The 72,089-nt window shown below is 42.4% G+C and overlaps 1 protein-coding gene across 1 annotated transcript; it reads left to right on the top strand.

Annotated features, from left to right (window-relative positions):
• The first annotated feature begins 19,749 nt into the window (after positions 1 to 19,749).
• UNC119 (unc-119 lipid binding chaperone) lies at positions 19,750 to 68,013 on the top strand. Its single transcript, XM_073667851.1, has 6 exons — positions 19,750 to 19,896; positions 20,066 to 20,270; positions 56,611 to 56,724; positions 58,702 to 58,801; positions 64,121 to 64,293; positions 65,220 to 68,013. Exons 2-6 carry the CDS (start codon positions 20,093 to 20,095, stop codon positions 65,330 to 65,332), a joined length of 678 nt encoding a protein of 225 aa, XP_073523952.1. The 5' UTR covers positions 19,750 to 19,896; positions 20,066 to 20,092; the 3' UTR covers positions 65,333 to 68,013.
• The last annotated feature ends 4,076 nt before the right edge of the window (positions 68,014 to 72,089 follow it).

Genomic DNA, 72,089 nt, shown 5'->3' with positions numbered 1-72,089 from the left:
CATGAGGTCTTCTCCAGTGGGGTCCCACTCAAACTGTGCCTCCTCCAGCGGGGGCGAGGTCCTCTTTACGGGCTTCGGAGCCGGAATCAGGGGCTCGCACATGGGCCTTGCTCTCTGGAGTTCCAGCTGAATATACTCCTGGGGCCATATGAAGGGCTGCCCATCCGGGCATGTATGCTGGGCAAATAGATTTTCACCCAGGTGCGGCACTCTAGATGTTGAGGGCGCGTTGATGGTAGCGGCGCCCGGGTTGACCAGGCCTTGCGACCAGGCTTGGGGCACCCTAAAGGCAAAGGGCACCGTAAGAACGGCGGCGCCCTGGGTTACTCGGCCCTGCGACCAGGCCGGTGGCTCCGCGGAGGTAGGGGACGCTGTTGGAATTGCGGCGCCCGGGTGTACTAGGCCTTGCGACCAGGCCGGTGGTATTTCCTGCTTGGCCACGCTCGAGGTCGAGGCGTGTGACGTCACAGGGGTCGCGGCCGCGGTTTCCGGTTGAGGCCTAGTCTGCGGCGGTGACGATGCAGCGACGGGCACGGCAGGGGGACTTTCGGGCTCTGCGACGGGGAGCTGGGGCAGGCACGCGGTTTCCCGGCTCGGGGTAGAGACGTCCCCATTACCTGCCTCCATTCGTTCAGCTCCCTTCTCGGCGCCGTCTCCGGCCTTGAGTCCTCCTGCACCATCCTCAGAGGCGGTCTGTCTCCTCGTCTCGGGTGGCGTGCTCCGCTGACGGGTTCCGGTCTGCTGGGCCATCTCTCGGCTCCACTCCGCCAATGTCTCTCGCTGCACCCGGGCCATCCTCCGTGCGAGGCCCTCCAGCGCAGTCTGTGCACACTCCCGGTCTCGGGGGAGCTGTGCCAGGACCTCCACTAGGCCTAGTGGGGTTGTGGCTTGTAGCAGGCTCCTGACCACTGGGTCGGTGCTGCCTGACTCTCCCTCCATCTCCGGGTAGGCTTTCTCTGGACTCCTCTCCAGACTTCTTGTCTCCGGGTGCGCTCTCTCCAGACTGCCCCAGGCGACACCCATCTTCGTTCTCTTGTTCTGTCTCCGCCCACATTGAGGGTGGTCCCGGGGCAACTTCAGTTCCAGGGGCAGTTCTCTCACGCTGATGGACACTTCCAGCATCACAGTCTCTGTTGGTGGGCGCGGTTTCCGCTTTTGGCGCCATTCTTCGACCTGGCCTACGATGGGAGGTGGCCTCTTGCCACCCTATGGCACGCCCATAATGGCGTCCGCTCTTCCAAGGCGGGAAATCTTTGGAAATGGCGGGAATCGTCTCCCAGTGGCGGGAAACTCCATGGATGGCGGGAAAAAGCTGCAAATGGCGGACAACCGGCGGGAATCGACCTGTGATGGGGTCCGTTGGCGGGGACCCTCCGGAACGGGCGGGAGACTTCTTTTTGAGATAACGGTGAACTTTTCTTCAGGCACGCAGTACCCGGTTGTTGCGGGCACGTAATCCTGCCGACTACGCCAAAGTTGACGCGCCCCCTGGGCCAGTGCTGTTTGGGGAATACCCGGAGCCGGATCAGATGGGGGTTGTAGTCTCCGAGTGGCGGTGACCCGGTCCGTGCCCAGGGTGTCAAGCTCAGTGTGTGGCAGTCCTACAGATGTTACTGGATGTTCTTTTGTGTCGACTACGCCACCCGTTGAATTGCGGTCAATACGGCCGCCGCTGCAGCAGGGTCCGCTGAGGCTGGTGATGTGTGTGCAGCTCAGGTAGTATAACCCCCAACGGGAGGGGTATAGCCTCAGGGGGTCAGGTGTAGAGGATGGTGGTTGTGGAGGTGCAGTGAGGATGGTAATGAGACTCAGAGTCGGGCTGTGCAGTTCAGGGTCTTTACTTCCTGCTGTTATGCTGGTCACTCCGGCCTTGAGTGACCGCCCGAGCCGTGCTGCGTCCACCAGGTCCTGGACTCGGCCAACTCCCAAGTAATTCTGGAGTGTGATCCTGAGCTCCCTTTCTGACGTTCCTTCTCTCTGGCCTTCCCCACCAGGGATCCACCTAAGTCCGGCTCCCTCGGGCCTCTTGTTGGTAAACCCTTGTCTCTGGGTTCCCTGACCCTATTCTTGGTTTGCCTTCCGGGTGGATTTAGTGGGTGGTCGTGGCAGATCCTGCCCACGACCTCCGGTCTCTGGCTAAGGATTAGGGCCCTCCACCAGCTTGGGATCCGGTACCCTTGTGCCAACTCTTCACCCGCTGATCTAATCTTGGGTTCTTGGAGTTCTCTCTTCTCCCCCTCTGGGTCCTTCTTTCTCCTCTCTCTCTCTGGGCCTTGGAGCTGCTCTTCTCCTCTGCTCTCTTCCTCTGACTCACTCTACAAAAGACTGACAGACTGACTGACTGACTGACTGACCCTGATCTAAGATGGTTCCCACCTTATATACTTCCTCTATGTGTGAGCTCAGGTGACCAGCACCCAATGAGCTCCTAGCTTTACCCAGACTGCTCCCCCTATCTGCCCCTACACTACTGGGATGTTCCACCCCCCTCCCACTCCAGCCAGGGACAGACACTGTCGTACCTGCACATTTCTCTAGTGGGAGTACCATTGATCTGTCCCCCGGAAATGGGATGTATGTAGTGCATGCAGCCTACTGAGCTCAGTTCCACACTCCATCCTTACCCGGGAGTGGAATACCACACCTCTGGCTTGAGGCGTAATACCCCTGTAGCAACCGAATCCTCAGGGTGCTACATGTGCACATTGCATCACTAACAAAGCAATGGGGGCAGTGTACATAGCAACTAGGACGTGACAGGTTCCCTTTAATGTGCTTCTTTTTGAGCCACTCCTTTGTTGCCTTGGCTGTATGTTTTGGGTCATTGTCTTGCATGAAGACCCAGCCACGACCCATTTTTAAAGTCCTGGCGGAGGGAAGGAGGTTGTCACTCAGGATTTTACAGTACATGGCTCCGTCCATTCTCCCATTGATGCGGTGAAGTAGTCCTGTGCCTTTAGCAGAGAAACACCCCCCAAAACATAATGTTTCCACCTCCATGCTTGACAGTGGGGACGGTGTTCTTTGGGTCATAGGAAGCATTTCTCTTCCTCCAAACACGGCGAGTTGAGTTAATGCCAAAGAGCTCAATTTTTGTCTCATCTGACCACAGCACCTTCTCCCAAACTTCAGACGGACCTGCACATGTGCCTTCTTGAGCAGGGGGACCTTGCGGGCACTGCAGGATTTTAAACCTTTAAGGCGTAATGTGTTACCAATGGTTTTCTTGGTGACTGTGGTCCCAGCTGCCTGGAGATCATTAATAAGTTCCCCCGTGTAGTTTTAGGCTGATCTCTCTCCTTCCTCATGATCAAGGATACCCCACAAGGTGAAATTTTACATGGTGCCCCAGATCGATTTCGATTGACAGTCATTTTGTATTTCTTCCATTTCCTTACTAGTGCACAAACAGTTGTCTCCTTCTCACCCAGAGTCTTACTTATGGTTTTGTAGCCCATTCCAGTTTGTGCAGGTCTATGATCTTGTCCCTGATATCCTTAGAAAGCTCTTTGATCTTGCCCATGTTGTAGAGGTTAGAGTCTGACTGATTAATTGAATCTGTGGAAAGGAGTCTTTTATACAGGTGACTATGTAAGACAGCTGTCTTTAATGCAGGTAACCAGTTGAATAAGAGCGTCTAACTGGTCTGTAGGAGCCAGAACTCATAATGGTTTGTAGGGGGATCAAATAATTATTTCTCACTGCAAAATGCAAATAAATTTATCTAATTTATACAATGTGATTTTCTTGATTTTTTTTTGGATATTCTATCGCTCAATGTTAAAATTAACCTACCCTTAAAATTATAGACTGTTCATGTCTTTTTCCGTGGGCAAACTTACAAAAACAGTAAGGGATCAAATAATTATTTCCTTCACTATACATATAAACCACTTTTTAAAAGGAATTGGAAAATAAAAGAAGGGCTTAGAACTAGAGATGGTAAATTCGCAAGACTTGGTTGAGCGGACATGACCATTTGACAAGAGCCCTGTGAACCGCCAGAATCCACAGCTCTTCTTTTGATTAGCTTGCCTGGCGTGATATTGCACCAGGCCAGCTAATCAAAAGAAGAGCCATGGATGTTGTCAGGTAAGCGGCATTTGACAGAGCTACCATCTGACAGCCACAAATTACTGATGAAGCTGCTAAACAAAATCCTGCAAATCGATTAGCAAAATCTCTGTGTAAAGCCACGTTCACACGTTAACCCTGCTGTTCTGTTCGCATTTGCTATACACTTGTACTGTTCCAGGGTCAATATGACCCGACCTATTAATTCTTGATTTTTAGCTACTTTAAGTGTTTTATTTGAATACTTTTTTCATTATTATACTGTATGTGAACATGGTTGATCATAAACAAATGAAAAATTAAAATTCAAACTTAATAATTTTTTTTTTTCATTAAAAGGTTACACAGGCTTTTTACAATTATCTTTGATTGTTGGCATTCTGCACATAAATAACAAAGAAGCTTTACATTACTATTACTAAAACATGAAATTTAACTTTTTGAAAACAATATTTATAAATCAACAATGAAAAATCATAAAAACTTCAACCTTTTTAGAAAGAAAAAAGAAAAAACTGAACATGTTCATGCGTTTTTACACTGAACACAATAATAAGACACATGTCCTTTACACAGATATTTTGAACATCCAGCACATGTCAGATTAGTCTTATTGTCACAGGAAGATGGACAGAAGCTACATCTCTTCCTTTTATTGCTGGTAGCTGTGCTGCTGGTAGCTGTGCTGGTGGAGGCCGTGGATGTGGAGTCTCTTTCTTGAGCATGCTGGACACTTTTTACAATGGCTGTTGCTCCTTCACTTCTGGGGGTCACTTTTCTGCTCTCAATATATGGCCTAACCAGGGATTTTCCCAATTCCTCAAGAAATAATCTTCTTTTATGCAGCTTATTCCGGTTCCAATCGGGGTCGATTTCTCTCCATAAGACAAATGCATTGTATGCAGAAACGTCCAGTATGTTATAAAATAAAATTATTGGCCACCGATTGGTTTTGCGTTTGCATGTATATGTTGATATTGCTTGGTCTAAAGTATCAACTGCTCCCTTTGTGGCATTATAATCCAAAATAATGTCAGGCTTTCTGTCTTCTCTATCACTTACGGCATTGTCATGGTGCATTGTGCTCATTAGAATTACCAGTTTGGTTTTTTTTGGAACATAAGAAGCAACAGTTGTATTTCCAGAAAAATAAAAATTAGAACTGTACACCTCTCTCTTGCTAAGGATACCTTGCGGTAGTTCAGGTTTGTTTTTTCTTATAGTACCCAGCATGGTAAGTTGTTTTTTCTTCAACATCTGGCCTAGTTGATAGGATGTAAAAAAGTTGTCACATTTGACATTTTGTCCTTTTAGTCCATGAGTCAAATCGAGAACAACACGCATACCCTGATTTTTTTCAGGTCTTTCACCGGGGGTTTTTCCTGTATACACTTGAACATTTAGAGCTTATGAACTTTTGCTGTCGCAAAGTGTTCAGATCTTGATGCCGTATTTTGCTGGCTTACTTGGTATATATTGTCTGAATGGGCATCTACCTCGGAATGCCACCAGTTGCTCATCAACAGTTACATTTTCACCACTATTATACAATTTTGGTAGAATCTCTACCCATTGATTCCAAACATTTCTAATAGGTGCTAGTTTATCTTTAGCTCTTCTTTCCATTCTATGTGTTTTAGAATCAAACTGCAGTACTCTAGAAATTTCATGAAACCTTTCACGACACATTGTAGCTCTAAATATGTGGCGACCGGTTTCGCAATTACACAAATTTTAGTTGATTCACCATAAGATTTGTATACTCCCGCTTAAAGAAGTAAACCAATATAAGCATTTAGAGCTGTCACATCTAATTTTTTCCATTTATCACCATCAACTACTTGTCCCTCAATGTTTGTCATTTGTATTATAATATTTAGGATAGTCATATTTAGGAACAATGCAAATGCTGATCCTATATCAGATATTCTTGATGTAGCGTACCTTGTAGGACCAGGAGTAGCTTTTATGATATTTTCAGAGGACAATCTACCAGCCTGACTAGGCTGCAAGTTCCAAATTACACACTTGTTTTTAGAAGGGATTTCTTGCATCCGGCTAGTTATAGAATCATAGAATCATAGAATGGTAGAGTTGGAAGGGACCTCCTGGGTCATCTGGTCCAACCCCCTGCTCAAAGCAGGATTCACTAGATCATCTCAGACAGATGTCTGTCCAGCCTCTGTTTGAAGACGTCCATTGAAGGGGAACTCACCACCTCTCGTGGCAGCCTGTTCCACTCATTAATCACCCTAACTGTCAAAAAGTTTTTTCTAATATCTAATCTGTGTCTCCTCCCATTTAGTTTCATCCCATTGCTTCTAGTCTTTCCTTGTGCAAATGAGAATAAAGATGATCCTTCTACAATGTGACAGCCCTTGACATATTTGTAGACAGCTATTAAGTCTCCTCTCAGTCTTCTTTTTTGCAAGCTAAACATTCCCAAATCCTGCAACCGTTCCTCATAGGACATGGTTTGCAGACCAGTCACCATTCTGGTCGCTCTTCTCTGAACTTGCTCCAGTTTGTCTATGTCTTTTTTAAAATGTGGTGCCCAAAACTGTACACAGTATTCCAGATGAGGTCTGACCAAAGAGGAGTAAAGACCGATAATGACTTCACGTGATCTAGACTGTATGCTTCTGTTAATACATCCCAGAATTGTATTTGCCTTTTTTGCTGCTGCATCACACTGTTGACTCATGTTCAGTCTATGATCTATTAGTATACCTAAGTCTTTTTCACATGTACTGTTGCTTAGCTCTATTCCTCCCATTCTGTATATGCTTTTTTCATTTTTATTGCCCAGATGTAGTACTTTGCATTTTTCCCTGTTAAAAACCATTCTGTTGGTTGCTGCCCACTGCTCCAGTTTATTTAGGTCTTTTTGAATCCTCTCTCTCTCCTCTCTAGTATTAGCTATCCCTCCTAGCTTTGTGTCATCAGCAAATTTAATCAGTTTACCCTCAATTCCTTCATCTAAATCATTGATAAAGATGTTGAACAATACAGGTCCCAGGACGGAGCCCTGTGGTACCCCACTTGAGACATTCATCCAGCTGGATGTGAAGCCATTTACAACCACCCTTTGAGTCCGATCACTAAGCCAGTTATGAATCCACCTAACAGTTGCCTGGTCCATTGCATACTTGGTCATTTTTTCAATAAGGATGGTGTGAGATACTTTGTCAAATGCTTTGCTGAAGTCAAGATATACTATATCTACAGCATTTCCCTGATCCACCCAGTCAGTGATTCTGTCATAGAAGGAAATTAAGTTAGTCTGACGTGACTTGTTAGTTACAAACCCATGCTGACTCTGGTTAATCACTTCATTCTTATCCATGTACTTACATACATGTTGTTTAATAATTTGTTCAAAGATCTTTCCTGGTATAGAAGTCAGACTCACCGGCCTATAGTTCCCTGGGTCCACCTTCTTCCCCTTTTTGAAGATAGGAACAACATTTGCTCTTCTCCAGTCTTCTGGGACTTCTCCTGTTCTCCAAGAATTTTCAAAGATTATGGAGAGTGGTTCTAAAATTTCTTCTACGATCTCCTTCAGTACTCTGGGGTGTAATTCATCTGGACCTGGAGACTTGAACTCATTTATGTTAGCTAAATATTCCCTCACAATCTTTCTGTTTACAGATAACTTGGATTCCTCTATTCCTTTAAAAGGACAGTGAAGATCAGTTGATGTTACATTTTCTTTCTGAGAGAAAACAGATGCAAAATAGGAATTAAAAAGTTCGGCCTTCTCAACATCCTCTCTTACCATTTCTCCATTTTCATCCTGTAAAAATCCTATAGCATCTTTGACTTTTCTTTTACTTTTGACATACCCCCAAAATCCTTTTTTATTGCTTTTGACATCTCTTGCAAGCCTTAATTCATTGTCAGCTTTAGCTAACCTGATACGTGCCCTGCAGGATCTGCAGACTGCATTATAATCTTCTTTAGATATGCCTCCCTCTTTCCATTTAATAAACATTTCTTTCTTTCTTTTTAGCATGTGTTTAAGTTCTGTGTTCATCCATCCTGGTTTCCTTAAATGCTTCCCATTCTTCCTACTTTTCGGGATTGTTAACGATTGTGCTTTGAGAATCTCATTTTTAAAAATTTCCCATCCTTCCTGGACATTTTTGTCCTTAAGGACATCCAGCCATTGGATCCCTCCTATTCTCTTTCTGAGTCTCTTAAAATCTGCCTTTCTAAAATCTAACCTTGAAGTCTGAGTCTTCACATGTCTTCCTCCTCTAGTTATCCAAAATTCTATAATAGCATGATCGCTGCCTCCTAGGGTCCCAGCCACCTTTACCTCCTCAACCATTTCCTCCCTGTTTATAAGGATTAGATCCAAAGTAGCAGATCCCCTTGTTTTCTCCCCTACCTTTTGGAAGATAAAGTTGTCAGCAAGAGAGGATAAGAATTTGCTTGACCTGTTAGTTTTACTTGAGAGAGATTCCCAACAAATGTCTGGATAGTTGAAATCTCCCATGACCACTACGTCATATTTTTTGGAGAACTTGGTCATTTGATACATAAAGAGTTCATCCATATCTTCAGCTTGCCCAGGTGGCCTGTAGTAAATGCCTACAATGGTGTCCTTTCCGTTGTTCTCTCCTTGTATTCTTACCCAAACAGTTTCCACAGAACTCCCAGTCTCTGAAGCTTCAATCTCTGTGCAGATATACGCTTTTCTAACATACAATGCAACACCTCCTCCTCGTTTATCAAGTCTGTTTCTTGCAAATAAGTTGTATCCTTTTAGCCTTTTATTCCAATCATGTGTATCGTCCCACCAAGTTTCAGTGATTCCAATGACATCATATTCCTTTTCCTGCATTAGTAGTTCCAATTCTCCTTGTTTGTTGCCCATGCTTTGTGCATTTGTATAAAAACATTTTAGTTTGTGATTGGTTTCTCTTCCTCCCATATTTTTATTATTTAAATTGTTTTGTCTTTGTTCTTCCTTTCCACTTCCAGTAGCAGAGATCTCAATAGTATTTGTCAGCTGTATGGCTTTTTCTGGCCTTTTGCTTCCCTTCCCACATTGTTCTAGTTTAAAGCTCTTCTGATGAGTGTAGCAAGGCGACTTCCAAATACATGTTTTCCAGTCTTCGTAAGGTGCACCCCATCTCTAGCAAGTAGTCCATCGTATAGGTAATTCATTCCGTGATCCAGAAATCCAAATCCTTGTTGACGGCACCATCGACGTAGCCAGTTGTTCACCTGTAGAATCTTATTCCACCTCATTGTTCCATGGCCATCCACTGGGAGGATGGATGAGAAGACCACCTGCGCTCCCAATTCTTTCACTTTCTTGCCTAAGTCTTCAAAGTCACTGCAGATGGTTTCCAGGTCCTTTCTTGCGGTGTCATTTGTCCCCACATGTATTAGCAGGAATGGGTAGTGATCTGTAGGTCTGAAGAGTCTTGATATCCTGTCAGACACATCTTTAATTTTTGCTCCTGGAAGACAGCACATTTCTCTTGAGGTTATGTCTGGTCTGCAGATAGCGGCCTCTGTTCCTCTTAACAGGGAATCCCCCATGACCACCACTCTCAGTTTTTTCTTCACAACATTCTTCTTTCTCCATCCAGGAGGATTCTGAGGGCTTACAAGGTTATTCATTGCTGGCAAAGTCTTATTTTGCTGTATTTCTTCATGGTTCTCCTGCGTGAGAGCCTGGTACTGGTTCCTGAGCAGTATGGGTGCTGACTGCCTCTCGATCCTCCTGCTTCTGTGGGTCACATGCTTCCATTCCTCTGTTTCGTCAGGTGCAGTTCGAATTTCTTCTCTTTCTGAATCATGAAGAGATAATTCTGCTCTGTCTAAGAACTCTTCACCTTCCTTAATGATTTTCAAGGTAGTTAACCTCTCTTCTAGATTTCGCAACTTTTCCTCCAATAGGGACACAAGCTTGCATTTCTGGCATGTGAAGTTTGGCTTTTCCACTGGCAAGTCTGTGAACATGTAGCAGGATATGCAGCTCACCAAATGGCTCCTGGACTCTTCCATGTTCTTATTGTTAATGTTCTGAAAACAGTGAAAAAAGCTTAAAAAAAAAGCTTCAAAATGCGCGCGCCGGTAGGCGCACGGTTTACCGATGTCCTCTTTTCAGCTCCAACAGCCAAAATCCAGTGTTCTTTGAGCTCGCGGAGACTCTTCACTTACCCCAAAATGCAGTGGGAATATGCAAATTATCTCCTCAGGACTCCTCCCCTGGTTTACCGATGTCCTCTTTTCAGCTCCAACAGCCAAAATCCAGTGTTCTTTGAGCTCGCGGAGACTCTTCACTTACCCCAAAATGCAGTGGGAATATGCAAATTATCTCCTCAAGACTCCTCCCCTGGTTTACCGATGTCCTCTTTTCAGCTCCAACAGCCAAAATCCAGTGTTCTTTGAGCTCGCGGAGACTCTTCACTTACCCCAAAATGCAGTGGGAATATGCAAATTATCTCCTCAGGACTCCTCCCCTGGTTTGTCTGGGTATCATGTTCCTCTTCATACTCCACTTCAGAATCCGAATTTTCAACATTGCTTTCCATCTCGCTTATGTGGTCCTCCTCTTCGGACATTATTTCCTGTGGGACATCATCTTCTGAATCAGAGGCGTTGACAAGCTCTTCCAATTCAGCGTCAGTCAATATACTTTTTTGAAACATTTTTATTTAAGTTTGGAAAAGAAAAGAATAGTTGTAAAGATATGTATTCACAGCGTCAGTCAATAGACATTTTAGAAACATTTTTATCCAAGTTTTTAAAAAAAAAGAATACCTGTAAAGATGTGTATTCACAGCTCAGTGCTCTCTCTCTCACAGATTCCAGTGTCTCTTTCACAGGACTTAGCTTCAGGGTGTAAGTCAAATGACTGGTGTCCAATTTATAAGACAACAGTGTCTTCTCTCACAAACTGAAAATGCATTTGACTAAATAAGTACTTGATTACTGATAACAGTGTATCAGTATTTGGTCAGTATTTTACATCAGTATTTGTAAGCCAAAACCAGGAGTGGGTGATAAATACAGAAGTCGTGATGTGTTTAAATTATACTTTTCCTCTGATTGTTCCACTCCTGGTTTTGGCTTACTGTAATGCACACGCCCGGGCTGAGCGGCGTGTGCGTGTGATTCCACTGGACCGTGCCGGAGAGTGAATGCCTGGAGGGGCGTAACTAGGTATTCACCCGATCCGACCAGGGTCGCACGACGGCATACGACGCCAGTGCACCAAGGAGGAACCGAGCAGAGGGACCAGGTGCTACTCCAGGACAGACACCGTACACGGCTGTTGACCCACACAGGGGAATACAGGAACAGACAGGTTAGGCTGGCACACAGACTGGTGGGTATAGGCAGGCACGACTGGTATGCAGGCAGGCGGGTATGCAGGCAGGGGGTTACAGGCAAGCACGGCTAGAGTGCAGACAGGGAGGCGCTAGCAGGAAGGAACACAGGCGGGATAGGACCCAGTACACACTGGGACTCAGGAACAGAACCACAGATGTGGCGGACAAACACAGCAGAGTGAGGCCGCCCAGAGAGGCGAGCGAGAGCAGGGCAGGACGAGACCGCCTAGAGTGGCGAGCGAGAGCAGAGCAGGACGAGGCCGCCTGGAGCGGCGAGCGAGAGCAGAGCAGGACGAGGCCGCCTGGAGCGGCGAGCAAGAGCAGAGCAGGACGAGGCCGCCTGGAGCGGCGAGCAAGAGCAGAGCAGAGCAAGACAAGGCCGCCCGGAGCGGCGAGCAAGAGCAGAGCAAGACAAGGCCGCCTGGAGCGGCGAGCAAGAGCAGAGCAGGACAAGGCCGCCTGGAGCGGTGAGCAAGAGCAGAGCAGGACAAGACCGCCTGGAGCGGCGAGCAAGAGCAGAGCAAGAAAAGGCCGCCCGGAGCGGCGAGCAAGAGCAGAGCAAGACAAGGCCGTCTGGAGCGGCGAGCAAAAGGGTAAAGCAGGCTAGAACCGCCGGAGCGGTCAGCAAAGGCAGAGCAGGCTAGAACCGCCGGAGCGGTGAGCAAAGGCAGAGCAGGCTAGAACCGCCGGAGCGGTGAGCAAAGGCAGAGCAGGCTAGAACCGCCGGAGCGGTGAGCAAAGGCAGAGCAGGCTAGAACCGCCGGAGCGGTGAGCAAAGGCAGAGCAGGCTAGAACCGCCGGAGCGGTGAGCAAAGGCAGAGCAGGCTAGAACCGCCGGAGCGGTTAGCAAAGGCAGAGCAGGGGCGACAGGGCTCTGTTCACACAGAACAGACAGGAAGGGAAAGGCAGAACCAGATACCCACAGGGTACTTGCAGTGAAGTAGCGAGTGGACCACAAACTCACAAACGGGAGTACAGTGACAAAGAGCAGGAATTAGGTACGAGTTCAGACTCTGCAGAAAAAGGAAAGGTACGGACATAGAGAAACACGGGAAAACAGGCAAGAAGGGAATACAGACAAGAACAGACAAAGTAGCAAGATACAGGAGCGGGTCTAGGAATGCAGCCCCTAGAAGGCGAGACGAACAGGCAAGGAGCGTGTTCAGACAGGACAGACAAGATACAGGAGCGGGTCTAGGAATGCAGCCCCTAGAAGGCGAGACGAACAGGCAAGGAGCGTGTTCAGACAGGACAGACAAGTTACAGGAGCGGGTCTAGGAATGCAGCCCCTAGAAGGCGGGAGGAACAGGCCAGGAGCGTGTTCAGACAGGACAGACTAGATACAGGAGCGGGTCTAGGAATGCAGCCCCTAGAAGGCGAGACGAACAGGCAAGGAGCATGTTCAGACAGGACAGACAAGATACAGGAGCGGGTCTAGGTATGCGGCCCCTAGAAAGCGAGACGAACAGGCAAGGAGCGTGTTCAGACAGGCCTGGAAATACAGCCTCCAGGATAGGCAGACAAGAGAACACAGAAGGGGACCTGGCACATTCATAGTGAAAGACCACACTGAATGAAACACAATGCTCAGGCATGGGTTAATTGGAGCAGCTGGTTTAAATACCAGGTGACAGACAGCAATAGGCTGAGGACGCACAAGGGGTGTGCCTGCAGCAGGTACAAACAGCAGGAAGTGATTGGGCGCCGCCCTTAAGCAGCAGACACAGAGGCAAACAGACAGCATGGAGGGAAGCCAGAGAGACATTCTGGATTGGAGATCAAGTGCGCGCTCTTGCACAGTGGGAGATGGACCACTATGCAAGGACGCCGCCAGGTATGTTACACTTACAAATACTGCAGTGGCTTATCTGTCCACTTGTGGGTCGTCAATGCTTTCCAAACACCAGCTAAGCAGTTACTGGTACTTGTGGAGCTTTATAAGCTACATACGAGTTTATAGGACGTCTCTTCAGTCCATTTTTCACTAGTCCTATTTAAGGCTGTAACATGGTAATGAGGATGATAATGTGCTGCGTATTGACATTTCTTATCACATTTATTTCCCTTGTCAGTAATTTTTCATTAAGGTGAAAGAGCTGCAAAACCAGCGACTCATTATTGGTATCTGATAGACATTTCCATCAGTGCAATCATCATGCGCTGCCATTTTCCAAGGCATATTTGATCACTGCGCATATGTAATGTAAATGTCAGATGGCTCAGTGCATACTGGACCTCGTGTCAAAACTGGCCCATACAAAAAATGTCTTTGTCTATAACAACCCGTCCAGATTTTATAGGCTCAGTATTTTTGGATATGAAAGTTATACCCTTTGTAAGTTTCTGTCTAATATGGACCCTCCTGTTACAGTTCTCATACGAAGCTCATATTTTTAATACTTATCACGGTAAACCTCTGATTGTAAAATTTTGGCTGTTGTTTCTTGCAGCAAAGTTTTTTTATGTTGGCTTGTAATCTCAGCTTTGGCGTGATCCTGTGAAATTGGTGAACGAGGTGTGGAGGAGTGTTTTTAAAAATAAACTTTTTTTCTGTGTGTGTGTTTTTATTTTTGATTACTGGGTTAGTAATGGGGTGACTGATAAGACACCTCTCCATTACTAAAACCGTGTCTTGATGCTAGCGGATATTACCCCGATTGCCACCACACGTCAGCGTGGGGTCACGTGCTGCCTGTGAGCGGCCACCGATAGCCCCGCTCACAGGCAGTATCAGCAGTGCAAGGTAATTAGAAAGAAGGTTATATTTTTCATTAAAACACACTGGCATTTTTTTAAAAGTACCGGACAACCCCTTTAATGGATGCGCCAATTCTGGGGTGGCTGTGGGCTAGTATTTTTAGACTGGGAAGGGTAAGATAACCATGTACCTTCCTAGCCTATTATCAGTCAATAGCTGTCTGCTTTGCCTTTGCTGGTTATCAAAACTGGGGGAGACCCTATGTAATTTTTTTAGGCACCCCCCACCCTCATTTTTGATAACCAACAAAGGCAAAGAAGACTGTTGTGAGCTGATATTAATAGGCTGGGAAGGTCCATGATTATCTGGCCTTTCCCAGACTTATAAACCCGCACCTGTCTGCTTTACCATAGCTGGTTATTAAAAAAAGGGCGACTTGAAAGGCACTAAAGGGTGCTAGTTTATTATATGTAGGGGGCTTGTGACATTAAATTTAAATTTCTACATGACATCTATCTATTCTATATATTCTAGATCTCTATTTTATATATTCTATTCTGACAGTTCTGGCTGTGAATTTACTGTACTTAGCTGATGAAATATCAGGTTTTTTTTGAGATGTGTGCATAAAAATTGCATGGCTCACGCATGATCTGTGTGCCAAGCGATTTTTTTCTCACACTCATTGATTTGCGTTGGTGGATGCGATATGATTCTCGCATCCACTCGCAGTATGCCGTGATTTTTTTCCTCAGTCCGATTAGAGCTGAGGAAAAACTTGCAGATGAGAACTGCCTCATTGATTAACATTGGTCAGAATGCAATGAGATGTTTTCTCACATTGCACTCATCCAATTTATACGCTCATGTGAGTGAGCACTAAGGCCTGGATCACACTTATCCTGTGCTCTACGTTGAGCAATTACCCCAGGGTTTCTGTACAAGGCCTCATTCAGATGACTGTGTTTTTAACGAAAAAAAAGGGTGTCATCTGAGCCTCATTAATGTTTGGTCAGTATGTAAGTTTCAATGTTTCATCAGAGATCTTCACACTTGGAAAAATAAATCAATGACAAAGCTTCTCATATCCATTATAATGGTAATCACGGACAGCACACGGACTGTTCACTGATGCTATACATGTGCTGTACATGATTTTTATGGACCCATATACTTGTATGGGATTTTTCATGATGCTGGTAAATTTCTGCACGGACACATAGTCTGCAAAAAAACATGGACATGTGAACAGCTCCATAGATTATAATGGGTAAGTACTCTATTAGTGAACTCTCTGATAGAACCTGTACGTGAAAAATGGACATTTGAAAGAGGCCAAAATCTCAAACAAATGTGATTTAGATGAAATCCCAGACTGATTAATTTATTATAATGAGGCAGGCAAAGATACTTTGGACTTTGTCTGGCCGGCAGTGTCTGTCTTTTTAGCACACTAAAGTGTGGACGATGACAGTTAGAATCATAGAATGTTAGAGTTGGAAGGGACCTCCAGAGTCATCGTGTCCAACTCCTTGCTCAATGCAGGATTCACTAAACCATCTCAGACAGATGTCTGTCCAGCCTCTGTTTGAAGACTTCCATTGAAGGAGAACTCACCACCTCTCATGGCCACCTGTTCCACTCACTGATCACCCTCACTCTCAAAAAGTTTTTTTTTCAATATCTAATCTGTATCTTCTCCCTTTCAGTTTCATTCTATTGCTTCTCGTGTTTCCATGTGCAAGTGAGAATAAGGATGGTCCCTCTACACTGTGACATCCCTTCAGATATTTGTAGACAGATATTGATGCTCCTCCTAGCCTTCATTTTTGCAAGCTAAGCATTCCCAGATCCTTTATCCTTTCCTGGTGCGACATACACTGTGTTCCAAATTATTATGCAAATAATATTTTCTCAGATTTTCCCAAATTACCTATATGAATTGCAGTCATTGTAATTTTCCAGTCAAATAACTATTAGAGTACAATTGAAAGGTTTTTGTACAAACTGCCTATGATAACAGTATATTTTTAAAAAAATAAAAAACTCAAAATGCATGTTCCAAATTATTATGCACAGCAGAGTTTTCAACCTTTTCATTTTAATAAAGAACAAAAAAATGGTCATTTTTGAAATTATAAGCATTAGCAGGTTATTACAAACTGAAATCAAACAGTTTTCAATTCAAAACTTTATTCTAGGTGATGTTACATTTGCACATAGGACCGCTTGTTCGAAAGGAGCTTCTGAACTCTCTCATCCATTGAATTTTTCAGGTTTTGGATGGTTTCTGCTTCAATTGTTTTGCATGAGGACAGAATACCCTCCCAGAGCTGTTGCTTAGATGTGAACTGCCTCCCGCCATCATAGACACTCCTTTTGATGGTGCTCCAGAGGTTCTCAATGGGGTTGAGGTCACGGGAGCATGGGGGCCACACCATAAGTTTGTCCCCTTTTATGCCCATAGCAGCCAGAGATGCAGATGTGTTATGTGCAGCATGAGACGGGGCATTATCATGCATGAAATGATCTTGCTGCGGAATGCACGGTTCTTCTTCTTGAACCATGGAAGGAAGTGCTGTTTGAGAAACTCCACATACATTATGGAGTTCATCTTTACCCCTTCAGGGATCCTAAAAGGGCCGACAATCTCTCTCCCCATGATTCCAGCCCAAAACATTACTCCACCTCCTCCTTGTTAGCGCCGTAGCCGTGTTTGCATGGGGTGTCCATCAACCAGCCATCCTCCACTCCATCCATCTGGACCATCGAGATCATTTCATGTTTTGAGTTGAAAACTGTTTGATTTCAGTTTGTAATAACCAGCTAATGCTTATAATTTCAAAAATGACCATTTTTTTGTTCTTTATTAAAATGAAAAGGTTGAAAACTCTGCTGTGCATAATAATTTGGAACATGCATTTTGAGTGCAGTTTGAGTTTTTTATTTTTTAAAAAATATACTGTTATCATAGGCAGTTTGTACAAAAACCTTTCAATTGTACTCTAATAGTTATTTGACTGGAAAATTACAATGACTGCAATTCATATAGGTAATTTGGGAAAATCTGAGAAAATATTATTTGCATAATAATTTGGAACACAGTGTAGTTTGCAGTCTGCTCACCATCCAGGTAGATCTTCTCTAAATTTGCTCAAGTTTTTCTATGTCTTTTTTTTTTTTAAATGTGGTGCCCAGAACTGGACACAGCATTACAGATGAGATGTGACCAAGGAGGAGTAGAGGGGGATAATTACTTCACATGATCTAGACTCTATGCTTCTTTTATTTCATCCCAGAACTGTGTTTGCATTTTTTGCTGCTGCATCACACTGCTGACTCATGTGCAGTCTGTCATCTATTAGTATACCCAAGTCTTTTTACACATTGTGTGCACTCGTTAAAAGACGGATACCACCAGAACAGATGCTGAACGGATTCCAAGATGACTCCAGCTGCCTCATTATAGTGACTGGTTTCATCTGAGTTTTGTTTGGATCCTGTTTTTAAAGATTTAGACGGAAACCCTGGGTAAATACTCAGTGTAGAGCATAGGATAAATGTAACCGAGCCTAAGGGTGAGTGCACATATGTATTCTGAAAGCTATGAAAAGTCACATAATTTTGGTGCAACAGAGGGCAGCGCTAAAATTATGCGACTTTTTTCATTCTCCAGCCATTTTTACCTACGTCCGACAAAGTGGCCAGATCTGGGGCAGGACAGGTGGCGTGGCAAATTCATGACGAGCAGTGAAGTTTGCTACAAAGCAAATCTTACTCCTCCAGGGATTGGAGTAGGATTTATGATGAGGTGCATGCCACTCGTCTGAAACTCCTTTTTCGCGAAGAAGCATGCACCTCTTCATGAAACAAGAGCGTTTGATTCCAACACGCCCCCTTATCAAGACCCTCATCAATCATTCTCGATTGATGTATTTGCTCCAGACATTTCCGCTGCAAATGCTGAAGTATTGGCAGGAAAAATGCAGCATAAAATGTGCGTTTTTCTGCATTTTTTCCCCATTCATTGGGATGGGTGAAAAATGATGCAAAAACACTAGAAAAATTGACAGAATGGAATGAAGAATGGAAACTGCTTCAAATTAGCAAAGAAAAAATAAGCAACATGTGCATGAGACTTCAGGAATTTTATTCCTCTTGCTGGCAGTAGGTTTTGTGACAAAACTGTACGGGAAAAAAAGCAACAAAAACTCAGCAAATGCTTATCGTGTGCACAGATCCTTATACTGAAAATGATCAAAAAAATGTTATGAACCCAAAATATTACCAATAAACACTTAAATTCATCCCGCAAAAAAAAAAAAAAAAAAACAAGTCCCCTCTCAGATCGGTCATTTGTCAAAAGAAAAATAGATGGTTTCTATATCACTGGTAACACAAAGGCTCTGGAAAAACAACATGCCTCCCCCCCAAAAGTGCAGCGCACTGCAGTCTGAGCTCTCAAATCCACATGACCTACCCTCTCTGCTGAGCCCCACAGTGTGTATAATCCACAGTTAGCGGCCACATGTATGACATTACTGCAGTGGTAAGAACCCTCATAACAATTTACGGGGGCTGTGCCTCCAGAAGCACCAGCTGTGCACAACAGGCATTACAATGAAGGGTCATTACAATATATGGGGCACTACAATGTAAGGGCACTACAATGTACTAGGCACTACGATGTATGTGCACTACAATGGCAGATTTGCAATTTTCACTCTGCAACATCCACTCTATACTTATTTCTGGAAAACAACTGTCAAGCCCAAATAATCACTGAGCCCCTAGATTAATTCACCGAAGGGTTTGTTTTCCAAAATGGGGTCACTTTTTGGGTTTTTCTGTTGTTCTAGCACCTTAGGGGCTCTACAAATGTCGCCTACATAGTATTGCAGGGAAATCTGAGCCCCCAAAAGTCAAACAGAGACGTTCCCTTTTCAGCCCAGCCTTGTGGCCAAAGAATAGTTTCTGCCAATCTATCGCTGCGTTTGAGAGAAATTGTGTAATAAATTGTGCGGCCTATTTTCTCTTGTTATCCCTTGTGAGAATGAAAAATTTGGGGCTAAAGCAAACAATTTTGTGGGGAAATTTTTTTTTTTTATTATTTTTCCTTCCACATTGCGTTAATTCCTGTGTGTAATATGAATGAATCATATTAGGTGGGACAGTTTTTAAGATACTAAAGTATAAATCCCCCTCTATTCCCCTAAACGTAAATATCGAAATGTAAAAAAATAATAAAAATGTCATATTTAGTATTGCTGCCTGCGGAGTTGCACAAACTCAGAAAATATTGAAATATTTATGGCCGAAGGAAAAAAAATGCCAGAATTTCCATATTTTGGTCCTCACACTTTCCTCAAAAACCATAGCAATGTCCAATGTACCCCAAAATGTTAAAAAATGAAGACCGGCCGGTCCCTGAGGGGTCGGTCAGCTTCCTACTATGTCTCTGTCCCCTCAGGTGGAGCCCATAGCTCCCCACCATAGGAATGAGCCCCGGCCTGCAGCCCTGGTGCCAGCAAATCTCAGGCTTCATGGCCACAAGCTCCAGGCTTCATTATCTGCCTGTCATAACAGCTCCATTGTTCTTCCCCGTCAGCCAATCACAGATCCCCATGTTATTACGGCCATATAAATAACGCATCCGCCGCCGCCCCCCGTCTGTACACCCTCCTGTCCCCGTACATATCCAGTTACTATGTTATTATCGGGGCTGCCCACTTCCGAAGCGGGCGGGCGCAGGCGTGTTTAGCTGCACAGGTGGGCGCCGGCGACTCTCAGCCTGGGATGGTTTTTTTTTGTGTTTGATGTACAGTCTCCGGATTAGAAGTGGATCGGGCGGGCAGGTCACGGGGATCCTCCTCCTCCTCCTGCTCACTCCTGCGCTCTTGTCATCTCTCGCTCTCCGTGTCTTGCTTACTTCCTCCAGGCTTTCTGTCGGTTCCTTCCCCGGAGAATGAGCTCTTCCTCCCTGGGCACTGACACTCTCCCCGGCAGCAGAACGCAGGAGGGCAGCATGAAGGTGAAGCAGAGCGGCGGGCAGGTGGTGGCCGCGGGCAGCGCGGAGGAGCAGCTGCTCAGGAAGCCGCACATCAGTCCGGAGGACGTGCTGCTCCTGCAGAAGATCACCGCCGGTCAGTGTGTATGGGCACAGGCCCGCAATGCCTGCTGCCACCTCGTATGTGGGCACCTGCCCGACCTGTGGAGTGGGAGGATGACAGCCTGGGGTGGACCCGGGGCGGGTGAGCCCATCTGCTATGTGGCTGGGGCTTTTGCATTGTGGCTCAGGGTTATGGGGGCTTCCGGGTGTCCCTGACTCACTGAGCCCATCTTCGCTTTCTATTTTTCCTACAGTTGTAACTTTTTTTCCTTATTTTCAGTTTTTGGCCTGTAGAGTTGTTTTGGGGTGCTGTCATATTTTTATTATTGCCCGTCTGGGCACCCTACAACTTTCTCATCACTTTATATATCACTTTTTGTCAAAGACATCATACAAAAAAAAGTGATTCTGCTATGTTTTTTCCTTTGGCGTTTACTGTATGGGGTTAATATAAGTTTGAACAGGCGCACGCTGCGAGATCACGTTTGATTATTCATTTATTATTTTGTGTGATCAGGAGGGGGCTTCATAGCTCTACAAACCTGGCAGATGCCAGGGCCTTTTATAGGATCCGAGCTGCCATAACTGTGCCTTATGCATCCGTTTAAATGCCACTGTCACAATTGAGCAGTATCCAAAGTGTTAAACTCAAGTGCCAGCTGTACAACACAGCCTGTACCCGCTCTGTATGCAGTGAGCCCCGCTCCTGAGCCTGCCCCATACATGCAGTGTGCACAGGGCCCCATAATTGCTGGCTCTGGGCATCATATACAACTGTTAATTGTGCACTGTGTAGCACTATTATATCTGCACTATATGGCAGTACTATGTGTACACTTTATGGTACGGTGATATACTGTCACTATATTGTGGCACTATTATAGTGTATATGGCCAAGGGCCTCTATAGATCTCGTCCGCTCCATGGCTAGGGATCGTGTATGTAGTAATTGATACTTATGGTTTTACATGATTCTTGCAGTCATACAAACACTCGTGCTGATATTATTCTGTATCATATTCACCAGGGGGATAAAGTTTTACCTAGAATATACTTTTATTTTTTATTTTTCTCCGTCTAAGCCCAAAAATGAAAGTGGGCTCATGTTGCAATCATAGGGGTTCGAGACGCTCGGCCATTGCATGTGCAGCTGGCCATACATATGTGTTTTATATAAAGCGCCGGCGTCAGAACTGCAAATTATGTCCCTGAGACTGAAGGGGATGGGCGCTTGAATTCAAACCTCTGGACCCTTATCTCGGCCATCATCTGTTGGGGGGACAGCTGGGAGGACCCCATTGTTAGACGGTCAGCTGGTTTATGTGGGTTCGGCCAACATTAATGTATATGGGGCCTAACGGTAGAGATGTGTTTAGCTGTTTGTCACTTGTGACCACAGGGTTTCCTTCTTGTTGCTCAGCTCCCTAGATATGAGTGACGTGAGGGCATCCAGGTTATCTGCAGTTCGGCTGCTTAGTGGAGTTCGGCTTAAGGCCACGGCCCCACTATCAGTATTTGGTCAGTATTCGGTCAGTATTTTTTCTCAGGAGTGGGAGCCAAAACCAGATGAGGAACAATCAGAGAAAAGGTATAATAGAAACAAGTCACCAATTCTGCATTTATCACCCTCTCCTGGGAAAAAATACTGACCAAATACTGGTAGTGGGGCCGTGGTCTTAGGCTGTATTCTGTAATAGATGAGATCTGAGGCACAATCCTACATCCTTGGGTTAGGCCTCGTATATGGTGTCATAATGTGTGGGTGCCAGGGCACTTCTTCTTTTTTAAAGTAGATGGTGGCAAACCTTTATTTTTCTATTAATTGTCAAGACCCCCAGCGCTTGACGGTCCCCACAAGAATGGAGCTACATGCAACGAGTGTTGCACTACAGCCATTTTTAGACAAGCCACACGCCCAAAAACATTTGTACGACTTGTCTGCAACTTTTCTAGAGATTTGCATTTTTCATGTTTTAAAAAGTGGAGGGTGAAGAAGAAAAATGAATTGCAGAAAAGGCGCTTGCAAGTTGTAATTGCATTGAAGTCTTCGGCAAGTGAACCTGCGACCAGCGTTGGTAAATCTGAATAGTTTAAGACTGTGTTGCGGTCATACTTTGCAAGAAGTCAGCATAGTTTTCAGTATGATCTCAATGCGCTGCAGCACATGTCACTATGTAGCCCTAAGGGATCTGTTATCTATCAGAAAGGTGTATGCATTAAAATACTTACCCTTTGCTGCCTTCTGTGGTATCAAGAGCGTCTCCGTCCGCTCCTGCATCAAGTGACTGTTGTTGTGACCTGCTGGCTCGCAAAGCGTCTTGTGTGGACTGGAAGTCACTTTCTCAGTGTCAGTTTATCAAATTCAGAACACTGCTCTCATAGACTTGCATTAAGAAAAGGAAGTATGAGCCGTCAAGAAGGGGAAAGGAGCAGCGCTGGAAACAGCAAATAACAGCGACTGGTAAATATTTTAGTGCACGTACCGGACATATATTACATATCGATAACCTACAATGAACCAAAGAAATAAACACTGAAGTTGGACTTTAAATATGTTGGAATCCACAAACTCTTAATAGTCTCCGATACCAGCATTGTTCAATTTAAAGGGAATCTGTCAGTAGGATCAACCCCCCCTAAGCTGTCTATATGGGTGTGCAGGTCATAGAAAGATGAATAAAATGATACCTGGATATCTGATCTTATGTCTTATTCCCGAGAAATCCATGTTTTTATTTATACTTAAATAAGCTGTTAGGATCTGTGGAGTAGACCTAGATCTCCCTGAGGATTTGGCTCTGGAGTTTATTTTAAATAAAAGGAGGTGTAACCAGTGAGACATGTAATGACTGACAGCCTGCTCCCCTGATCTACATGTCTCACACTGGTATCACCCCATGTAATTTAAATTAAGCCCTGGAGGCAAATTCTCTAGGAGATCTGTGTCCGCCCCATAGTTTTTAACAGCTCATTAACATATTGATACAAATTTAGATTACTCTGGAATAAGACATCGGAACGCAGATATCAAGGTATCCTTTTATTCAACTTTCTGTGACCTGCGTGGCCATATAGACGGTTTAGGAGGGTTTATCCTACTGACAGATTCCCTTTAAGACTTAGTGGCAATGTTGAGGACACATTATATACCATAGCCGGGTTCTATCACTGGAAGAACAATTACTATGGTAGTAAAATATCGCCATGGATAATGGGCAGCTATAATAACTTTTTGAAAAAATATTTAATTGTAAAATGAAATCTTTGGTTTCTGGAATGGAGGATTTTCTATTCTTGGGTCAGGCCATCAATGTATGATTAATTGGGATCCTCACTAATCAGAAAAATGGAAGAGCGACATACTTGGAATTGTGTGAATATAGATGTCTAAAGGCATCTTAGGCCTTTTTCAAGTTATTCAATTGCTGTTTCTCAGGCTGGGAGGGTTTTTGTGTTGGTACTTATGGTAGTGATGTTATGGCTGAAAAATATGAAATAAGTATGCATGGAAAATATAGGAACATGTTCACACTGGCCATTATACAGACAAAACCTAAGACAGAAACAAAATTAACATATACCCTACTGTAAGTAAATAAGCAAAAGCAATAGTGCACATAAATAACATGGGGTACTTGGTAAACACTGTTTTTGCTGAAAAAATAAATAAAAAGAGTAAAAGCTATCCCACCAGCATCAACGTGTACCCAAATCGAGATGGACCATCCCAATTTGGGTACACTTTGACGTTGGTGGGTTGGCTTGAATGCTTTTTTAAATCAAAAACGGTGTTTACCAAGTACCCTATGTTATTAATATGCGCTTTTGCTTATTGTTAATATATGTTAATTTTGTTTCTGTCTTAGATTTTGTAGTTTTATTATGTATGAATGGGGTGTATCTACGGGGGTCTATGACCTGGATATTCGCTGTTACTGTGTTTAGATGTCTAGTAACATGAATTAGTTTGGGTACTAGCTATAGATCGCTTGGGCTCCTAGAAAGTGTGTATAAAAATAATTTTTGTCATTTTTGTTTTTTATTTCACTTCTTAGAACTAGTTATATTTGGGTAGATTCTCCAGTGAATGCATTATACCCCCAGAGAGTAAAGTGTTCTTACAGTTACTATTTCTCTGTAGATACATCTATTCTTCTTTTCCAGATGCTTTAGCAATGATGATGATTTGGACATTAAAGGGAAGACTACCGAATATTCTGTTTCTACCCGTGGGGACACTGATCTGATCGTATAGTCAGTACTTTGTAGTGGCTAATCTGCTGTATATTCCCTGTTGCCAAGATGTAATTGCTCATGCTTTAATCTGCCCTTTTCCCCTTGAGGCGTTGATCAGTCTTTGCTGTATTCTGCCCATGATTTCCATATACCTGGCATTGATTTAATGGCATGTTTGTCCATAGCTGTCACTGTAGATAGCATAGCATTGCTGGGAGGTCTGTGGGCGAAGAAGCTTGGAAAAGCCATCAGTAAAATCCACAGGTAGTGGCTTCTTCCTTGTGGGAGGGAGATTAAGGGATTATCCATGCTAATCTGGTTGAGGGTTCCCATACTGTGTCAGAGATGACAGATGAGATAAAGGATTTTGCGTTTATACAACAGGCCCCTTATGAGTAATTTAGGATCCACGTGTCGGCTAAAGGAGGGACAAATGTATCAGGGGAGGAGACCTAGACAATCATTACCAAAGAGTCTTCATTGTCAATTCTAATGATTCTTTATACTTTTAACTTATTTCTTTCTCTCCTTTCGTTACTAATTTTATAACCAATCCTTTCCTTTCCCTATTTTTTAATATCTAGTTGTTATACTTCAGTTGTCCAATATTTTAAAATAAAGTGGCATCTGAATTGGTCCAAGTTAGAAAAACTAATCCGAAATGTTCCCCAACATCTGTAAGGAGTTTGTATGTTCTCCCCCTGTTTGTGTGGGTTTCCTCCCACACTCCAAAGACATACTGATAGGGAATCTAGATTGTGAGCCCCAATGGGGACAGTGTTCATAATGTATGTAAAGAGCTGTGGAATTAATGGATCTATATAAGCGAGTAAAATAAACATAGTCAGCAGTAGGTCGTGTGTGGCCTGCCGGGCTAAAAGCCCTTTACTTTCTCGCCGGGTTTGGCTCTAAATGATAAGACGCGCTTCTTTTTTACTTAATTTACTTTGATTAAGAAATAATTGTACTAAAGATAGCGTACCTGTGGGTTGTTTTTTTTTTTGCAACTTTGCATATTTAATCAGATGAAACTTTATACCCCATTTTTCTTCAATTGGAAAAGTTTTTTTTTTTTTTTTTTTATAATGTATATAAAAAAGAAACAAGCCATCTTTCACATGTCGCGGAGTCCAATTTTCATCCATCTTTGGTCTTTCTGTTTTTACCGTCATGGTGGCATCCATTTATCTGACCCATTCACTTAACAGGATGAGTTTGATCCACTTCTATCCATTTTTTTTTTGCCAATCCGCATGACTGGATGGCTATATGTGTTCTATCTATAAAAAAAAACAAAAACCAGAGGGCGCACACCTTCCAATAAAAATAGAGAGAAAGGCGATCAAAATGTGATATGTACCCAATAATGCTATGATAAACGTCAAGCTTGCCAGCCACACAAAAAAACTTCACACAGCTCCATCGATGGGAAAAAAAAAAACAACTCAGAAAATGGCACTACATACAATTTATATTTATTTATTTTTTTCAAAAGAAAATATACGTACGTTTTGTATGGAAATTGGCGTTAAACCTATTTACTAACCAAAAGAATCCTATTGTCAAGTCATTTTTACCACACAATAAAAACAGAATAAAACGCCGCCCAAAAAACAATGTCAGAATTAAGTACTTTTTTTTGTTGATTTCTCACCATCTCACTGCACTGGTGACTTTCTTGCATTCTTTCTACCAGTCCCATGATATTTGCTAGTTAGTCTGTGCTTGTTTTACAGTGTAGACGGAAAGCTTCTTCATCTCCTTCCTGTTCTGATCTATGTGGTCATATGTAGATTGGGGCTTTTAACTAACTTGTTTCCTGTCTTTAGGGTTGCTCTCCTCATACAGTTGCGCCTTACTTTCCTTTGTTCCTCCTGTGCTTCAGAGTTTTGTAATCAGGAAGCATTAACATTATTTTTTTTTCTTGTACGTATACCATTTTTTTTTTTTAACTTTATTTTTTATGGTCTCAAGTTGCATCAGAGAGGTTTTCCAGGCTGAGAAAAAAAAAGTTTAGAATGAAACATTGAGAGAAACTGAGAAGAGTCTAGTACTAGGCAAATGGCATACTTGCTGTCACTTGACCATCCACGGGGAATACAGGGGAATCATGACTGTGCGCATTGCTCACTGACACGATTCTGCAGACCCATAGTCACTGCAGACCCATAGTCAATGCAGACTTTTTTTCTCAGCCCAGAAAACCCTTCTAAGTCAACTTCAAGTCATTTAAAAAGAAATAAGTCAAACACAATGAAATGTCTGAGCAACATGATATACAGTGGGGAAAAAAAGTATTTAGTCAGCCACCAATTGTGCAAGTTCTCCCACTTAAAAAGATGAGAAAGGCCTGTAATTGACATCATAGGTAGACCTCAACTATGAGAGACAAAATGAGAAAACAAATCCTGAAAATCACATTGTCTGATCTGGAAAGAAATTTTTTTCAAATTTTGGTGGAAAATAAGTTTTTGTTCAATTTTAAACAAGCAAGATTTCTGGCTCTCACAGACCTGTAACTTCTTATTTAAGAGGCTCCTCTGTCCTCCACTCATTACCTGTAGTACTGGCACCTGTTTGAACTTGTTATCTGTATAAAAGACACCTGTCCGCAACCTCAAACAGTCACACTCTAAACTCCACTATGGTGAAGACCAAAGAGCTGTCGAAGGACACCAGAAACAAAATTGTAGCCCTGCACCAGGCTTGGAAGACTGAATCTGCAATAGGCAAACAGCTTGGTGTGAAGAAATCAACTGTGGGAGCAATAATTAGAAAATGGAAGACATACAAGACCACTGATAATCTCCCTCGATCTGGGGCTCCACACAAGAACTCACTCCGGGGGGTCAAAATGATCTCAAGAATGGTGAGCAAAAATCTCAACCACACGGGGGGACCTAGTGAATGACCTGCTGAGAGCTGCGACCAACGTTACACAGGCTACCATCAGTAACACACTACGCCGCCAGGGACTCAGATCCTGCAGTGCCAGACATGTCCCCCTGCTTAAGCCATTACATGTCCGGGCCCGTCTGACGTTTGCTAGAAAGCATTTGGATGATCCAGAAGAGTATTGGGAGAATGTCATATGGTCAGATGAAACCAAAGTAGAACTGTTTGGTAGAAACACAACTCGTCATGTTTGGAGGAGAAAGAATGCCGAGTTGCATCCAAAGAACACCATACCTACTGTGAAGCATTTGGGTGGCAACATCATGCTTTGGGGCTGTTTCTCTGCCAAGGGACCAGGACGACTGATCCGTGTACATGAAAGAATGAGTGGGGCCATGTATCGTGAGAATTTTAGTGCAAACCTCCTTCCATCAGCAAGGGCATTGAAGATGAAACGTGGCTGGGTCTTTTATCATGACAATGATCCCAAGCACACCGCCAGGGCAACGAAGGAGCGGCTTCGTAAGAAGCATTTCAAGGTCCTGGAGTGTCCTAGCCAATCTCCAGATCTAAACCATATAGAAAACCTTTGGAGGGAGTTGAAAGTCTGTGTTGCCCATCGACAGCCCCAAAACATCACTGCTCTAGAGGAGATCTGCATGGAGGAATGGGCCAACATACCAGCAACAGTGTGTACCAACCTTGTGAAGACTTACAGAAAAACGTTTGACCTCTGTCATTGCCAACAAAGGATGTATAACAAAGTATTGAGATGAACTTTTGTAATTGACCAAATACTTATTTTCCACCAAAATTTGAAAAAAAATTCTTTCCAAATCAGACAATGTGATTTTCAGGATTTGTTTTCTCATTTTGTCTCTCATAGTTGAGGTCTACCTATGATGTCAATTACAGGCCTCTCTCATCATTTTAAGTGGGAGAACTTGCACAATTGGTGGCTGACTACATACTTTTTTCCCCACTGTGTACTAAATACTCTAGTGCACATTTAGGACCTGTGTACTTTGTCCAAGCTGGTGTAAGATGTGTCTGATTTATTAAGATGCTCATGCCTCTTTATATATTAGGCCATGGCCCCATTATTAGTATTCGGTCAGTATTTTTTCTCAGGACCTGGAGCCAAAACCAGGTGAGGAACAATCAGAGAAAAGGTATAATAGAAACAAGTCACCAATTCTGCATTTATCACCCACTCCTGGTTTTGGCTTCCTGAGAAAAAATACTGACCGAATACTATAGTGGGGCCGTGGCCTTATGCACAATACGTGGTGTACGTGTGCCAGAAATACAAATCATTGTCAGCCAAAGACTGGCATAGATTGGCAAAATGGTTGATGTAACTTTTTAGTGTCGGCTATGATAAATGTGTTCGGCTGCGTATGTCCGTGCCCTTATCCGCTAAGATACTTTTTTTTTTTTTACATATTTTAAAACTTTATGTACAGTATTTGTTAGTCCCCTTAGGGGACTTGAAGCTGCAATTGTCTGATCGCTTGTTCTATACACAGCAATACCATAATATTGCTATGTATTGGAAAAATCACTGTCTCTTATGAATGGCTTTCACAGGAGTACAATCATGATAGGGACAGGGGTTATCAGCAGAGCTTTGGCCATCATGGCAACCCTTCGGCGCCCCACAATCACGTCACAGGTGCGCCAATGGGTTCATAGAACAACGCGCTTCCCCCTCTTCCCCCGCTGGCATGCTGTAAATGTCAGTCAGATTGACAGCGGCATGAGCGGTTAACAGCCACTCCACCCATAGCTGTTAAAGGCAGATGATGGCTGATTATTACAGTAGAGATGTGGGCTTGGCTTACGAGCCTGCATCAAAGGCAGGGACACTGCATATGACGTATCCTGAACGTCATGTCTTTAAGGGGTTAATTGAAATTCCTGTTTGTATACAAGAGTCCAGTGGGCGGACCTACTAGTGATCGACCCATATCTCTGCATGTACAATCTTCATGCTACCCATGACAGGATCCCTTTAAACTTTGCAAACTGCTCATTCTGGTCTTGGGGGTGCTGTCTGTGGTTCTAATGAGTGTTTGACACCCGTCTTTCCATGCAGTTATACAGGGAAGGCTGTCAATCGCTGATAAGAAGTCCCCATGAGATGGGGAGAATAAAGCATTACTCAGTGCCCAGGAAATGGATAGTCAGTCTATGTAGTGCACAAATGTGCTCAGTCCTAAAGGGGTATTCCCATCTCCAAAATCCTATCCCAATATGCAGCAGCAGCAATCTCCAATTTGAAATGTAGTATAGTTTTTCTGATTCGCTATGTGTCGTTCCTCATGTGCAGGCATTGCAGGACCTTAGGTATCCATGGTTACGACCACTGATATAGTGACCTCTAGTTGCTAGTGGTCGTAACCATGGATACCTAAGGTCCTGCAATGCCTGTACATGAGGAAAGAGACATAGTGAATCAAACTATACTATATTTCTAATTGGAGGTTTTTGCTAATAGTATTATTATTACACCTATTACATGTTGGGATAGGATCTTTGAGATGGTAATACCCCTTTAATGCTTTCTTTATAGTCTTTGTCTCCTGGCTAATAGATAAGGCTCCTGATTCCCCTTTATTACCTTAGAATTCCTTATTGGGATATTTGAAAATAAATTCTCATATTCGGCAGCCCATATGATATTTCCTGTACTAGTCCAACATCTCACAAGCACCTCTCTGGTTGACTGCCTGCTTTTGTTTTTCAGTATTTTTTTTTTTTTTTTTTAGATCACGGCTTCTCAATCTTTTTCTACTAGTGTCCAACCTGCCAGAACCTAGTGATGCCTAGGTCATGTTATTTCTCATAGTCGGTCACCATTTTTTAAAAATTAAATAGGTGGTATTAAAAGGAATAATATTTTAAAGGGTTGTTCTTTTGAAACAATATCTTTAGGTGGATTTAATATTTAAAAATATGTAAAGTATTAAAAGAAGTTGCCCTGATCTCAAGCTTCGAGCACCAGTTTCGGGTCCCCGCAGCTCTTATTTCACCTTGGTCTTCACATAGAACACACATGTCAAACTCTGACCCGTGGGCCAAATTTGGCCCACAGGGTCAGTGTATTTGGCCCGCAACACTGGGTGGACCACCACCCATCATCGCTCTTTCAGCTGGCTCGGCACTGCACTTTCAATTGTATTGGCATCCTGGATGCCGATACAGTTTAAAGCATTGATAAGAGGGAGCCGTTAGCTGACGCTCCCTCTGCCATCATTCTCCCTCTGTGTCTGACATCTCAGCGCATTGCGCGTGATGACATCACTACAACACACTCGCTGTGCAGAGGTTCAGAGCGCTCGCTGCCGAGACCGGAGCATCAGAGAACCAGGGAGAGGTGAGTATTTATTTATATATTTTTTTATTTAAAAATGTACTTATATTGAACCCCCCCCCCCACACACACTTGTTTGTTTCCATATAAAAAGATTCATCATAATATTTGATAAGAAAAAACTTCCTTATTTGTAGACTTTTTTTTTTTTTTTTTTTTTTTAAATAAATTTCAAGGTCTGCCCGCGACTTTCTCCAAGTTTTTAATTTTGGCCCTCTGTGTATTTGAGCTTGACATCCCTGACATAGAAGAAAAAGCTTCCTCTGTCTGCATGTGACTAATCTAAAGGGAGCTGCTGACTGGCTTATTTCTGTTGCTCAGGAAGCCTCTTGTCTGACACAACTGATGCATAGATATAGAAAGGGCCTGGCTATTAAAATGTCCCTCGCAGCCAGATTTTGCGCATCTAAAGACTATTAAAAAGAAGTTTTAGTTGACCAACATTTTATTTATTTTTGCTATTATACCCTTTGAAAATAGCTCAATGTGCTAACTAATTATGTTGACATATTGGGGAAGAATAATCATAACTACCGTATTATGCTAAGAAAACCTGTAGTACTGTTCCATGGGCATGAGAGGTGGGATCTGATGGTTGCCATTGGCACATGCTCCACTTCTCCTTTGCACAAGTTTTGGTATATGTCCGCTATGGTTCATTACTGGTTGTTTCCACCACTGTTTTGGCCCACATTTGTCTCGTGTGTGTGCTTTTTTTTTTTTTTTTTTTCTCCAGCATCGGAGGGATGCAATAACATTGAAGCTGGATGGGATCAGGAGCTAACAGGGTGCTACAGTCATTCGTGCGCTTCAGAGCAGCTTTTACAAGCTCAATAGAAAAGAGCATGTTTGGTCACCGCACTTCCAGTGGCAGTCAGTAGCCTGAGCAATGAGCAGTAAACAATAAAAAATGAAAGCTGTAGTTATCTGGGGAGGATTGGAGGAATTTTAATAAACAGTAAAGTTGCTTATTTTTTACAAACGCTATCCAATCATATCCAGCTTTAAAGATGGGGACAGCCCTTTTAAAGGGAACCTGACAGGTCCTCCATGCCCTCCAACCAATTAGCATTTGTATATTCCTTTCTAAACACCCCACCTAACAGTCCCTTTATCCCGATTGATAACAGATGTTTAAAAAAAGTATTCTTACAGTCCGTTTTTAATATGCTAATTTCCTGTTAACTAGTCAATGGCGCGTTTTTCCCCAGACCAGTCGTCCTACTCAGCGTGTTATCACGCCTCTGTGAGCCTGATAACCTAATTTGTAAGAGCCGGCGTCCTCACCTGCTGTGTGCAGATCGCGAGCATGTGCGCGACTTTCTTGCCTACAAGTCTTTGCACCTCTGAGGTTGGGTGTAGGCTTCCGAGGCGCCCTGCCCATGTCCAGAAGCAAAGCTTATATGGCCATGAAATGTTAACTTTGTGTGTACTAATCCAATAATTTTAATTATGTTTAAATTACTTTTCTAATCCCATTATATCTGTATTTTTCATTAAAGGGGGTCAAAGCTAAAGTGTAATTTTCTAGACTTCTTCTGCCGAGCAGGTATGGGTCTGTTAACATGGTCCGACTGGCGGCACGATATGACTGCCAATCGGTAAACCTTTATAGATTGGCGGTCACTAATAGCCTGTTTGCACACAGCAGCCCACAGTAAATGTTGTGCACCGAACCATCTGTAATGGATCACTCAGTGCACATAGGACTTGCACTGACGACAACTATGGCAACCTGTTTACACAGAACGATGCACTACTGAGAACAATATTTTGCTGCACTGAAGAACATTTTACCCAATTAATGAGTTTTCCTCATTCTTCGGTTGATCAGCAGCATGTTTACACCAGGGCTTGCAGAGTCGGTGTCCATTTTGGTGGAGTCGGAATCTGAGTCGGTATAAAATGAACCAACTCCTAAAATATATAATAAATTGGGTACAGTAGTTCAATGCAGCTTGTGGGGAATATTTTTTCATAAGAATTTGGGAAAGTTATGAAATGTCCTATAAATGTCTGTCCTATTCCTGATCTAAGGGTCTAGACTTTTAGCTGAGATGAATCTGTGTACAGTAAATTTATCACTTACACATGAGCCATGTATGAGGGAGTCGGAGTCGTGGAGTCTAATTAAATATGTTGCACAGTTTATTTTAACATTTACTAATTTCTTATAGAGAAAAATAACTTAAAATGACGATTACTCTTTAAATTCTGTACTTTGATAAATCAGGCTTTGTTCTGTGTAGCATTATGTAAATGTAGACGTGTTTGGCTCATAACTGCAGATCTAAATTATTTGCTATCATTTTCTTTGTATACAATAAAGCATTCACATAAGCTGTTCATCATGCATAATAAAAAATGGCTGGATTCATATCTAGCCATTATTGTGCAGCCAGGCTGGAACATGTAGAGTCGGCCTTTGAACCAGAGCCTTGTACGTGATTAGCAGGATTTTGTATCAATACCTCCCTCCTAAATCTACCAGCAAACACCTCCTTGAGAGTTATACAACTGGATTAAAATGGGGATTACTTGGAGCAAATTGTTGCTCATTTTAGCTTAATTAATTGCTTTGGCATTAGCAGACCATGGCATCAGACTTCATGGTGGGGGAGGTTGGCTTCAGTTCATTGAAATTCAGAGAAATTCGTCTGTTCATTGTTCCTGGAGACAGCGCTTCAGTAATAAGTACCAGGACACATTTGGAAGCCAAATTAACAATAAATGTCAGAATTTCATAGATTATCCCTAATGACATAAATGTATAGGAAGTACAAAAAGCCACATTTTAGATGGTGTCACCTAGAAGATGCCCCGGATGTTGGGAGACAGTAGGACTGACCATATTAAATCGTAAGGGCTGAACAGATTAGTTACTGTGTTCTAATTTATAATGTCTTACTATTTGCTGATATCCTTCTTTCTCTAGGGATGTTCTCCGAGCTTTTTTTTTTTTTTTCTATACTTTAAAATCAAATTACATTTTGAGGGTTGAAAAAAAAAAGTCACGCTCTGGTGCTGTAACCAAGAGATAAGCAATAAATTATAGCTTTTATCATGAAAATCAGATTCTGAGTCTGTCCTGCTGGAAGGTCAACTTTGTCGATAAAAATGGCTTTTCTGCCCGTAATGTACATCGCTAAAGGTTACCCACCAAGTGGACTCAGGGTTTCAGTGATTCTGCTTTTCCCACCTATTTTCCTTTTTATAATAATCTTGGAAAATGAAAATTATTCTCTAATTGAAAACTCGTGTAACCCAGTCTTTCTTCTTTCCTTATTGGGATTCTCATGTTTCTGTGATAGATTGGTGGGTCTGTGCCCAGGTAGGTGAGGAGTCTATGTGAAGGCAAACTGAATACTGCAACCACTCTACTCCTTCAGCTTTTTGTCACAAACACCTAACTTCTAACCATAATTATTGGAATCCTTCTCTGAGTCAAAACAAAAAAGGCGATCTGAAGGGGACATTAATGGACTGTTGGGGGTTGGACAATCCCTCTTTAGTGTTTTAATCCTTTTGTTTTATATAATTTGTCTACTGGCCAGATATAGACCTAAATTACATATTTTTATTTTTTTTTGGCCACAGACATATTTTGGGGTCTATTCAAGCAGATTTTCACCAGAATTCTTGCGTAAAACTGCTTGCAATGTCTCAAAAAGTTTGCGTGTCTCAAAGTTGAGTAAAACTTGTGACTCTTGGCATTTTTACGATAGTCCCACACAACTTTGCCACCTTTTGGAAAAGTAGGCTGAGCTCTGGTGAGGAGTGGCCAAATTAACTCAAGAAATTCATCACAATTTATGCCACAAAAAATGGTGTAAATTACGACACCGAAATGTTCTCCTGTTCCTGGCAGGTGAAATTCCAGTGGCTGGATCATTCTCTTCCTCTAACATCAGTAGGGCTGAGTTGTTTTGGCCCTCATACACATTTTCAGGTGAAGGGGCTGGTGTGGAGTACTCCGCAGCGGGCGCAGAACATTGAACAGCTGCACGGGACCCACGTAAAACATACGATCACGTGATGAATAGGTTGACTTCTGCCATGTTTACATAGGCCAATAATTGAGAACGAGCTTTCACATTGACTCTTGTAAAAAGGGCTTTTATTTGTTCTGCTGAATTTGGTACTAGTTGAATCAACAGCCATTATGGCCCACAACGATCATCTTTAGAATAAGCCATTAAATTGGTGAAGGCCTTGTTTACCAGTCACACCTACATACCTTTAGTAGCCACTACTCCTGTTACTACAGTTCAGTCCTTTAGACTTCAGCAGAATGAAGGTATAGTGAGCTGTAATACCGCAGACAAAATTATGATACTTATAATAAGTATTGAACTGCAGAACCCGCTTCCCTTCAAACAGCTGTTAGCCATGAGTACCAAGAGTTGGACCCTATCCGCTCCACCATTGATGTCCATGTATTTTTACAGCTAACCTGTCGGGTCCCCTGACACTATCCCAAACTACTGTTATAGCCTTATGGATGCAGATTTGTTTATTCCAATACTTCCTTTTTTTTTCTTCAGAAATATTGCACACTGAAGTTCTTATCTTTTAAAGAAAAACTTTTATTCTGCAGCTTGGCATATGCAGATGAGGCCGTAGTCTCTTTCCCGTAACTAGTCCTGAGTGTTGTCGGTACTACCATAATGATCATTAGGCTACAGCCCCACTATCAGTATTTGGTCTGTATTTTTCCTCAGTATTTGTGTTTTAATAATTTTTAACTATTTACAAATATAAATAAAGGGGAGGGAAAGATAGTGGTTCAAAAATGCAGAAGTGGTGATGTTTTTCTATTCCTCTAATTGTTCCTCACCTGGTTTTGGCTTACAAATACTGATGTAAAAAACGGACTATATACTGATAGTGGGGTCGTAGCCTCATATGCAGGCTGTCAGTTGCACCTAGGGGCATGATTAGAGGTTCAGAGGCAGGACCAATCTGGGGGAACATATGCCCCACAGGACTAGTAGTGTGCGATAAACCTCTTATGAGTGTATTCACTCCTGTCAGTTCATCAGCTGATCAGCTCTGGTGACCTCATACTGCATCAGTGGTACGTGGGAACATTCTTGAGAAAGTTCCCACACAGCACCCGTGCCGTAAACTGAGGTCCCAGAGCTCTCAGCTGATCTTCAGCTGATGAACTTGCGTGACCTCAGCTGGCACCGCAGCAATGTACACTGTCGGGAGCGAGCACGCTCCCGTCAGTGTACCGCCGGGATGATCGTGTCACCGGGAGACATCAGGGCATCGGGGGGATGCCGGACAGGTGAGGATAAGTTGTTTTTTTTAAATTTTAATATTGATATGTAATTTATTTTTTTTCACACCGCGCACAGCCCGGACTGTTATCAGTGGTCGGATGATGGGAGAAGTAGTCTTCTTCCCTGGCCCGGGTACCATTCTTTGAGCGTTTCTGCGCTGCAGATGCGCTACAAAGAATGGACATTCTGTGTATTTTAACGCAATGACATTAGCTGGCAGACGGATTACCTAGTGTTTTTGGTGCATTTCCGCCCGGAAAAAACGCTGCAAAAACGCATCAAAAAATTCCCAGTGTGCACTTAACTTAAAATCTTCATCTTCTTGAAAGGGCAGAGCCGATTTTTTTTTTTTTTTGGCGCGAATAAGCCGGAAACACGAACCCGAATTTGAAATGCTGAACAGATTCGCTCAACACTAATCTTGACCAGGCCAATTTTTCTTCAATTTTAACCAGCGTCACTTTATGTGGTAATAACTCTGGAATGCTTTAACATATCCCAGTGATTCAGAGATTTTTATTTTTTTTTAGTGACCTGTTGTACTTCATGTCAGTGGTAAATTTTGATCAATATAATTTTCATATCTTTATGAAAATATTGAAAATTTGACATTTTTCAATTTTCAGACTTTGAATTTAAATGCACTTAAACCAGATAGTTATACCAGACAAAATGGTTAATAACATTGAAGACATGTCTACTTCACATCAGCATCATTTTTGAAACCTATTTTTTTTTTGTTTGTTAGGAAGTTATAAGGGTTTAAAGTTGATCAGCAATATCTAATTTTTCCAACAATTTACAAATCCAATTTTGTTAGGGACCACATCACATTTGAAGTGACTTTGAGGGGCCTATGTGACAGAAAATACCCAAACTTGACACCTTTTTAAAACTGCACCCATCAAAGTGTTCAAAACCAAATTCAAGATGTTTATTAACCCTTTAGAGGCTTCACTGGAATTAAAGCAATGTGGAAGGAAAAATGAAAATTTTACTTTTTCCAACAAAAATATTGCTTTAGCTCCAAATTTTTCATTTTATAAGGGTAACAGGAGAAATGGACCATACAATTTGTGTAATTTCTCTTGAGTACGGCGATACCCCATATGTGGTGGAAAACTGTTTGGGCTCACGGCAGGGCTTGAAAGACAACAAGCGCCAATTGAATTTTGGCTGGAATAGATTGCGGAAGCCATGTCACATTTGAAGAGCCCATGACATGCCAAAACAGCAGAAACCCCCACAAGTGACCCCATTTTGCAAACTACACCTCTTGAGGAATTCATCTAGTGGTGTAGTGATCATTTTTAACCCTCACACGATTCACCGAATTGTGCAACATTGGGCTGAGTCAATGGAAAATTACCAGATATTTTTCCCCACTAAAATGTTGCTTTGGCCCCAAGTTTTAAAATTTCAAAAGGGATAATAGCAGAAAATTTACCTTACAATTTGTTACGCAATTTCTCCCGAGTACGCCAATACCACATATGTGGTCAAAAACTACTTTTGAGGTGACAGTGCAAAGTTCAGAAGGGATGGAGCGCCATGTTGGAGTTCAGATTTTGCTGGAATGGTTTGACTGTGCCGTGTCACATTGGCAGAGCCCCTGAGGTTCTAGTAAAGCAGAACCCCCCCCCCATATCATAAGTGACTCCATTTTACAAACTACACCTCTCAATGAATTAATATAAGGGTGCAGTGATTATATTGACACCACGGGTGTGTCACAGAATTTTTTACCATTGGGCAGTGAAGAAAAAATAATTACATTTTTACCACAAAAATTGTATTTTTGCATTTTCACACCGGGAAATGGGTAAAAATGGCACAAAAATTTGTCACACAATTTCTGCTGAATGTGGCAATACCCCATATGTGGCTGTACAGTACTGCTTAGCCTCACGGCGAGACTCTTGAAGAACAAATTATCGTAGAATAGTTTGGGGACTCAATATACAGAACCCCTAAGTGCCCGAAGAGCAGAATCAAGTGACCCCATTTTAGAAATTACGCCCCTCTGGAAATTTATCTGTACTTGCCCAGTAGATTATGCCCGGCTTGTCCTTCTGGAGACAAGCACCCGTAAATTAAGCGTCTCTCATTGCAATAGAAATGCAAACATGTGGACAATAAATATGGTTTAGGAACACTGTGGGGCTCAGCATGGAGGGGGCCAATTTGGATATGGGAGCTCAGAATTATTTGGATTTCTCTTGGGGTTGGGGGGGCGGGTGAGCAGCCATAGCTTTTCCAGAGCCTTTGTGCTACCAGTAACGGGGAAGCCCCCTATGTTTCCATTGACGTATGACTGACCTGAGTGGAGTTTTTTTCTGTGTATTGCGTTGAAGCTTTTATTGGAACATTTTGCGTAACATTTTGGATCACATTTTTCCTGCGCCCTATACTGAACACTTACATCGGGGTTTCCATCTAAATCTCCGAATGACGTGATTCGGATGAAACCCCTGAGGGAACCATTCTCTATGATGAGGTAGCAGAGTTGCTTGGTTTTCAGCGGTGTCCATCTTTTCAGAAGTGCATAAATCTGTGGTCGACCGCACTTTTATACCCGTTTAAAAAGATGGACATCGCCGGATCATGGTAAAGATGGTGTCCAGTGTCCCCATCTGCCTCATTATAGGGAATCTTCCGCCGGGGTTTCTGTCTGAATCACGTATTTCAGAGATTTACACGGAAACCCCGGTGTAAGCGCTCAACGTAGAGCACAAAATAAATGTGAGCCGAGCTATACTGCGATCTTTGGGGGAGCAGAATGAACAAATCAATAGTAGGTCACGAATTGGTTTTTTTATGCTGTTTCCTGTGCGGTATAAGTGATTGGATGACTTTATTCTTTGGGTTGATATGATTAGAGATATCAGATTTATATTGTTATTTTTTGCTGCTATCACACACTAAACACCTATTTTTGTAAAAAAAGAAAAGTTTTTGCATCACCATATTTTGAGAGCTATAATTCTCCTATATTTCTGCCGACAGTTATGTGATGGCTTGTTTTTTTGCGGGACAAGCTGACGTTTTTATTGGTACCATTTTCGGGCTTATTTTTTTGATCACTTTATATTCAGATTTTGGGAGGCAGAATGAACAAAACCAGCGATTCAGGAATTTTTTTTATTCGGGGTCTTTTTTTAATTTTTTTTTTTTTTTTTTTAAGACCGTCCACTTTGTGGTAAAAGTGATAAGGTAGCTTTCTTTATCGCTTCGTTGGGGGACACAGGACCATGGGTGTATGCTGTTGTCGCTAGGAGGTTGACACTAGGCAAAAAAAAAAAAAGAAAGAAATGGCTTCTCCTCCGCAGTATACACCAGCCTACAGGCACCAAGCTCACCAGTTTAAGCTTGGTGTCTGTAGGAGGTAGACCTGGATCCTAACTGATCCAACCCTATTGTGTTTTATTAATCCTTGTTCTTTATTTTTCAGATGCAGCTCTTCAGGGTTAACAGGGAACACTGCATTCCCTGTTATCCTCATTCTCAAGCGACCGAGAGAGCAGTGTGGCATTTCCCACATCGCCCACTCTCTGACCCGCTGGGCAGGACCTATTCCCTGTCACCTCCAGGTGTCTCAGGGTGATTCCCGGTGGCCAGTCCTTGCCTATTCCCCACCCCAGCCCCTTCCTCGGAGCGGCGTGGGAGGGAGACGGTGGTCACTGCAGTGACCTTCCCCCAGATTCTGGGGTCGACACCGTCTCCTGCACTGTCCAGTGCCGGTTCGTGTGGGAAGGAGGAAGAGCCAGGATCCCCCCTATCCACGGAGGACCTTCTGTGACCATCCTCCGAAGGGGAGAGCAAGAAGAGGTATCGGGACCTCTAACAAAGGTAATCCCTCCCACTCCTGCTGCCTTACAACCGCAGTCCTCCAGGTCCCTCAGAACACTGGATATGGCACAGAGCTGCCTGCCAGCGGGTCCTCTAAATCCGTGGATTATTTATGGGGGATCACACCTCCACCGACGCTCACTTACAGCAGCGCTTCCCTGGCCACGCCCCCCTGTCCTCTGCAGTATTCCTGGTTAGGCACATATGCCCAAACCCAGGGAGCTTTCTGTCCGTCCCGCTCACACAGTCACATACTACGCCTGTGCTCTTTGCAGTACTAAGTGGCCCGCGGGTCTGACAACGGCTTTCTGCTCGACCTGCAAGCCTCCCACCATGCTGGCACCCCAAGATCCCCCTGCCGCCCAGGAAGAAGTACCTCTCCCTCCTCCGGAGTGGGCTGTTGCTATGTCCCAGTCTGTCTCTGACCTCACCAAGGTATCTCAATCTCTGGTGCAGGTCCTAGAACGCTTGCCCATGCTATCCACAGCCACCAGTGCTCCGAACTTTCCCACGGATGATTCGCAGGCACCCCTGCCCCCTCCTCCTAAGGGCAGACCGAGGGCATGTTCTCAGAAACTAACTCATACAAGTTCATCTTCCAGCTCTCCAGACTCCAAACTGCCCCCTGCATCTCACACCTCTTCCCCAGAGGTCACTCCAGGATCAGACACTGCATCAGATTCTGACTCTGGATCCGACACGGACCAATATTCTAGAATCCAGGACATGGTTGACAGCCTTATATCAGCCGTCAATCAGACTCTGCATGTTAAAGAGGACGAGAGCCCTTCTCAGGACTACTCCGTTTCCTTCAAGAGAATTAAGCACCCGGCACGCACCTTTTCTAACCATTCAGAATTTGATGGTGTCTTTCAGAAACAGTGGGAGCATCCAGAAAAGCGCTTCACTGGAAAGAAACAGTTAGACATGTTATACCCCTTTAACCACAACCTCGTCAGCAAATGGATGGAGTCCCCTTCTGTGGATCCTCCTGTCTCTCGGCTAAGGCGGTGCCGTCTCTTCCAGACGGTTCCTCCCTCAAGGACACTACGGATAGACTGGTTGAGGCCTTGGCTAAGTCGGCCTTCGAGGCTGCTGGCACCTCCCTGTGTCCTTTCTTCGCCTAAACTTGGGTATCAAAAGCAGTCTCCGCATAGGCCAAACAGCTTAGGCAGGGCATGCTAACGGGGGCTTCCCCAGATGATCTGTCTGACCTAGCGGATCAGATCGTCCACGCAGGGAAATATCTGCTCACGGCGTCCCTTGACGCCGCTACCTGTTCAGCCCGCGTCTCTAGCAATATCATCGCTATACGTTGAATTCTTTGGTTGAAGGCTTGGAACGCCGACCCGGCCTCCAAAAAATCACTAACAGATCTCCCATTTCAGGGCTCCAGGCTGTTTGGGTCTAAGTTAGACCAGATCATCTCTGATGCCGCTGGGGGCAAGAGCACCTCCCTTCCCCAGCCGAGACCTAATCGCCCCTTTCCAAGGAGACGTTCCCTTCAGTTCCGGTCCTTTCGTCGGTTCGCTCAACTGGGACCCTCCTCACAACAGGACCGTACCCCAGCACAACAAGAGAGACGTAAGCCTACCTTTAGGCGCACTCCCAACTGGCGCGCAAAGGGTCGCTCTTCCAAGCCCTCTGGATCCCGATCACGATCCAACAGATTTTCCTAAGCATGACGGGTCTCTCCCACCTGAGTTTTCTCCCAGGGTGGGCGGCCGTCTACTTCTGTTCCGAGACCCTTGGGTCTTGGCAACAGAGGATGCCTGGGTCTAGGAGATTGTGACCTCCGGCTACAAGATTGAGTTCAACGCCATAACAGGAACACGATTTCTCAGGTCCCATCCCCCGCATCCATCTCTGCTTCCCGGTTTCCTTCAGGCCATTGCCTCCCTTCTGCGCTCAGGAGTAATAGTTCCAGTCCCCCTTCAGGAAAGGTTTTCCGGTTTTTACTCCAATCTTTTCGTTGTTCCAAAAAAGGACGGCTCACTACGTCCGATCCTAGACCTCAAACAACTAAACCGACAGGTACACGTACGGCACTTCAGAATGTAGTCCCTCAGGTCGGTAATCGCCTCGATGGAGGTCGGGGAATATTTATGTTCAGTGGACATTCAGGATGCATATCTTCATATCCCAATCTGCGCACCACATCAAAAGTTCCTTCGATTTGCCTTCCAGAACGCACATTACCAGTTCACTTCTCTCCCCTTGCCTCCGCCCCGAGGGTTTTCACCAAGGTAATGGCGACGGTCATGGCCATTCTACGAGCCAGGGGGATTGTAGTTATCCCCTACCTCGACGACCTATTGATCAAGGGTCCCTTGTTCAGGTACTGTCTCCACAGTCTCCAGATCACCCTGAACACGCTCTCTCGGTTAGGCTGGCTGATCAACACGGACAGATCCTCCCTGGTCCCATCTCAACGCTTAACCTTTCTAGGGATGCAGTTCGACACGACCCATGCCCGGGTCCTTCTCCCGAGGGAAAAGATAAAATCTCTCCGTCGGGGGATTCACCTTCTCTCCGACCCAAGTCCACGCTGTCTTCGCCTGTGCATGAGTGTCTTGGGAAAAATGGTGGCAGCTATGGAAGCAGTGCCGTTTGCCCTGTTCCATACCCGGCCTCTTCAACTTGCCCTTCTGTCGGCATGGGACAAGAAACCGTCGTCTCTAGATCGACGCATCAGGTTACCTCTTCATGTAAGAAGGTCATTAATATGGTGGACTCGCCCTTCTTCCTTCAGACCCGGGAGGTCATTCCTACTGCTTCGCTGGCAGGTGGTCACAACCGATGCCAGCCTCATTGGTTTGGGGGCAGTCTTCCTTCACCACACTGTGCAGGGCCGTTGGAGTCCCCACGAAGTCTCCCTACCGATCAATATATTGGCGATAAGGGCGATCTACCTGGTGTTGCGTCACTGGCAGGGTATTCTTGCAGGGCTCCCAGTCTGCGTACAATCGGACAACGCCACGGCTGTGGCGTACATAAACCATCTGGGAGGAATGTGCAGCAAGTCCGTCTTGAAAGAGGTGGCAAGAGTGTTAGTTTGGGCCGAGAACACAGTTCCGGCAATCTCAGCAGTCCACATTCTGGGGGTCGACAATTGGGCGGCCGACTTCCTCAGTCGGCAGGGCCTTGCCACAGGAGACTGGTCTCTCCATCCCGAGGTGTTCCTTCAGATTTGCTTACGATGGGGCACGCCGGACGTCGACCTCATGGCGTCTTGGTTAAACCACAAGGTTCCATCCTTTGTAGCCCGGTCCCGCGATCCCCTTGCGATCGCTCAAGACGCGCTAGTCATTTCATGGTCTCAGTTCCAGTTGCCCTATCTTTTTCCCCCTCTACCATTGATCCCTCGGGTCGTCAAATAGATTAAGACAGAAGGAGTACTGGTAATTCTAGTAGCCCCGGATTGGCCCAGACGCGTCTGGTACGCAGATCTAGTAAACCTGCTCGTCGACTCCCCCTGGAGACTACCGGACCCCCTCTCTTAGGGGCCTATTCTTCATCAGAGTTCTCGTTCTCTGAATTTAATGGAATGGCCGTTGAGGCCGCAGTGTTGAAGAAGGCGGGTTTTGCGGACAACGTCATCCAGACCCTAATTAGTGCCAGGAAACCCGTAACCTTGCGCATATACCACAGAACCTGGAGAACCTTTTTTCGTCACTGCGAGAAGGATCAGCTAGCTCCCATGTCCTTTTCGCTACCGGTCATTTTGGCCTTTCTTCAGTCTGGCCTGGAAGCGGGACTCTCTCTAGACACTCTCAAAGGCCAAGTTTCGGCCTTGTACATTCTGTTCCAACGTAACTTGGCTTTCCGTCCTCAGGTCAAGACGTTTCTACAAGGGGTGGCTCACCTGGCGCTGCCTTATTGCCTCCCCGGTGGATCCATGGGACCTTAATATGGTCCTGAGCGTCCTTCAGCGGCCCCCGTTTGAACCCATTCAGGACATTTCAGCCTCCCTTCTCTCCTGGAAGGTGACTTTTCTGGTGGCTGTTACCTCTATTAGGAGGGTTGCAGAGCTCGCAACCCTCTCTTGTCGGTCTCCTTTTCTGGTCTTCCAACAAGACCAGGTAGTGCTCATGCCAGTGCCCTCCTTTTTGCCAAAAGTAGTCTCCTCTTTCCACATCAATGAGGACATTGTTTTGCCTTCCTTCTGCCCGGCCCCAGTGCACCCACGGGAGAAATCCCTGCACAAACTGGATCTGGTCAGAGCTTTACGTGTGTACCTTTCTAGAACGGCTTCCCTTCGGCGTTCGGGCGCCCTGTTTGTCATGCCTGAAGGGCGTCGCAAGGGTCTTCCTGCTTCCAAGTCAACCATCGCCCGTTGGATATGTTCGACTATTTGAGGCATATCGCATCTTGGACAAATCTCCCCCTCCGGGGGTAAGGGCTCACTCCACCCGGGCGGTGGGGGCCTCTTGGGCTCTTTGCCATCAGACTTCATCTTCTCAGATCTGTAAGGCCGCAACATGGTCTTCACTTCACACCTTTTCAAGGTTTTACAAGGTCCACACTTATTCCTCGGCTGATGCCAGTCTTGGACTGAAGATTCTGTAGGCAGCGGTTGCCCGCAGTCATTCCTAGTCTGTGGCTATCTTTTGTTCTCCCACCCTAGGGACTGCTTTTGGACGTCCCATGGTCCTGTGTCCCCCAATGAAACTATAAAGAGAGAGGGATTTTTGGTACTCACCGTTAAATCTTTCTTGGAGCCTTCATTGGGGGACACAGCACCCTCCCTGATTTGGGCATAGGTACAGTTGGCCCTGTTGGGCATCTAATTTAGTTTTCACGGTTGTGCCCCGTTGGGCATTCCATAGTTAATTGTTTTATGTTCCTCCTACTGCTCTAGCCACTAACTGGTGAGCTTGGTGCCTGTAGGCGGGTGTATACTGTGGAGGAGGAGCTATTTCTTTTTTTGCCTATTGTCAACCTCCTAGTGACAGCAGCATACACCCATGGTCCTGTGTCCCCCAATGAAGGCTCCAAGAAAGATTTTACGGTGAGTACCAAAAATCCCTCTTTTATTCTGTGTCAGTACAATAATGGCGATACCACGTTTACATAATTTTTTTAATGTTTTGCTGCTTTTACACAATAAAAACTTTTTTAGAGACTTCATTTTTGCATTGCTATATACGAAGACCTATAGATTTTTTTTTTCTCCGCTGACTGATCTGTATAGCGGCTTGCTTTTTGTGGGACCAGATATCGTTTTCAGCTATACCATTTTTTTATTTTTATTCGACCTTTTGATCACGTTTTATTCCACTTTTTGTTCTGCAGTATGACGAAAAAGGCATTGTTTTATGCCACTATTTAAAAAAAAAAAATAATAATAATAATTTACGGTGTTCACTGAAAGGGGTAACAAGTGTGAAACTTTTAGGCCATGTGCACACGTTGAGTGTTTGAATTTTTTACCTCAGTATTTGTAAGCCAAAACCAGGAGTGGAACAATCAGAGGAAAAGTATAATAGAAACACGTCACCACTTCTGTATTTATCACCCACCCATGGTTTTGGTTACAAATACTGAGGTAAAAAAGTCACCAAATGTTGTTCACATGGCCTTATAGGCTGGGTCATTTCGGTCGTATCAATAGCAAATGTGTACCTTTTTTTGTGTTTCACATAAATATACCTACCATATTTATTGGTATAATAACGCTTTCATTTTTTTTTTAATATAATTTTACAATTTTTGTTAACTTTATATATATATATTTTTTTGCTTAGTCCCTGTATGGGACTTTTAACTTTTATTACTTTGATCACTGATATGCATTTGAGTGCATTATAGCTGTCATTGTTACACTGACCTAAGCCTCTTAGACCATACCCCTGGCATGATCTAAACAAGCTACCGAAGGTCGTTATGAGAATGATCGGGCCATCGCGATAACATCGTGGGGGTGCCGATCGCGTGGGAGAGGGAGCACCCTCCCTCTCCTATCTTCCCAAATGCTGTGATCAGTTGCTGCATTTAGAGGGTTAAACAGCTGGGGGCGCTGCAGGCACCGCTCCTCGCTGTGACAGTCGAGGCTCTGTTATCAGGTAAGCCGAACTCCTGGCGGCGATCACGCGGGTACAACTCCTGTGTCACGCAGGATCGCCATAACGTACTTAAGTCATGGTCAGGAACCCCTTCCCGACTATGACGTATAGGTAAGTCAGAGATCTTGAAGAAGTTAAAGGGGTTTTCCCAGGAACAAAGTACAGTACATTTTAATCAATAGATATTGATATAGAAAGAATTTCCACAATTGGATGTTTTAAGAAAATCTGTGCTGAGATAATCTTATAAATGTGCCCCTGCTGTGTACTGTGTAATGGCGGTGTCTGACTGTACAGGAACATGGTCTGATCATACCACATCTCCTGGGCAGGGGGGAAGCAAAAGAGTATACAGACAGAACCAGCTGCGATTTCAGCTGTCCTTTCTGTGAGGTAAAACATTTTCTGCTTGTTTTTAAATATATTTTACCTCGTCGAAAGAAGCAGCATGGTATCGCAGCTATCTTGTCTGTATACTCTTTTGCTTCCTCCCCTGCCCAGGAGATGTGGTATGATCAGACCATGTTCCTGTACGGTCAGACACAGCCATTACACAGTACACAGCAGGGGCACATTTATAAGATTATCTCAGCACAGGAACATTTTATTTTTTTAACACATCCAATTGTGGAATTTATTTTTATTCATAGATCTACTGATTAAAATGTACTTTGTACTTTGATAGAGTTTGAGCTGAGAATCATTACCATAATCGGCCCGATTCTCTGGCATGAGAGAATCTAAGGGAGTGTGAACGAGCAGATTCCTTCTAATATACAGGACAAAATAGTTCAGCATGCTGCATTGTTTCATCATGTAAAATGTCAAATACCAGGAAGGAAACTGGAATAGGGTGTATGGGATGCCGCTGACCTCCGTCATGTGACAGACCCATCAATGAAAATCATTTTGATGGTGTGGTACCGTATGACTGAGCGGAACAACAGAGTTAAGAAGTGCCAGTGTGAACCTGATCTAATATAAATAATATAAAATTGGGAAGTAAGTGGAGCTAGGGACATCATGTCTACAGGTAGCTGTGTAGCCATGTTCAATATGCCGGTATCATATATATACAACCCCTGGCAAAAATTATGGAATCACCGGGCTCGGAGGATGTTCATTCAGTTGTTTAAAGTTGTTGAAAAAAAGCAGATCACAGACATGGCACAAAACTAAAGTCATTTCAAATGGCAACTTTATGGCTTTAACGCTAAAAGAAATCAAGAAAAAAAATGTGGTACTCAGTAAGGGAAATTTTTTTTCAGACCAAGCAGAGGGAAAAAATTATGGAATCACTCAATTCTGAGGAAAAAATTATATATATTTTCTCAATATCTGACATGACAGAATAAACCTTTCCCGTTTTAGGTCAATTAAAATTACCATAATTTTTAATATTTGCCAAATGCCAGAATAATGAGAGAGTGTTGTAATGCATTTTTATTACTTACTGCAAAGTAAAAAGTTTACATACATTTCATTATTATTTTGTACCATTGCCCTTAAACTGAGTGACATGGGTCAAACGTTGGGAATATCCTTCCACAAGCTTCTCACAATAGTTGGTCGGAATTTGGGCCCATTCCCCTTGACGAAACTGGTGTAACTAATCCAGGTTTGTAGGTCGCCTTGCTCGCACTTTCCTTTTCAGCTTTGCCCATAAATTTTCAATAGGATTGAGATCAAGGCTTTGTGATGGCCACTCCACAACATTGACTTTGTTATCCTTAAGCCACTTTGTTACCATTTTGGCCGTATGTTTCGGGTCATTGTCCATTTGGAAGACCCATTTCCGCCAAAGCTTTAACTTCCTGGCTGATGTCTTGAGATGTTGCTTCAGTATTGCCACATAATCTTTTCTCATGATGCCATCTATTTTGTGAAATGCACCAGTCCCTCCTGCAGCAAAACAACCCAACAACATGATGCTGCCACCCCATGTTTCACAGTTGGGATGGTGTTTTTAGGCTTCCAAGCTTCCGTTTTGCTCCAAACGTAACCATGGTCATCATGCCCAAAAAGTTAAATTTTAGTTTCATCACACCACAGGACATGTCTCCAAAAATTAAGGTCTTTGTTCCTGTGTGCATTTGCAAATATTAATCCGGGTTTTTTGTTTCTTTTGGAGTAATGGCTTCTTCCTGGCAGAGTGGCTTTAGCCCATGTTGATACAGTACTCGTTTCACTGTGGATATTGACACAATTTTACCAGCTTCCGCCATCATCTTCACAAGGTCTTTTGCTTTTGTCCTTGGGTTGATATGCACATGTCGGACCAAAGCACGTTCATCTCCGGGACACAGAACCTGTCTCCTTCCTGAGTGGTATAATGGCTGGACATTCCCATCTTGTTTGTACTTGCGTATAATTGTTTGTACAGATGAACGAGGCACCTTCAGGTATCTTGAAATTGTACCCAAGGATGAGCCAGACTTGTGCAAGTCCACAATTTTATTCCTGATATCTTGGCTGATTTCTTTAGAATTTCCCATGATGCTACACAAAAAAGCAGTGTGTTTCAGGTGTGCTTTAAAATACATCCTCAGGTGTATCTCTAATTAACTCAGATGTTGCCAAAAAATCAGAAGCTTCCGAACACATGACATCATCTTATATGCAGTCCAGAATTGTATAAAGGCATAGTAATCTTAATGTATGTAAACTTGACTTTGCAGTAAGTAATAAAAATGCCTTAAAACGTTCTCTCTCTCTCTCTCATTATTCTGGCATTTGGCAAATATTAAAAATTATGGTAATCCTAATTAACCTAAAACGGGAAAGGTTTATTCTGATTTCATGTCAGATATTGAGAAAAACATGCATACAGTATGTGTCTTTTTATATAGTGTATGTAAACTTCTGGTTTCAACTGTATAATGATATATAATACTCCCACTGAGAACAATTAAGCCTTTTTCAATTGGCTAACAAAAGTAAAATATGTACAAGATTAGTATTTTGTATTTCCCACTAACTCACTAGAACGGGACAGTTGCACGATACCAGCTGATATTGTGAATGGGACAGGTGCCCTACAGGTATTTGAGAAGTGAACGGAGCAGGTGATGTCCCATCTATTATGTAGAAGTGAGCGGATAGGACAAAGGGACAAATCATTAAAGGCTGTAAAAGGCTTACTACTGGCTAAATGTAAGACACATCCTGGTCAAATTGCATGACACTGCAATTCTATTCTAGCTGGAAACCAGGGACGCCATCAGGGCATTACTACCCTTACTGGCATATGGGGCCTGTGAGTAGAGAGGCCCAGAACAGCTTCCCCCACCCTCTTCTGCTCACCGGGCCCCAGAGGCAGGATTCTGCCAGTTCAGTTACTGTACGTGCGTCCTAGGATGCACGTTCAATTGAAATCTATTGCCGTTCAGGAAGCTTCCACCACTGTAATAGTTAACAGCCGCCAGCCAATATCAGGCCGGCAGCTGATGTCAGCGCACTCATCGCCAACATGACATCGCTGTCTTGTGCCGGCGACCGTGCCTTGGATTTTGGGAGAACCAGGTGCCGCTAGACCGCGGCAGGGTGGAGTGACATATGGGGGAGGGAGGCAAAATATAATCAAATACAAAACGTAAATCAGTAGAGGAAGAGGGGTGCTCGTAGCAAAAGCGTTTCTGAAAAAATTCATTATTTGTTGCTGTTAAATATTAATTATGGATATTCATTTTTATTCTGAATTCTATACCTGTACATTGCAGAAGCCTCATGGTAGGTCTTGCTGACAAGACATTCAGGCTATTCTTGGTTCAGTGTAAGTTAGTGCTATATATGAAGAACAGATGCAATGAGGGGCCTATATAACCCTGTAAGCCATAGGGAGGGGCTCTCTTGGACACACGGCACCAGACCGAGGCTCTACGTGTGAAGGAAGCAGATGACATGTAGGCCCTGACACACGTGTTGGACACAGACAGACGCAACCTACCATCCAGGAAACGATGGGTGAATCTATGGACAAATGGACAATCACTTTAACGATTTCACCTATTTTATGTAACTACTGCAGTTATTCTTTTTAATGGACAAGCCAAGAATAAATCGATACATTTTTTTTATAAGAGTATTGTGATATATTCTTTGAACAATCGCATCTGGTTAACAGTCCTCCATATAAAATATACTTAAATAAGTATATTTTAACAGTTGCAACCTAAAAAGAGTATTTGGTATTATAAGAAATGTTTAATAGGTTAAAGTAGGGCCTGGCCAAAATAGTCTCCTTGTCCTGGTAGTGGCTTATAAAACCTTTTGGCTAAAACAAAAGCTGCTAGCTATGCATATGATATGGTGTTCGATGGGAACTGTTAATGTGTGATTGGTGAGGATGTGGTGCAGAAGTGGAGTTTTTCCAAGAGTGGGTGGTGGGACTGTGGAAGGTTCGAGTGGTGGAGGCGGAGCTGGGGTGAAGCTTGGGTAGAGTCTCTAGGGGGCCCAAAAATTTTACCAGTATAGGGCCCTGAAATTTCTCCTGCTGGCAGCTACGGTACTTCCGTTCCGCCTTTTCAGTTCAGTGCCCTTCAGGACAAATATGGTATTTTATACTTTATCATTTTAGGCTAGGTTTATGCTGGCATTTCCGAATTCTGCTGCTCTGCTCAGTCATACCACACCTCCATCATAATGAACAGCTATACTGGGTCTGTCACATGACTGAGGCCAGAGGCACCTTAAAGAACCCGTTGACTAGAGTGACATCGGTCAGGTTTCTTCCATGTCATTTGTTATTTTTACATGGCAAGTCACACTATTCTGTCCTAGGAGAAATCTGTCCTGGAGGCTCCAATGTGTACAATGTGGATGTGACCAGAGCATTACTGAAGTGGCTCACTATCAATCACTTTCAAAATTGAACTGTCACTTGCCGTAATTATAATAAAAATGTGTGTACAGTATGTGTGTGTATAGTATAATATATATGCGTATGTATTTTAACCTGGTCTAGATGCCTCCACTCTCTGGAATCTGGCATGGTCTTCCCCCACCTCTCGAATGCTGAGTTATAGTCTCCTCTTCTTGAATGCAGATCTAGTCTTATTGGTCAAGGGGTCGGATCCTCTACTCCTCGGGCATCTTCATGAGAATCACATCCTCTTGAATAATAAGACTAGATTTACATACAAGGAAGAGAAGGGACATATCTCTGGAACTGAAAAGTGGAAACATTTAGACCATTTAAAAAGAAAATACATATGGAAAGCAACAGGTGTTCAGTAATACCAACTTATTTTAATTTTTAGACCTTCATGGCAATCCTGACATTGCAATATTGCACATTAGTCGGGCAGCACCGTGGCCCAGTGGGTAGCACTGCAGCCTTGCAGCGCTGGGGTCCTGGGTTCAAATCCCACCAAGGACAACATCTGCAAGGAGTTTGAATGTTCTCCCCGTGTTTGTGTGGGTTTCCTCCGGGTTCTCCGGTTTTCTCCCACACTGCAAAGACATACTGATAGGGAATGTAGATTGTGAGCCCCAATGGGGACAGTGCCGATAATGTCGGTAAAGCGCTGTGGAATTAATGGCGCTATGAGTAAAATAATAAATAAATTAGTCCAATGATGGTCACACGATTTGTGGAGGTGGGTACAGATTGCATATACCGTAAATACAGTCTAGATCTATTTTCCATTATTCTAAGCATCTTTACGTGTAATTGAAGTATTTAGCAGAACACTAATGTGGCCGCTTCCTTGTGTACTGTGCCTTTGGCATTAGCATATGGGAGCATCATTTTGTTTTTCATCTGATCTGCTAGAATGCTTTTCCTGGGAGATGTCTCCCAGAGGGGGAAGGCAGCACGCCGGGGCTGTGTACTAAGGAGGAGCAGCAGATCTCTGTTCTGTGATCTACCAACACTGTTACCATGGCAACAAATACCGGCAGGGCAGGGGACTGAGCTGTTGCTATGGTGTCATGAGAGCAGAAATTCTGCCGGAAAAGATTTAATAATTAACCCGGTCTGAAGTAAACATGAAATGCTTATTTTGAGGTGTTAAAGGTCTGCTAATGATTATATATATCTTATTTTATATATCTGTCTAATATTTCTCTTGATTTTTAGTGCTCAGGCTATGGTGGATGGAAGTTGAGGCCTAGTGTTGTATTTTATTATGCGTGCACAAGTTGCCATCACAAGACGGGTGATGCTTTGAACCTGCGATTGGGGCAATTTGGCTATTTTATAATACTGTTTATTTCTGGGCCCTTTCCCAGCATGGGCGGCAATGCACAGACACTGAAGCCTCTGAAAGTTGTGGTTTTATCAGGCCTCCTCCTCCCCCGCTCCTTTATGGCTTCAAATCGGATTATGACACTTCTTGAAAGCTTGGCAGCTGAACAGAAATCTTCTTATCTTGCTCCTTCTTGTAAAGCAGCAGGCATGATCCCTCACCCAGAAATCTGGTTATTGAGGGAAATATTCAATGTTATACACCCTCCGCTCCATGACCCTCCTTGTGGAGGAGTCTTCCAGACCCACTGTCTGATCGGGCGTGGAGACATGTATCTACACGCCTACCCCTCTTATGACTGATGTCGAGGCCCAGCGGGTAGACTTGTTAGCCTTTTAGATGCTGTCCTTGGCAACTATGCCCTTCTCAGTTACCAACTGTCTTGGATTTCTGGGAACACATGGGCCAAAAGGGAGTTGTTTATGTAAACCCTGCTCAAAAGTAGGCATTTGAGGTTATTACTGGACAAGGTGGTGCGTTCATCGTAGGGGTATGGCTTGGGGTGTTGCTTAAAAATATCCTTCACTTTGCTGTTACCATAATACGCGCCCACTTTTCACCCACAAGTTGGCAAGTAAAATATGCAACACATTTTTCCCACGTGAACATACCCTCCGTTTCATATATATAATATTTCATACTGTATATCTAAATTATGATTGAGAGACTCTTACAAGTCCATTAAGTGTGTGCGGAGCACATTATGAATCCCGTGTGGGTTTACACCCTGAATCAGTTGGGAATTTTGCAAAAATAGTGCATGGATCAGGCGTGTGTGGTTTCTAAAAGCACATAACATGGTCTTTTGGGATTTGCTGATACTGTGTATGGAAAGTATTTGTAATGTATTATTGAGCATTGCATTTTGCTCCTGATAAATATGGTCCTACTGAAGAGTAGAATAGACACGTTCAAAAGCAATACCTTCTATTTTAGACACACGTAAGCCACTGATAGTCCTTTAAATTGTTTTTAAAATATTTAGGAGTGGAAAATTTAATTTTCAATACATTTTATGCAAAAAAAAAAAAAAAAAGGTTTATTGCATTTGTAGTAAGTCAGCTGGAAATAACAAAATAAACATATGATCCATTATCACTGGAGTAATGCTCTATGGACATCCTAAAAACAAGTAAAAACCTTTTTTTTCCCAAATGTCATAACCATATCAAAAATATATACGTTTAACGTTTAATCAATGAAGTTAGTTATAAAATGACTAATTTTAAAAAATGGTGGCATTGTTTAGTTTGGATGGAATTGCCCCAGGATTATAATTTCCTGTGTAGATCATAAATTGGTAAATTGGTGGAGATCTCACCTCTGGGGCCTATATCAAGGAAGCGGAAACCAAGTGTCATCCATATGCCAATTCCAGGTCGCCATACCCCCATTCTGTTCAGTATTTGTGACTCTATTGATCTCTGTATGAGTTCCGACTCTAGCGGAGTGCTGCAAAGTGCTGTATGGCGCTACTTCATGTTTCTGAGTTTGTCCCTGCAAGGGCCTTGGTTTTGTGATGTGCAGCGTAATAACATAGGTATTCTGGGTTCAGTATATCTTTTTGTGGCACTAACAAATGTGTGAAAAGTAGTTTTTTAATTTTGAGATTTTGATGGATTAGAGGACGAATATAGTGCAGATTAAATTACCTATTTTTTTGGTATTTGTGAGTGAACAGTATTGGAACGTACTCTTTGCTTCTTTTTAGAATTGTGGATAGGTGATATAGAGAATCATGATTCTGCCCATAGCCCATGTTTGTTGCCTGCTCTACTCGCTTTTTATTTTGTTTTTCATATGAAGTTGTAATCTAGTGGCATCCTGACACAGAAGCTCGTTGGAAAATATATGGCGAGTGCCCGGATAATGTTCCTCTGCTGTTTTCTTTCATCATGTTGATAACCATACCTGGGGATTAATGTCTTGTATTTCTACTTTCCTGCCTTATTTCCGTTCTTACTGAATGATGGCCGTAATGTTATCCTTCTGTGAAAGGCAATAAAAGCTTATACAGGAGAGACTGGTATAGGAGGACTAGTTACCTGCGTTTTTAGGAAAAAGAGCTGACAGACTATTGTGGAATCCTGGCAACGGGTAATCCATTTCTATTTTCGGAATGCCGTTTTAATGAGGCTGCAAAGCTGCTTACCAGTAGTGTGGTTTTAGTCAATCAGCATTACAAATAGCAGTGAGCGCGTGTACATTGGGTAACCACATTTATTTCTAAAGTACCCCTGAACTCTTGGGAGGATTTGTAATTCCCTTAATTTGAAGATTTAAAGCTGCATTCATTAAGTTTTGCTCAGAATTCATTTACATTCCTCCAGTGATTTCCACCTTTTTTATTCTTTAAAAGTGTTTGTTGTGTTGCAGCGCTTGAGACAACATCCTTGAGAATAATGGGGTTTCTATTCCTTTTTTCAATATAGAGGTGGCCAAACAAACTTTTGATTGAATAGAAGTTGGAGAAGAGAGCACCCCTACTGATCACACACTCGCCTCATGTGGTTCTCGATTGATCTGCCACATCCTACATAGTAATTATCCTCCTTGTGCCATCATGCATCTCTATGCACTCCTGTCTGCCCATGCCTTATAGTTACAGATTACTTGGTGCTTTCTTTTGATACTTTTATTAAAAATAAAATCCCTACTGTGTATATATAACTATATAAAATATGGGGTTTGATTAACGCTTAGGCATGTGAACTTTTGGTTTATAGGATTTACAGCTTAGGACATTTTTTAATGTTCTTACGCTAACAAGTTTTTTTCTTGACCCCTTTTTAATATCGCACATTTTAGACTTTAATGGAAGTCTGTCAGCACAAACTGACAGTATAAATTAAGAATATAGCCCCTATAAAAACTGAAACTAAAGTTTATTGAAACGTGCTAATTATGGGGAAAAAAGTTGTGAAATAATGGGAGATCGGGGATTTAACTCAATTTTTGCTTTCTTTCTTTCCTTTCTTTTTATTTTTTTTTTATTTTCACTCAACAAAATGACAGGTCTGCTTCATGGGTCAAGCCTTTTGGGGTGTTTTATTTGTGGCAATTCAAAAGCCACAACTTTTTTTTTTTTTTTAAATTAATTCCCAGTGGTGAACTGAATACATATAGTGTTATTTTTCATTTTGAAAATTTAAAACACATTTTACGGGGGAAAAAAAGGCAATTTTATGCTGCCGCATTCTGACAATATGATCTAATAAGCAGATGGTTATGGCTGACCTGTGAGCCATTTCGTAGCCATCAAAGAAAAACCGTTTGCCTACATAGAAATACATGCGGTCATGCTCTGGCAAGGTGAGTTGACTGCCAGTCTGAGATTCTCGTCCGTCTGACTGCGCCCTAAATGTTTTAAATTGTTCCACAAGGCCCCGTTTGCAAAGTCTGTGAGCGGTGCCTCCGATATATGCCATAAAGTATCACTACCATCTGTGCCGAAATATACACTCTTTAGCGGCGTTTTCTGGGGAGACTAAAGAGTGTCAGTATCCTTTTAACATACTTTGGGAGATTAGCCGGGTTGCCTGTTACACTTTTCTCAGCAAAATTATCCGTGTTTTTTTTCTTTGCAGTAGAAGCCAATGGACAATTTCATTTTTATATTTTATTATACTATTAGTTCTGATCTTCCATTAGGAGGCAGGTGGTCAAAAAATATATTTAAAAAGTGGCTGTGGGGGAAACCTGTTTTTAAAAAGACATAAAGGAGTGTGAAAAATAGTGAAAAATGCACTAATGGGTCAGTTCTATGATACAGTGATGAAGCTGCTTGTATAACCTATACGTGCACTTGATCTAAAGCTTGTTTCACACTGCGTCTGTGCACCTGGCCTACAGTATATGTCAAGAATTTTTCCAATGTATACTGTACGATTTCCATAGGTGACCAGTCACCTGACGGAGACCAAAGTGTGTTCTTTCCGCCTCCATTTGGCCAGTATGCGACTGATTTTGCTATACAAAGGAACTCTGCAAAGAAACATATACAGTACTGTGTGATGTACGATTGTTTCCAATGGGTCCCTATGGTGGTCGGATGCCTCGTCATCAGTCCTGCCTGTGGCAATCATCAGACACCTTCCTCCTGAGAGTATGCTTTCGACAATGGCCACCAAGCTAAGGTTTCACCCCCCCCCAAAAAAAAGTATTGCTCTAATTAGATTATATCTTATTACTACTCTTAACAGTCATTCAGCAGGTCCTTTTTCCTTCCCATTAGTCTGCCATACTTCAGTGTCCTGAAACTTACTTATTATTAGGATTTCTATAACAAGGATACTTTATTGTATATCCAGAGGAATAATTGCATCTTTACTCTTCGTATTTTTTCTGCTTTTTTTTTAAATGATTTATGGAGAAACTTTTCACACAAAACGTGAATAACCATTGCTTCTATTTTCAGATTACTTGTGCACCCCAGAAGAGAACATTTACAAAATTGACTTCACCCGCTTTAAGATCCGTGATATGGAGTCTGGAACAGTCCTATTTGAGATCACAAAGCCGCCGGCGTCTGGTGAGTGATAGAAAACACAGGCTGCCTTTGTTCTGCTTGATTGCGAGAAGCGAATCAGAGTGACGGCCATTAGAAAGACCATAGAAAGTTCAAAATTTATTTTGTATTGTATATGATACACCATTCCTTTATATGCTAGATCTGCGTGACTCCAGACTAGACTACAATATCTAGTCTACGTGACTCGATATTGTAGAGGTGGATGCAACGTGCACTGCTTCTACAGTATCTCTACAATATCTGGCTCCAACATAGATTTCTCTTGAAATGTAAAGGCATTGCATCTGATTACCTCATTCTTTACAAACCCCTATTGAAAACAATCAAAAAAACTAAATTTGCCATTTACTTTCTGCTCTGCCGCATCTGAAGCGAAGCTGCTCTGCCAGAACTCCAGAAGATTAATTTTCATGCCGTCGCCCCAGGTACTGAGCCGCTTTGGAAAAACTCACTGTATCCAAAAGCAAAACTTCCATCACATCGCTTTGTCAATTTGCAAAAATACATTGGCTAGGGATTGAAGCTTCTCCTGTTAGTGCTTTTGCGGTTTCCTCAATCACCCTGTCCCTCAGGATCTATGGCACTGCTCATCTGGAGCTTCTGGAATCCATGGACGGTACTATTGTAACAGGCTCTAAATGTTGCGGATTCAATGCTGCTTATCTGCTGCGTTTTCACAACATGTCTGCTGCGTTTCCGCTTCAAAATCCACTTGTTACATACGGATTTTGTGAATTTCACACTATGCATTGCAAGAGTGAAGACTGCAATAAAATCCGCACAAAAAATTGACATAATGTGGATTTTAAAATCCGCACAGCAGGTCCATTTATGTGCAGCAAACTTCAACAACATGTAAATAAGACATTTTTTAAAATCTCAGTAAAAGGCCTGTGTTGCCCTGCAACAATGTGTTCTGGCTCAGCCAGTGATTTTCTTGCTTCATTTCATCTCACGTCAACTGAGCGGCGCCTTCTCTTCCTGTCTGCTCTATGGATCGGGTGTTCCTGCCGGCGTCATGCTGATTGACAGCTGGCTTCCCGCAGTTGGGTAACGGGGAGCCGGATGTAAATCAGGATGACCTCTTCAGTGACAGTCTTGGCAGAAAAGACTGGAAGAGAAGGCGCTGCTCTATTGACGTTATGTTACCGGAAGCAGCAGAATGACCGTCAGGAATGTTTTGTGACCGCTCTGTGCTGGCAGAGATTGTCGCTGTGTACATCAGGCAGGAAGTCAGCTACTAACTACTTGTAAGTTTTTGGCCCCATAACCAAAAATAACAAAAGTCCCAGGATAGCCACAAGTGTATTATACCACATTTCTTCTGCATGGAAATCTACATGGAAAATCGGCAACATGTGCACCCGACCTTTCTGCCAATAACAGGAGTTGATTACAATTGCTGCTACAATCTGTTTGGGGAAAGAGCAGTTATTTTAAATGGGTTTTCCAGGCTTGCGATATTTAAAGGGGTTCTCCGGTGAAAACAAATGATCACCTATCCACAGGATGGGTGATAACTTATTGATCAGCGTAGGTCCGACTTTTGGGAACTGCATTGATCACCAGAACAGGGCACTTTTATCACCATTCATTTGAAGCAACAATGCACGTTCTCGACTGCTGCTCCAGTCGACTCTTATGGGGCCTGCTGAGCGCTGCACTCCATGCTTTCTGGCAGCCCCATATAGTTAAAATGAGTGGAGGGCAGATGGGGTGGCAGTGCGCATGCTCAACCAACAGGGATAAAGGAACCCCATTGGGAATAAAAATTCCCCATTCTGCTGATTGGTGGGACAATCGGAAAGTTATCACCTATCCTTTGGATAGGAGAATAAAAGGTTGTCCTCTGAAAACAAGGTAATGACCAATGCTGATTTTTTTTTTTGTAGATTTTTTTCATTTTAAGATTCTGGTGCTTTTTATTTTGCAATTTGTTCATTGCTAAATGTAGATCTATTTCTTTATATCTTGTAGAGCGGGAACAAGATAAAAAGGATGTGGATCCAAATGCAGGTAGATTTGTAAGATATCAGTTCACCCCTGCTTTCCTTCGACTACGTCAAGTTGGAGCCACGTGAGTAACTACCCCATTTTCACTTATTTGTATTATGTGACTGACTGTGTGACTGTTCACTTGCATACAGTTTTGTTATTGTCGGCAGCACATCTTTGATGGCATCACATCACCCGGTGCAATCAAACAGTTTAATGTCCACATTAAAAATGCAATAAAATGAGCCTTTGTCACTTGATCGAAGGATATGTTTACATGAACCTAATGGTGAATGAATTCTTTTCAGCCCGATCTTTGGGTCGTGTAAATTATAATTCAAAGAATTTTCAGGGATTCTCAGACGGCATGACACAGTGACAGGCTTCTTCCTTGCAAACTGCTGTACTTCAGCATTTTTGAGAAAACCTAGGCCCCAATTAATCAAAGGAAGATTCCTGGTGAAAAAAAAGTTGCGCAAAAAGTTTTGCACTTTAAACGCCAGCTTTGCCCAGATCCACCAAAACGGACAGAGCTGGGGCCCAACAGGGACGTGACGCCGCAGCTCGTCTAATTCATGACAAGTTGTGAAGTGCCTTATGCCAGAAACCTTACTCCAGTCACTGACTGAAAAAAGATTAGTGCAGAAGCGCACATCACATGTCAAACATGCCTCTTAATAAATCCGAAACGTCTGGCTTCAACACGCCCCTCACCAAGACTGGCATGAACGTCACCGATCATAATGAATAGGGATCATAGTTTTAAAGAAGATTTGGGAAAAAAATCATGGGGGCAGCTTGTTTGGGGCTTTTCAATGTCTGGTTTGGTTTGTTTGACAAGTCTCTACTGTGGCGGATTATAAAGAGGGAGCCCATCTCTGCTAGAATCTACTGAAAAGTCCCCTTTTAAGTGGTTAATAAAAGGGTAGTGTTAAACAATAAAAGCATCATAAACATTTTGCATTAGTGATGGACATTATTCTTTCATGCCAACATTTTTTTATTACGGTTTGGAACTTTAAATGGTTTGTTCTCTAACTTGTCCCTTATATTGCTGTAATTAGAACGTCTACTACACTTTAATAGCCTAGGATCACTCGTTTAAAATAAATTGTGCAAAAGAAAAATAAAAAAAAATCCTCCAAGTTGAATGGAACTAACCTGTATGTCAAAATGGTTTCAAAGACCTGAAACTTGTCCTGCACAAAAAACATGGTCTCAATGTGAAAATGAAAACTTACTCTAATAGTAGGTTCCCATCTTGTGACATTTACGGTATATGGGCAGGATGTACCATAAATGTCGGATGGATGCGGGTCCCACTATATTGAGAGCAGAGCATGGTGTTGCGTGCAGCCAGGAACAAAAAAGGTGGTCACACAAAAAACTTGGTCCTTAAGGCCCAAACAGAACTGCTTCTTAAGAGGATAATTTAAACATTTATTTCTATTTTTAATGCTCATGTAACTGGTCTGTCATCTGTTGGGACCTCCGCCTTTGATGCAGGCTCAGGAGCTGAGCTTGCCTCGTTGCTGGCAGATGTTCACCTGCCTTTAATAGCAGTGAGCAATTAAAACTTTCATTGTGGGGGTGCTCTCTTCCAAGCACTTTTGCACTCCATCCTTCCTTTCTCCCTCGCAACAAAGTTTCAAGTCCCTCGAGGGGACTAAAAAAAAATTGCTTAAATATAAGAAATTAAAAACTAGAAACACTTCTTCTTCCACCATTGGAACTACACTTTCAAAATAATCATATGTAGTGTTATTGTGTTTGTAAAAGTCTGATATATCAAAATATAACATACACCCAATGAGTAAACCCCATAATAAAAAAAAAAAAAAAAAAAAAAAAAATGGAATTGCTAGAATTACATTTTTTCTCTCGCTGCAACACTCCAAAAAAGACATTTAGAGGCAATCAAAAAGTCATATCTGCCCCTAAACTGTACCCATAAAAACGTCAGCTCGGCATATAAAAAACAAGCCCTAATACAGCTCTGTTGGTGTAAAAATTAGAACATTACAGGTATTGGAAAATGGGGACTCAAGCAAAACATTTTCTACTTTTTAAATAAAAAAAATTAAATACATAAACAAATTTACAAAAGAATTGCAAATTATTATTATTATTTTTAATTTTACCACACTTGGCATTTCTATTTTCTGGTACATTGACTATTAAATTGAATGGTGTTTTTTGTGGGAAGAGTTGTCGACTTGAATGATAAGCCCGTCTATAGCTATGTTGATTGGAAAATAAAATGTTTTGGCTCTTGAAAGAAGGGAAAGAAAATAAAGAGATCACAAAAATGGAAAATCAGTCTGGAAGGCATTAATATCAAAAACGCTCCCAAATTCAGAGCTGATGTAGACTTCCCGCTATATACTCACTGGACAGGTCTCTTTAAAATTCAAACCACTTCATGTACTTGCGCTGTTGGCTGTCTTAAACAATATCCAGGAATGGCCACATAAAACTGCAGGAGTTCATTGCCTGTAAGGAAAACTGACCAGTCCTGATTTAAAATTAGATAAAAAAATAACTCACAAGACGGATCACAAAATGCTAAAGTATAGAAAACCCGAAAGACTTGTAATAACACAAAATAATAAAAAATATGCTAAAACAAGATCCCCCCCCCAAAAAAACATTATTTATAAAGTTAGGTTTTTTCTAGGTAGTTTCTATTTATAATTGTCCCACAGAAATTTATTTCTTCAATGTTTATGGACAAAAAAGTAAATGTCAAACTGTATGCTGTCAAAATCTGGTATCAACAGACTCGTTTCCAAATTAAAAGCAAAAAAATTCTAAAACACAGAAATGCACTCCATTTAGTGGTTTGCCATCTAATTGTTAGACAGAGCGTTCACATAAATGGCTACAGAAATATCCAGGTCTGTGCTTTATTAGGTACTGTACAAGAGCAAGAGAACTGCATCTGTGCAGAACAACTAGTACATGGACTTACTCTAGGTTGCTAGGTATATCATTCACTAACTATTCTAAACCAGTACCAAGGATTGTTTGGCTGCTGTCTCTAACATCATGTCCTCCCTCTATCTTAAACTGAATCTCTCCAAAACTGAACTTCTTGTGTTTCCCCCCCTCTACTAACCTAACTCTACCTAACATCGAAATTACCTTGGAGGGTTCAACCATAACTCCCAAGCAGCACACCCGCAGCCTTGGGGTCATATTCGACACTAAACTTTCCTTTACTCCCTATATCCGATCACTCACTCACTCACTCTTGTCACCTGCACCTTAAAAACATCTCCAGAATCCGATCTTTTCTCACTTTTGAAACTGCTAAAACTCTTACTGTTGCTCTTATTCACTCTCGTCTGGACTACTGCAACTCTCTTCTGATCGGTCTCCCTCTTACCAAAATTTCCCCTCTCCAATCTGTCCTGAATGCGGCAGCCAGGGTCGTATTTCTGTCCAGCCGCTTTACCGATGCCTCCACCTTGTGCCAGTCATTACACTGGTTACCCATTCGCTACAGGGTCCAATATAAACTCATTGCTCTCACCCACAAAGTTCTCCACAGTTCTGCACCACCTTATATCTCCTCTCTCATCTCAGTCTATCGTTCTACACGTGCCCTCCATTCCACAAATGACCTAAGACTAACATCCCCCATAATCCGAACCTAGCACCTCCGTCTCCAAGACTTCTCTCGTGCTGCGCCAGTTCTCTGGAATGCTCTACCCAGACGATCCGATTGATGCCTAGCCCCGATGTCTTCAAGCGCGCTTTAAAAACCCATCTCTTTAAACAAGCCTACCACCTCAAATACCGAGTAAACTAACTTTCCCCTGTTCCCTCCTAAATACTATTCAGAATCTGCTCCCTACTGTTCATCTGTCTCTACACCCTCCATGCACACGATAACTGCACTCGGCAATTGAGTATTGCACTTGAACATACAGGCTGATGACCGGATCATACAGCTTTATATGATAATCCCAACTTATTATAATTGCCTGACCTGAAATAACAAGCACTTTCCATCTATTGTGTCCCCCCATTTCCTTGTAGATTGTAAGCTTGCGAGCAGGGACCTCACTCCTAATGTAACTGTTTAAACTGTCTCACCTTGTATTGAATTTATTGTTTGTACATGTCTCCGCTTAATTGTAAAGTGCTGCGGAATATGTTGGCTCTATATAAATAAAAATTATTATTATTAATCTTATTTTTAGCTATCTAATTCGAATTTAAAGATGCTGTCCACTACTCTTACGTTGATGCCCTATTCTTGGGATAGGTCAACAATGTCTGACCGTGGTCCAACACCCGGCACCCCTGCTGATCAGCTGCTATCTGTGTCGGTGGCCGCCGGCTTGAAGTACTTGCTTGTGGAGCTTGCTGTCTACTTGTAGTGGCTGGGGCTTGTTACTGCACATCCGCCTCCTATTGATATGAATAGTAGGCGGATGTGCAGTACCCTGCGTCAGCCATTATAAGTAGAAATCCAGCTCCGCAAGGAAGAACTTCCGGCCGCCGACACCGATAGCAGTGCCCACTTCGTAAAGACGACAAAAAATGAGCACTAAATATAAAGGCCCATATCTCTAAAACGGTGTGGCTGATTTAAATAAAAAAAATAAACCTGCATACTCGAGGAAGCAGCAGGTATAAAATAAGTGCAACAAACTGGGCATTTTTGACCTGGCAACAGGATCTCTTTAAAGGGAACCAGTGACTTGCTTAAATAACTTTAAATACGGTACCTTGTAAAAATCCCTGACCTCTCACGATTCTTCTGCTGTTTTCTATTTTGCACTGGGCTATTCCTTTGCAGAGAGATTCCCATTGATTGTTTTTAAAGTTCCGTATGTGAAATCTCTGCCTTGATGTCCAACAGGGCGTTTCCTCAGTCTTCTCTGGGGACGTGCACTTTCACGCCTCCTTCTCAGATTCTGCCAATCACAGCTCGGCGGCTTCTGAGACTGCCAGATGAGTGGCTGAGCTGTGTCTGTGAGGGAGAGGTCAAAGCACACATCCCCCAAAAAAGACAGAAGAAACGCCGACTTGGACGGCAAAGCTGAGATTTCATAGGGCACTCCAGAAGAAACCAATATCTCTGCAATGAACAACGGAAAAGAGCTCCAGAATCATGAGAGCTTGAATTTTTACAAGACATTTACCTCATTATTTTTTTTTTTTTTTAAGCAAGTGACAGGTCTTCTTTTTTGAGTCTTATTTATTGTGCATTGAAAAGTTCTGCAATGTTGTAATATACTTTTGTATAATTTTCACACAATTAGGATGTAGGACCTTTGCTTGTGCAGTGGGCATCTTATGTAGCTTTCTCTGTTTCCCGAGATTTCCAGTGTAGGAACTTCAGAATCCTCTCCAGCTATACATCTGATATTTCTTTCTTTTTTTCCAGGGTTGAGTTTACAGTCGGTGATAAACCTATAAATAACTTCCGAATGATTGAGAGACATTATTTTCGTGATCAGCTTTTGAAAAGTTTTGACTTTGAGTTTGGGTTTTGCATTCCCAGCAGTAAAAACACATGTGAACATATCTACGAGTTCCCACAACTTTCAGAAGACCTCAGTGAGTATTGCTCCACCGCTTTATGTGCTCTATCCTTCAAAATATCAGAACGAGAAGAGCATATTTTTCTATATTTAGTTTGTATAGTGTTATAGATCCTACACTTCCCAGAAGGCAGAGACTTTTGATAAGTAAGGACATACTTATCAACTGTACTTTATAGTGGCTTCATTCCATGCTTTGTGCTTCATTCACCAACCTCCAACTGTGCACGTACAATACTTCACGTAAAAGCTAAATGTGCCCCTATAACCACTATGTATTAGAGAAAACAATCAATATAAATTATTCAGTAGCTTAAAGCTATAGATTTATTGGTATGGGAGTAGTATCTAAATGAAATATTACAATAAGTGGCTTGGCTACTTTGATTTTCAAGCACTTTCTTTGTCCTATGTTGCTGGGAATAATGAAACAGATGAGTGACATTACTATATTAGTAGACCCCATGGTATAGGTTTCTATGTCATTATTCTTCTGTCTAGTTTGCTATTTTATATCTACCCTAAAAAAAATATATTTACATGCATTTTGCATCCACAGCTCCTAGAAGTTTGTTCCAAGTATCTACTATTTCAGTAAAATAATTTCTTACATGTCTTCTGATCTCATCTCCTCTTCCCTACTAATTTCACAATATGTCCCCATCCTTATTTTTAGTATTTTAATAACTTGAAAAATGTTTATCTTATATGACCACATACAAAACATTTCTTTTTTAGAGAATCTTTGTCACTAGACAGGTTAATGTGACTTCTCTGTTTTATGTTGGCCTATGTGACTAAATTAGCAGTCATATAACCATTTTATATGCCTTGTTCCCCTCCCCATATTTTTTTGTGATGTGCGAGATCCTGAGCTCTTTTCTGTCCTCTGTCTTACGCTTTTATTTTTTGTATCTCTTTTTTTTTTTTCCTATTTTGCAGTTCGTGAAATGATCATCCGTCCCTATGAGACACAATCAGACAGTTTCTACTTTGTGGACAACAAGCTAGTGATGCACAACAAGGCAGATTATTCATATAGTGGGGGCCCTTGATCCTGCTGTCTAAAACAAAACAAAAAAATCTCAAAAAATTGAAGCATTGAAAACAATCCCCTTCCCCTTTAGAAGCTATGTAAGGGATCGTACACAATTTCATGTAGGAAACCAATCCAAGCAACAAGATCGTTTGCCAATAGAAGTTATCCGACTGAATCTATATCTGTCCCTTCACTCCCCAAGCCGCCTAGCACACTGAAATGCAAGAACCTTACTAACGCTCCACCTTTGGTATGGACGCCTTCATAGTGATTTCAATGCCATCAACAAGAATGTGGCGATGAACACGTTGTGAATAGTTTGAAAAACAAAAGTACCCGTGTCTTGTTCAACGTAACGGGTGTCCTCCTGGAACAAGGACTATTATTAAACACCATTCCAAGTTTGTCGTAGGACTGATCTTTGTCATCTCACTTGGGCACGTTGTCTTGGGATTGATCGTTCCCATGGGACAGACAGTTTTCCTCTATGTATTTATTAAAAAGAAATAATGAAAAACACGCAAGAAGTCCTGATGTGATGTGTCCGCTTGGACCAGGCCGTTGTTAAGGAAATCCAAGCCAAAGATTGAATCTGTTCTTCCTCGTAGGCTTGCACTTGTTAGTGTTCCTTCAACGTAAAAGTACAATTAAATATTGCAGGTTTTCAACTAGCAATTTTTCCAAAATAACAGTCAGGCATGATAAAAAGTTTCCTGGTTTTAGGCAGCACTATAGAACGCAAGAAATAAAACATTTCTAAGACAGTGCAAATATGAAGAAACGGGGGGGGAACACACAAACCCATTATACCAACCAGCTTTGTGGGGAGAATATATTTTTGAGAGTGGAAAAAATAAATGCAAGTGGGTAGGATAGTGGTATAAATGGGAGGATACGTGTGTTGGCAGTCACACTGGTACTGTCTTGCTTACAAGACTATGTAGTGTTCTCGTTGACTGGAAAAGGGACTTGTTCCATTATGTACTCCGTTCACCAGGTATTTGGTGACATAAGCAATGATTAATGATGTCACCTAATTAATGGACTCTGATGAATACACTTTCGGCCAGAAGATGCGTGTGGTGCATTTTTTTTTTCTTTAGCAATTGTGTGAGGAGGTAATCTACATACTTTGTATGTGTAATGAATATGCCTGTATAATACAATGTACATAACACAGTATATTGAATTGTATGAGATTTCTAGTACAATGCTGAACCCGAAGTCTGTTGACCTGTCTAATACTTGACTGTCTATATATTGTATATGTGTTACACCGGTTGAAGTGATGTAAATTTTGGTGGGCCTCAGGATGCCAGTGTTACGAAAGTAACCTGGGTTTCTCTACAGAATGTTACTTATCACTGTGTGGTACAGTGTCCACCTCCTATTCAGCGACCATGTCACATGATTTGATGTGACCAATTAGTATAATTAGACTTTTAAGTAATTTTACTTGTCTCTCAGGTGTGATTTCATCTGACAATGTTCTTTGACCATGTAAAGTTATTAAGGTTGCCATACACTTTAGATCATAGACGGTTGAACAAACTTTGAGTGAATCAGTTGTTGCGTCAACACCTATTTCAGACAATATTGGCCGGTAGGCGAGTTACAGTCGATGCCACAAGTGACATGTTATAGGAGTACACGCGAGTAGTCATTAAACATGGTCTCCTCCCCTGTGGGATGTTCTTTCAGGGACAGTGGTTTGTGTATCGACAAGTGACCCATGTATAGTCAACTACCAGTGACTATTTGATGAAAAGTTCAAACTTGGCCAACTTATTTTTGGATGATGATGAAGATATGTCATTGGTCAGCTAAATGTTCTCATCTAAAAGCCAACTGACTTTGGTTTGTTTTTATAAACTTTGATCTGTTGGGTATGGCCACCTTTAGAAAATAGAGAAACATTCCAAAACTGTTGACCCTATTGTTCACCCCTTTGTTGTATTTTTTTCAGTAGCTTTTCTTTTTTGGTTTTATTCCATTTGATCAGGGCTTTGGCACCTGACTGTTTGGCTATAATAATACAATACTACTAGAAAACCAGCTCCTGGATTGTAGAATAAGTTGTCTGTTAACCCTTTCTTCTTTCTTCTTCTTTTTTTTAAATAAAGGTGTTAGGGTGTTTATTCCTAAAATGACAGATACATTCTCCATCTTGTCTTAGGTTTTTTCCAGGTAGAAATGCAAAATGTAACTTGTGTATTACTGTCCGATGCATATCTAACAAACCCACGTTCTTTAGCTTGTTTTGTAATAGCTACTTCATTCTCCATACTCTTACTGATCTGGTAGAATCCATTCATTTCATTGCAATAATGTCAGGATCACTTGTCATTTTGCAACCCATAAACAGCTGAATCAGTATTTTCTATAATCTTTAAATCTTCAAACACTGGAATGAATAAAAAAGTATGTAATTGATCCATTTTTTTGGACAAATGTCCTGATTATCTCCAGCTACTGGGAACTGACTGATTAAAACAGGCTGAGATTTCCTAGTCTTCAGTGCAGACCTGCGGGAAGCTTTCTGCTGTAGCCTCATACCCAGAGAGAAAGCAAGCATACCCACTCCTCCGAAACGCTATCTACGACTTCTCACAGAATTAATTTTTTTTATCAATCATTTGCTTCTTTAAGTAACTTTCTAAAAGATATTCATTAAAAATTAACATTTTCTACATGATACTGTTGCGTAGTGTCTGGATGTTCTTTATTTAGCTGAGTGCTGTGCAAAAAATATACAAATCCATTGAAGCTCCTGTTTCTAACAACATTAGGGAGGCCTTGTTGATTTTAATTTAGTATTTAAAAAAAAAAAAAACCTGTGTGCATGCTCTAAAAATAAACAACAAATGGAAATCAATGGGGCCCCTTTGCTTCCATTTAACTCAACAATGGACCCAATCCTAATCATGTTTCTGTTCTAAAAGGAATGCAATTGATAAACAGAATGTGAACAGGTTCCTAATAGTGATAAGCGAGCATGTTCGGGTGTTTTCCTACTATCTTCAGCGTGCTCGGGTGTTATGTTTTAGTCGTGCTGTGTGCATGATTTGTGACTGTTTCACAGCTTTAATACATGTGAGGAATGCCTGTTTCTTAGGCATTCCTCACATGTATTAAACCTGTCAAACAGTCGCAAATCATGCACACAGCACGACTAAAACATAACACCCGAGCACGCTGAAGATACTCGGCGAGGGTTAACCGAACATACTCGCTCATCACTAGTTCCTACCTATTACATTATCTCATTACCGCACATCACGATAACATTAGCAGAGGTATGTGTGCATCAAGCGCCTCTTACTTGCTAATAAACCAGATCTCCCCAGCTATCCATGGAATCTCATCTCAGCGTTACTGTGGTACTAAATGGCAGCCTTCACTATCTACGTGAAGATTATTTTCGTTTTAACTATTACAACTCTTTATAAATGGCTACTTTTTTATTTCCCAAAACTGTACCAACCTGTCCATGGGATTGGGGTGTGTCTGTTATTACAGCTAAGCTCCACTGAAATCTATAAGGATATGTGCACGTGATTTCATTAAACTCCGGTGAACCTGTAGAGTTTTCTTCTAAGCTGAGCCTGCTTCAGGAAACGGCGTTTTTTGTGGCATTTTTAAAATGCTACAGAAGACGCCAGGTGTCCTATATCTTCCTTTTTGGGCTCCACACTTCTTTATTTTATTTGTGGTGTCATCTAAGGGGTAGGCCCTTGAAGAATGGACCGGTCACTTATTTTAACCACTTCTTGTGTTTGGAACCCTGAAGCAGTTAAAAGATGATCCAAAGACTGAAATATGATGGACAAGCTGTTTTGACATATAAATGCGTATGTTAAATCTTTTGACCCTTTTTAGAGTGCGTTTTCAGTTGGGTTCACTATGGACCCGCAAAAAAAAAACCCTGTTGTGTACATACCCTGGGGTCAAGCTACAATACTACAGCCAAGCTGTACACAGGGGCAGCATTCTTTTTAGAAGAAAGCTGCCATGTTTTTCTACATTCCCTTTGGGTAAGTATGGCTGAGGCTGCTTCATTATACAGACTATCAATATCAACCTGCTCCAATGGTCTTCATAATTGGTTTTGATGATATAGGTTGTAGAACACTAAACCTAAAGTTCCCAGCTTGTACAGTTAGAGTACAGCTACTAGTGTCCTTAACATGTGGTTAGGGTAGTAATTTTTCCAGAATTCCTCTGCAAACTTGCCTAAACAATTATACTGTTGGCATGTCCGTAGCCAATAAAACATGCAGAAAATAGACCTTAAATAGACATGAAGGTCAGTGAAGCTGCTACGCAGATCCAAGTCCGCACGTGTGTTCTCAGTACCTGGCTCAGCTTCGGTTTGTAATTGAGCCAGATCAGGGGTTTCTGAAGTTGCTCCCGCTTCTTGTATGTGCTTTGTGGGGGAAATGATGATTGAGTGTTCTGGATGGTCATATCATCTACCATGTAGCTGAAGAAGCTCTGTATATGACCTCTACCACGTGTGACACCTCTTCGGGTGTCAATGGGTGGCTTAAGTCTCCTTACATTGGCATGTCAGGCTTGACATGTCACTCTCCGTAAGGAGAAAGATTACCTCTATGGGTATTATGCTGAATTATGTTAAAACCACCCAGGTGTGCATTCAACCTAAACATCAATAGTGTTTTATAAGTTTCTTTTTTTCATGTGTTATGTTTGTATTTTTTTTAACCTTTTACCACATTCAGATGTCTGTTTCATGTTCATGTTCTACCCTTATTTTCCAAGGATAACACATACATAGTATAGTCTATGGGCATGTTCACATGTCCATAGTTTTTGCTTCTCTTTGCAGAACAAGAAAAGTCATGTACATTTTTGCTCCATTTTGTGGATCAAAATGACCTATTCAAGTTATTAGGTCCAAAAAAAAAAAAAAAAAAAAAAGATGGATGCCATCCATCCGTGTGTCATCTGAATGCTGTCTGTTTTTTTTTTTTTTTTTTTTTTTACTGCTTAGTGTAATGGACCAAAAGTGGATAAAAACTTGATCTAGCTCACTGGTTAGAATAGAAATAGCTGATTTTTCTTGAACGCAAAAAACCCCCAAAGCTGAATGAGGACTTAAAGGGAATCTGTGAGCAGGAGTTTACACACCAAACTATTTAACAAAATTGTCAACAGTCACATATGGCTGCACCCACAAATGGTCGTGTTGCAATAGACATTCCACGCGGACCAATACACAAAACACATATCGTATAGAAAAAATGTGAACTCAAGAAGCACATTGATATATAGAAAGATAATACTTTTATAAAAGAGAAATAGAAAAATGAAAAAATTCACAAAACTGGTGTAAAAAAGTTAGTGGGAAGCCACTAGGTGGCACCACAGCCTCACACACAGGAAACATTTACTACATGATTGACATTATATTTAACAAATGATCAATGCATACAAAGTCATACAGTGTAGCATATGAGCAGATATCCATACATCCAAAAAAACACATGATTTGTAAAGTGTATACCTGTGTGGAGTGAGGGTGACACACCCAGGATAAATCCCCAACAAAACACCCGACGTTTCAGCATCTGCCTTCTTCAGTTTATGTAGTTCTTTCAAAAACAAGTCCAGCAATACCTTTACATGGCTGGCCCATTCCTCCATTACTGAGAAATCATCACTTGAATTGATATGCAAATAGCGATGGTAGATCTGAAGCCTCTGTCACTCCAGCTCTATTACCTGTTCAGTGCCACCTCATCCTGCTTGACGGACAGCTCCTTTTGTCTGAAGTCACCCAGCATAGAGGCTGTCAGTCAAGCAGGAGGAGACGGCAATGTGTGGGGAATAGAGCTGGAGTGACCTAGCCTTCAGATCTACTATAGCAATTTGCATATCAATTCAAAGGCTGATTTCTCCGTAAGGAAGAAATGGAGTGGCCATGTAAAGGTATTGCTGGGCTTGTCTTTGAAAGAGCTACATTTACATATCCATTTGTTTGGGGTGTGAAATCCTTCTGACAGATTCCCTTTAATGTCACGTAACTTGTGATCTGCTTACATGCAAGGTGGTGCAGCTGTTGACGCTTTGCTAGCCTTATTAATAGTACATCTGTTTCAGCCTCGCTAACTACAATAACCAGTGTGCCATCTGCATTTTTTTCTAAGATCATACAGCAGATTGCAAGTTTAATGACACTTTAATTTTCCATGTAGGATCACATTTGTAATATTTTGCATGCAACTTTATTTTGGATAGGACAGCAATATACTCAAGTTGATGGATAATATATATATATTATCCATTTTTTTTCATAGAGATTATGCTTTTGTTATTTTCTATACTAGTGATTTCAGTATGTATAAGGAACATCTTGATGAAAAAATTACTAAAATTAAATTTTTTCACAGATTGCTAGAGAAATAGGATTCAATTATTGATCAGTAAGTGTATACAATTATACCTGTGTTTTTTTCCCCTTCATTGACTGCAAGTTCATCTTGTCCTACTGAGTAACTTAACTAGTGACTATTTTGCACTTTCAGGTTTTAATTGTCTTACAAGGAATGTGTTATTATAAAATGACCAATTGTTTGAATCGGGTTTTTGTGTTGCATGTTTTTTTTTTTCGTTTAAATCTTGAATACTTTTTTCATGTCACTAGTTGTGATTTGAATAAAAAAAAAGAGTAGAAAATAGCATAGGCCACTTGGGCTGTATTGGTCCTGTTCTTCCTGCTCTTTCAGGAAAAGTTTTCAGCAGGCTCATTA

The sequence above is a fragment of the Phyllobates terribilis genome, unplaced genomic scaffold (assembly GCF_046119375.1).
Source record: "Phyllobates terribilis strain yellow unplaced genomic scaffold, ASM4611937v1 Scaffold_2__4_contigs__length_985480577, whole genome shotgun sequence".
NCBI classification, from domain to species: Eukaryota; Metazoa; Chordata; class Amphibia; order Anura; family Dendrobatidae; genus Phyllobates; species Phyllobates terribilis.
The sequence above is the reverse complement of the archived record's forward strand: the minus strand, read 5'-3'. Positions and strand labels throughout refer to the sequence as shown.

Bases quoted from the DNA above. Each gene is read 5' to 3' on its own strand.
- UNC119 (XM_073667851.1), top strand. From the start codon at position 20,093: ATGAGCTCTTCCTCCCTGGGCACTGACACTCTCCCCGGCAGCAGAACG. The intron at 20,271-56,610 runs GTCAGTGTGTAT...TTCTATTTTCAG, and splicing joins CCTGCAGAAGATCACCGCCG to ATTACTTGTGCACCCCAGAA. The intron at 64,294-65,219 runs GTGAGTATTGCT...CCTATTTTGCAG, and splicing joins ACAACTTTCAGAAGACCTCA to TTCGTGAAATGATCATCCGT.